The sequence below is a fragment of the Cornus florida genome, unplaced genomic scaffold (genome assembly GCF_030987335.1).
Source record: "Cornus florida cultivar Cherokee Brave unplaced genomic scaffold, ASM3098733v1 CherokeeBrave_3.0.0_Hap2_Chr10, whole genome shotgun sequence".
In the NCBI taxonomy this organism is placed as follows: Eukaryota; Viridiplantae; Streptophyta; class Magnoliopsida; order Cornales; family Cornaceae; genus Cornus; species Cornus florida.
In genome coordinates, this window is record NW_026775580.1 from 92,931,132 (window position 1) to 93,003,220 (window position 72,089).

The 72,089-nt window shown below is 36.0% G+C and overlaps 4 protein-coding genes across 19 annotated transcripts in view; 2 read left to right on the forward strand and 2 right to left on the reverse strand.

The window, feature by feature from the left end:
* Positions 1-945: 945 nt before the first annotated feature.
* On the reverse strand, positions 946-2,624 carry LOC132278133 (E3 ubiquitin-protein ligase ATL42-like). Its single transcript, XM_059779949.1, has 2 exons — positions 2,501-2,624; positions 946-1,793 (listed from the first exon to the last, which is right to left on the reverse strand). Exons 1-2 carry the CDS (start codon positions 2,622-2,624, stop codon positions 946-948), a joined length of 972 nt encoding a protein of 323 aa, XP_059635932.1.
* Positions 2,625-4,992: 2,368 nt separating this feature from the next.
* LOC132275877 (uncharacterized) lies at positions 4,993-32,975 on the reverse strand. 15 transcript variants are annotated; one of them, XM_059777048.1, is made up of 21 exons: positions 32,839-32,975; positions 30,758-30,835; positions 29,946-30,391; positions 29,715-29,793; positions 29,174-29,590; positions 27,063-27,160; positions 26,884-26,921; positions 26,697-26,779; positions 23,855-24,112; positions 23,339-23,586; positions 13,427-13,504; positions 13,229-13,319; positions 13,003-13,140; positions 12,730-12,855; positions 12,498-12,577; positions 11,951-12,366; positions 9,817-9,914; positions 9,638-9,675; positions 8,476-8,558; positions 5,608-5,865; positions 4,993-5,339 (listed from the first exon to the last, which is right to left on the reverse strand). In XM_059777048.1, the coding sequence occupies exons 2-9, from the start codon at positions 30,764-30,766 to the stop codon at positions 23,867-23,869; spliced, it is 1,416 nt and encodes a 471-aa protein (XP_059633031.1). In that variant the 5' UTR covers positions 30,767-30,835; positions 32,839-32,975; the 3' UTR covers positions 4,993-5,339; positions 5,608-5,865; positions 8,476-8,558; positions 9,638-9,675; positions 9,817-9,914; positions 11,951-12,366; positions 12,498-12,577; positions 12,730-12,855; positions 13,003-13,140; positions 13,229-13,319; positions 13,427-13,504; positions 23,339-23,586; positions 23,855-23,866. The 15 variants fall into 15 exon arrangements, with proteins under 15 accessions (XP_059633031.1, XP_059633035.1, XP_059633043.1 ...); XM_059777052.1 differs by adding an exon at positions 31,059-31,123 and having other exon boundaries at positions 9,638-9,914; positions 32,839-32,953; XM_059777060.1 differs by having other exon boundaries at positions 9,638-9,914; positions 26,697-26,776.
* Positions 21,326-21,655, forward strand: LOC132278136 (replication protein A 70 kDa DNA-binding subunit C-like). Its single transcript, XM_059779952.1, has one exon. It carries the CDS (start codon positions 21,326-21,328, stop codon positions 21,653-21,655), a length of 330 nt encoding a protein of 109 aa, XP_059635935.1.
* A 26,800-nt stretch (positions 32,976-59,775) lies between the features above and the next one.
* Positions 59,776-72,089, forward strand: part of LOC132275878 (uncharacterized) — a 25,817-nt gene continuing 13,503 nt past the window's right edge. Inside the window, exon 1 of one of the 2 annotated variants that reach the window (XM_059777063.1) lies at positions 59,776-60,830. In XM_059777063.1, the coding sequence (XP_059633046.1) occupies positions 60,153-60,830 (678 nt within the window). In that variant the 5' untranslated portion in view covers positions 59,776-60,152. The remainder of the gene's footprint in view (positions 60,831-72,089) is intronic. The other variant, XM_059777062.1, reaches the window with a different exon arrangement.

A 72,089-nucleotide genomic window follows, 5' to 3' on the forward strand; every position in this document is an offset into this window, starting at 1 on the left:
GGGTGGTCATGGTTTGTCACTTCTATAGCTCTTATGAAAAAAAAAAAAAATTTATTCAATGTCCAAATTTAGAATTAATGAATTATAAGTTTTCAAGGTGATATGTAATTAATGTATTGTTTTCTTTTAAAATTATTAATTTGTCTTAGTTTAAGGGCTAGTTTGGTATGAAGAAATGAAATAAGATAGGAATGAAATGAACTAGGGAATGAAATGAGAACCCATTCATTCGTTTGGTCATGACTTAAGAAGGAAAATTAAACGTAAATATATATTTTCGATGTATATTTGGAAATTAAAGAAGAAATATCAAGAAAAAATTGACTTTTGTTGGATCTCCTAAGTAAAGCCATTTTTAATGTTATTTTGGGCGAATTACAAAAAAAAACCCTTGACTATTACCCATTTGTAAGAAACCCCATTGTGGATGTTTTTGGCAAGAAACTCCCCTCAACTATGAGAAGGGGGTGATTTAACTTACCTCCGTTTAACAATCTGAATTTTTTCTGAACAAATTACCCTTACATTTGGGTTAGTAGCTTCAGTTGGGTCTTCACCAAAAAAATAAAAAAATCTCCCACACTTTCTAATAACTGTAAGAAAAAAAGAGAGCAATATATATTTACCACCCATTAATCAACCAAATGGAGCGCAGTTCAATGACCTAGCTTAAAAAACAATATATCCCTTAGAGAGAGAGAGTGCTTCGGAGTTTTTTGCAAGCAGCATACTGGAGATTCCTGTGTGTTCATTTTCGTCGCTGTCATGAAACAGGAAACCAAAAAAAAAAAATAGTATCAAATAGTAACACACAGGGTTTGTTGACTTGAATCACAATAACAAATTTATGAAATTTAAGAACTTCAATATAACATTATGGATTTTATGTGTAAAACTTGCATAGTGTTTCTACTAAATCTATTTATTACAAAAGTTAAAGTGAAATCATGGAAATGTGATCAATATATGATGAGTTTGAAACAAGCTTGAGATGCACAGAACAAAATTACACATCGAGTGTCTTGTGTTGCGAGACTGTTGTGTCCTTTCCTCTCTATTGGCAAACCATTGAACTGTTCTTCTTGCAATTGGCAACCAAAGCCTCCTCAATCTTTCCTCCTTGACATTATTTTCAGGAAGAGAAGTGTCTCTATTACTATTTCTCATGCCCAACTCTGTGAATCTTGGATGAACTGTTATATCTGACATCGATCTGTGTGTGTTGGGATTCAAAAATCTTGATGTTTGACTTTGATTTATTTTGGACTCCAAAGTGTTAGGAAGATCTGAATCAGTTTGGTTGATTTTATTGACCCTGCTCTCAAACACTCTCTCCCTCTCCATCTCCTCCTTGATCTTCAAAATTTCTGTGTCTTCAACCCCACTTGGTGTCGCGGATTGATCATTATTTACATCCAAGGAAGAGAATCTATTGCTTGACATAGCATTAAGGATCTCCGAATTCAGGAGCATGAGGTCAGAAGAACTCACACTGCTCCATCTATTCTTGAGGACCACATCAGACATAATGATCCTGTGATTGAACTTATGTAGAGCTTTTTCATTTTCGTCGCTGTCACAATCTACTTGGATGGGAAATTCTTTTTCTTTCTTACCCTTTTCAGATTTCCTAAAGCTGCTTCCAATGCTAAATCTCGAAGAACCATGATGGTCTTCCTCTCTCTGGACAAAAAGCTCCATGGTTGAGTACACGAAGTATGTAAGGTCATCAGCACTGACCTTAACCCTGCAAAGAGGACAGCTTGAGTGCTTCTCCAGCCATTGTCTTCGAACTTGGATATGTAAGGGTAACTTGGTCAGAAAAAATTGCCTCACAAAATTGTTAAATGGAGGTAAGTTAAATCACCCCCTCCTCATAGTTGAGGGGATTTCTAGCCAAAAACATTTACAAGGGAAATTTCTTACAAATGGGTAATAGTCAAAGGGTTTTTTTTGCAATTCGCCCTATTTTTTTTGCTCCGTACTTTTTTTAAGTGATCCTCTTGTTGGAAATTGAATGATTTTGATGAAATGACTATTCCAAGAAAGGAGGGGAATGAATATTCCATCTTTAAAATTACTTTGTGAATGAAATTAAAAGCATTGCATTCCACTTTATAGGGAAAAGTGCACAAAAAACCCCTGTACTATGGAAAAATCTACAACTAACCCCTTGAACTACCAAAAATGCAAGAAACCCCCTTAACTATGCAAAAAAGTTACAGATCACCCCATCCGGTGACCAGCCGTCCAGTAATGAGCACGTGAGAATCACGCGACAAACAAACTGAGTTTTGGGGCCAATAATGCCCTTCCATATATAAAAATACCAAATTGTCCTCTAACCACCACCACCACCGTCTACAACCACCAACATAACCACCACGAAACCCCCCTGAACTCATGCCAAAACACACCGTTAAACCAAATCAAACCCACCACCATCACTACCACCTCCATCGGCATCTCAACGGCACACCATTAAAACCAATACACAAACCGACTACCACCCCAATCCCGCCACCCATCTCTGCAAACCCAAAACCACCACCGCACATCACCCTATTCCAGTAACCAAATGACACATCAAACCCATAACCACCACCACGTTCAACCAAAAGCATCACCGCTCCTCCACCCAAAACCTCCACAATCACCACTCATCCCCATCACAAAGCCAACACCAATTGGAATATATATATATATATATAGTTTGGCTTTGGTTGTATCATCAGCTTCGGCTCTGATTCTCTCTCTCTCTCTCTCTGTGCAGAAAAATGAGGCCCAAAGACAGGTCGCTGTGGATAATTGAGGGTAATGTTGTCTTTTGGCTTTTCCAGCACCCTATTGTTAGTTCAAAGGGGTTAAATGCAACAATTTGTTAGTTCAAGGAGGTTTTATGTAGTTCAACGGAATTAGTTGCAAAACCCCAATAGTACAGAAGGATTTTTTGCACTTTTCCCTGCTTTATATTATATAAGGGGAAAAGTCTGAAAAACATCCCTATAGTTTTAAATTTGTGCGAATTACACCCCCATAATTTAATTTGGGTCAGAATTCCGATAAAAAATAGATATTAGTTGGTCATGTGCATGGTACATAACCATTTTAAACCCTTTATTCCCAAAATTACCCTTCTAATATTTCTTTAGTACCCTTCATCATATATATATATGATTGTACTGATTTTTCCTGAAGTATGATTCAATTGATTTTCCTTTTGATTAATTTATTAATTTGTTATTAATATATTATATATAAAAAAATGTATTTTTTTAGGGTAAAAATTTGTAAATCGAGTATAATAAATTTCATTATAAATAGTTAAGTTTCATATTAATGATTCCTTACTTTAATACAATAGGTTTTTTTTTTTTTTTTCATAATTGATACTCACACACGCATGCCACTAGGGGTGTTCAAAAAATCCAGTAAACCGAAAACCGGACCGGGCCGTACTGAATTGGGCAGTTTGGGCTAGTTGTATAGCCGTTTGGGCTAGTTGTATAGCGGTTTGGTCCAGTCCTGGGCCCAAAATTATGGAACCGTAATTTTTCGGTCCGGTCTTGGTTTAGGGTCGTGCTGGACCAGATTAGCTCGAACCGAACCGTTATTATGTTATTCTTTGTGTATATACATAAAATCATATCGTAAACCTAAATCAAGTAAAGTTCTCACGTGCCCCATTTCTTTCTTTTATTCTTTAAATTTCTTAATTTCTTTAAAAATAAGTCAAATTTCTCTTTTCAAATATATCTCAATTTTCTTTCCTTTATTTCTTCTTAAAATTCTTCTTTTTTTTTTCTTTTTTCTTTTTTTTTTTTTGCGTGTTATATCAATGTTGGTTGATTTTTTAGGAAAAAAAAAAAAACTTTGCCCCCTTTAAATTAAAATAAAATAAAAAGAAAATCTACCGAAACCGACAAACCGAACCGAGCCGAACCGATTTTTCGCAGTTTGGTTTGGTTTGGTTCAAAATAGTGGAACCGTTATAAATAGTTTAGTCTCAAAATACAATCAATCTGGTCCAAACCGGACCGTGTGCACCCCTAGATGCCTCTTTGGAGGCTAGAATTCTTGACATTCCTCTGAAAAGTAAGGGCCAATACTACTAGGCCCGTTGGTAATACAATAAGATTCTTAATAGGCATACGCAAACCCAAATGATTTAAACCTATAATAAACTCACACTAATTCCATTTTTAAGCTTATACCCTTACTATTGTAAACATTGACACTCCTTAATTTGTCAAAATAAATATTAATAATAGATTTTTATTTTAATACAATTTAGGGTACTAATCAAATATATAATTATATAATCTTATTAAAAAAAAATTAAAATATTATTAACTACAATATTGTATTTTCCTTACTTTTTTTTTTTTTTTTTTTTTGAATTATATTACACTCCACTAACATTGCACGTGCGCTTTACTGGTGTGATAATAAATTCATTCTATAAGGGTATGATAATATTGGGACATCCTAATTCTAAAATTAATACTTAACAAATTCTACCGAAAATTGAGTGATTCAAGCTAAAGTAACAATACAATTAATAAAAAGATATGAAAAGGCATAAAATGTCATAATTTATTATTTTTTAGAATCAAGGCATAAAATGTCAGAATTTGTTCCTCCTATTTATTATCGTGGTCATAAATCATAAATAATTAATTGAAGAAAAAAACATAAATTTCAATTATTCATCCTCAGTTAGGCATAAAATGTCATAATTTATTACTTTTCAGTACATAAAATGTCATAATTTGTTCCTCCTATTTATTATCTGCGTCATAAATCATAAATAATTAATTGAAGAAAAATAAATAAATTTTAATTATTCATCCTTAGGCATAAAATGTCATAATTTATTATTTTATTTCTCAAATAGTCCAATGAAAATTACTAATTCATGATTATATACAAGTAACCTTTATGCTAGACTCCAAATACAATCAATTTTAGTCTACGGTTAAGTACATGAAATTAACAAACTGGAACATGCATTTAAAATTGTTTAAATATTTTATTGAGTTAGTATGAACATCAAACAAATTTAACAATTGAAAACATAGAGTTACAAGACTAACTTACTAAGGCTTCCTCTCAGCCAAAGTTGAGAGATTAGAACTCAAATAAATAATAAAATAACAACTATAAAACACGGCATCATGAGTAGAAGAAGGATCTTCTGTATTTTATTTGTCACTTGCATAAGCCTCCCAGCTTTGCTTCTTAAGAAAATGCACGGCCTTTAGTGCCCTTATAACAGCTTCCATTTACAATTCAAACAGTGGCCAAGTCAACCCCCAGTGCAATCATGAGTCCATTGACTACAGTAAGACAGTATAATTTTCATTATCCATAAAGATCCAATCCAAACAGGTAATAATTCAATCACCAAAAATTCCACATGCACACTAATCAAATCAAAATCAAAACATATTGTAGAGGTAATTATTTGTAAAAGCTGAAGATAGGGCAAGAGGATATGCCAAAGTTGAGTTGTCGATCATACAATATTGATCAACAAATGAAACTCAAGGAATAAATTTGAAATGAATAGACAAAAATTCAAAATGCAGGAAAAGCAATCAGTACCTTATTTGCCAATCATATGCAAGTTAACCTCTTCTTGATTGCTAATGCCAAGGAGGCAAACTGATTTCTTGATAGAAGATATGCCGCAGATACTATCATTGCTGGGGGTCTAGGGGTTCTCGAAAAGTTAACACTTATAGCAACACGATGTGTCTTTTTATCCATGAGCGGGAATGTAACGTATGACCGTGACGAAGGCGTAAAAACAAGGGGCCCATATTCGATGAATGTTCTAAAAGTTTTATATATGACCGAACTCTGTTCAAAAATACACAAAAAGCATACTTGTTAAGGCTCAAGGTATACACTAAAGCGCCAAAGGTCTCCTGGAGCCCAAGCGCAAGGCACAATACAAGGCAAGAGACTGATAAAAGGCGCATGTATGATAAAGAAGCATATTAAAGATTAATTTAATAAAAATTATTGAACTATGCAACACATACTAGTCAATATCAAAATAAAGAAATCTTTCCAACATTTCAATGATGTGCAAAAATCATATCAAAATAATAATTCTATAAAAATGGGATTTTTGACCTATCAAGCTAAGAGGATCTGGTAAACTGATGTTGCATAAATCATTTCTTAGGCGTATAAATTTAGTAAATTAGATGTGACAATAAAAAGCTATGATCAAGTAGACATTAAACATATACAATCATGTTTATTTAGAATCAAAATGAATGCAATTAATGTAATAAGTCAACCATAAATCTATGAATTTGTCAAATATATCATAAAGTCAAACAATATGATCCATTAAATATGATCGTGATATTATACAAAACATTTTAATTTAATGGTCATTAAATAAAGGACGTAAAATGAGAGAGTCTGGGGGCTTGGGCTTGGGCTTGGCCTTTAGTAGGTCGAAGCACTCTTAACTGAGCCTTGACAAGCCTGGGGCTTTTTTGGATACAAGGCACACTTTTAATGTTGATCAACATTCCCACTTTGTTACTTCTTTATCCAAGAAAAAAAAAAATAATGAAACAAAAATTACAAGTACACATACAAGGGTACCAATATTTCTCTAAAAGTGAGTCCAACTCATTGATAGTTTGGCATTCCACTGTCGTAAGGATTTAATTGGTAATATTGTTGAAATAATAAAAAAATGGAAGAAAGACATCCTCAACATCCCCGACTTGCTACTTCTTTATCCCAAAAAAGAAAAAGAAAAAAAATACATTTAATGAAACAAGAATTACAAGTAGACAAGGTTACAAAAATTTCTCTAAAAGTGAGTCTTACTAATTTAATGTTTGACATTCAATTGTTGTCAACAGGCTATCACACATAGAACCTTTGGATTAAATGAGGTTGGAAGGAAAACAAAACACGTGACTTTTGGTGCTCATATATAGCCAAAGAAATTTGCTAATTGTAGAAGTTATACATATATCTTTTTCCAGAATTTCAAGCAAATTGTATAAAACAATAAAATGAAAAAAGTGGACAAGTCCACCGGATAAGATCTCTAAGTGAGAGACCAGGCCCAATTAGAAACCACCACTTATAAATGGGAATACGATACAAAAAAAGCCAAAATAAACCCAAGCCCAGTAACAATTCTCAAGCCGATCTCAAGTCAAGAGGCTTCCTTGGAGGATGGCAGGAGGAGGGGGAGATACCCCAGATGAGCAAAACACGACAAGATTGGGGTGAATCTTTCAAAAACCCACCCATGAGCCTCTCTATGATGGAGGAACAGATTTGGTCCAAAACATGGTTCAGCGAGGAGATCTTGCCTCTGAAAACCCAAGCATTTCGTTTGATTTCCAGTGGTGGGATGACGCATTAAAAGACCTATCAATATTGAACTCATGATGTTGGCTGACTCAGTAGACTTAGTAATATGCTACATACAAATAATTTTCTGGTGTTCTTTTATCAACAAAATCATATAGAACCATCGCCCTGAAAGGTAGAGGAACATGTATATGGTTTATAGATGAAAGGGGTCAGAATTAGTTTGGTTTGGTAAGTGATCGATTGCTAGATTGTAGATACAAAAACTTTTCCGCACTAATGAAGTAATGCAACCCTAAGGTTACCTAGATTCAGATTATTAAGAACAATTTTTTGGGGTATAAATAAAAAATTGTGGAGAATATCGTGGAACGGCTCTTAATAGACACAAGACCAAATCTGAGATTATGTAAAATGCACCTCTAGCCTTGAAAGCTTCATGCTTTGATAGACTAAAAAAAAGGGATATAATAGAGGATGCAGAAAAGTACGTAAAAGTATGAAAGTAAAGAGTAGATTTCAATAATATTGTAATGAGAGCCTGGAATAGTCAGGACTATGCAAGTGGCCAGGACTATGCAAATGGCCACATAAGACACTTCCAAAACCCAACTGAAGTTACTGAACATACAGGAAGAAAGAGAGTAATGCAATATAAGATGAATAGAATGAAGATGAAGAGTAGAGAGAGGCAGCAAAAACATTTGGAATTTTTCCAATCAACCCAACCATAGTTTTGGGAATGGGTAAGAAAAAGATAAGCCGCGAGATCATCACCCTCGTTTTCCAAACCTCCAGTGCTAAGATCCTATGTAGGTAGAATCAATGCATCATATAACCAACCACACATAGGTGATCCTCAAATGCCACATAAAAAAGCTGATAATATAGTAGCATCAACCTCGGATATGAGAAACACCAAAAATGAGTGTTTGCTAGGTCGGGAGGAATGATAAGTGGATGGGAGAGAGATGAGTTGCTCAAGTATTCATGAATATAATTCTTAACAGCACACAAAAAGATTAAAATTTATACTTCAAAATATGTGAAGCAAGAATTTACCATCCCTAATGAGAAAAACATCAGCAAGGACAAACTACTGTCTATGTCTCTTACCTTTTCCTTGGAAAAACTGTTAGACAGTGAGGGAGGTGGCATGCAGAGATCCTTCGAATAAGACCTCAATGTTAAACTCTCTTCTGTGTAAAACAAAACATAACAAAATCAGACTACTTTAAGGCCCCGTTTGGTTAGATATAACTAAGCAAGAAAAGAAAAGAAATGAAAAATGAAAGAAAAGTGAAGTGAATGAAAAGAAAAGTTATTTTCTATCAAGCATTTGGTTAGCATGAAAATTTATTCAAGAAAATTGTATGAAAATATTAGTTTGTTAGTTTGGATAGCATGAAAATGAAAAGAAAGTGATTGTGCATACCAAAATTACCCTTATGATTTCAAATACTAAAAAAATAAATAAATTTGTGTTTGATGATATCTATTTTTATCAAAGTTTTAAAAAAAATGATGAATTATTAAAGTTAATAATATAATTATTTATATTCATTTATATTGTATAAAATAAAACAATACTTCAAGACTTCTTAGGTAGAACCATAGAAGTAAAACTAACTATTCATTTAAAAGGAATAAGGAGGCTTAAAAATAAAATAAAAAATAAAAAATTTGGGCTCATGGACTCATGGGCTTTCAACTAGAGAACACAAAAAAGCAAAACATATATTATTCTATGTATATATAATAGAGGGGTATATATATATATATATATATATATATATCAAATACAATGTATATATTTGGAACCCAAAAAAAAAAATCGTCCAAATAGTATTGCAAAAGAACATGTTTAGAGAGAACTTGCCTTTTAGAAGTCCACTAAAATAGAAATTGTTAGAAAACTTGACTCTTTGAAACTCAGTAGAAAAGAAACTCAGTTAGAAAAGAAAGAAGTTAGTTGTTTTACATGATTCAGTTGTTGGAAAAAATAGGAACTTTAAATAAAAAGAAGCAGTTTTCAAGAGAAAATATTATTTCCTCGTGTTTTATGTGAGAAAAGTTTTGGGGGAAACTAGTCTAATGTGGGAAACTATATTTTCTATTACGATTCTTTTTCCATCTATCCAAACTCTAAAAAAATTTAAAAATTTTCTCTTTCCTTTCTTTTCTAGTTGATTCCATCTAATCAAACAAAGCCTAATGGATTTTTTCTGGAAAATTCCTTTGAAGCATGAGTCACTTGAAGTGGAAATCAACCAATCACCTAATTCTTCCGTTGCCTCTTTGATACTTTCACTTTCACTATGGCATTTTAATGTCACGAAAAAATAAACATGCATTAGAATACTAGAGCTTATTCAAAATCAAATCACCTAAAGAAAGAGAGATAAGAAGATACAAAATTTTCACCGATCAACTGAACAAAGTAATTAGCTGCCAAACCAGTCAATGTCACTTAAATCAACATCTTTGTCGTTTATAACAAACCCGGCTCTCTCAAGCAGCGCCTTAATGTCGTTGACCACCTTTTCTTTTGGAATCTATAAGAAAACATTAAGGGAGTAACTTTGTGAAGTGTTGGGTCAAAACTTAAAACATGAGGAAACTGGTAGTAATACGAGTTGAAAGATGACCTCTTTCATTCAAAAGGAAAAACAACTAGCATTCACAACACCCCCGTGGTTTGCCTCTTTGACACCCAATTCTTTCATAGTGACACCTCCTCAGATTCGCTCCATTAGACAAAGACACTCCGTGAACGCTCCGGCACATGGTAAAATGACCTGAATGCCCTTTTACTTGTGAAGTGACACTTTGAATAGTTAAATTACCAATCAACCCATTCTAACTAATTTTAAATGTCCAAAATAACCTCTTCATCTCAACCACCTACCCACAATGCTGCCACCACCACCACCCACAGCCACCACCTCTTCTTTCTTCTCTTCCTTCTCTCTCTAAAACACATACATTGCAATCCTCTGCAACCACTACTCCATGGTCGAACCATCAAGGTCCAGACCACCCTCAATCACCCCAATTGAAGTCTTCGCCATTCAAGATGGCCCCATATAACCCCTTCACTGACAAAACAAATAACTAATGAACCAATGAAGGCAAGTCATGCAATTTCATTCCATCAAACACCTTCTGTAAAACCTCCCTATGCCTTCCCTTATCAAGAAACAAAAAGTTCTCTCCATAATGTTTATATTTATAAAAATTTCCTCCATTTATTGGGGGAAAAAAAAAAAAAACAACAAAAAACAAAAAACAAAAAAAACAAAAAAAAAAAAAACAAAAGTTCTCTAAAAAATGACACCATCTTCACCATCAAAACCTTAAACCAATCACAACCAAAACACGAAAGAAACGAAAATTCTCCAAAAATTGACGCCATCTTCACCATCAAAACCATAAACCAATCACAACCAAGCAACAATCACAAAACACGGCAGACGTGGCTCGCCAAAGCCTACATCCACAATGAAGTTCCGGTGAAAGCATTCACTATGCAAAAATCTGGTAGGTACAAGTTTCAACCCCCAAACCCTTTCTCTCGCTCTATTTTCTACGATTTTCAGTGTCTATCTATATCCCACTCCAAACCCTAAACGCCCATTATATATCGGGCTACAAGAGGGTACTAAACAAGGCGTAGTTGCGACCCTAGAACCAAACTCAGGCCACAACATCACTGATTCTAAGTAATTGAGTTGTCAATAGTGGTAAAGGCTAGGGATTCAGAGGTGTGTGGTAGTTGGGTGATTAGAGTGGTGGAGTATGGCGAAGGGAGTGATGGATGTGGGTGGTTGGAGTGGTGGAGGTGGACTATTGAAAAAGAGAGTGAGAGAGAGAGGAAGGGTGGAGGAGAGAGTGTCCCAATTGAAATGTGTAGAGAGGGATGGTGACAGCTGATTGTGGTGGTGGAGGAGAGAGAGACGTAATTGAGGTGTATAGGGGTGTTTTTGTCTGCCTCGGTTTCGAGGTCGAGCAAGGCTTCAATGGCGAACGAGTTGGACTCAACTGAGTTGGGGTTCAGGTTGGTATGTGATTGATGCGAAGCTTGTTTTAATGGTGGTAGTGGGGTGAAGGTTGCGGTGGTGAGTGGGGAGAGAGAAAAAGAAGGGGCAGGTGGTGGTGGGCGGCGATGGTGGGTGGTGTTGGAAATGGTCGGTGGTGGGGTAAGCTAAAAATGTGAGAAAAGCATTAAAAATGGGTCTTTTGGTTTTAGGGGCAAAGTAGTCTTTTGGTTTCTCTATTTTTTATAATAAAAGAGCATTAAAAAATTAGGGCAATTTAGACATTTCACACATTTTTAATGTGGAAAAGCTAACGGGAGGTGTGACTTTCAAAAACATTGCCAAGTTCTATCTGGGTGACTGAGGCAAACCACATGGGGGTCAGTGTAATTTTTAATAGGTATAAATATCATAACCAAATAAATTTCTACACAATTTCTGGAAGAAAAGAAAAAAAGTTTAAATCTATGAATGTTGCAAACAATATGAGAATTACAATAAATCGCAAGAAACAAGCACAAAAACCATAAAAAACACAGATCATAACAACTTACTTCACTTTGTACTAATTGCCTGTATTTTTCAAGAGCAACACCAGCCTTCTCAAACACTTTGAGCAACAATATTCCCCGCGTCATCGCTGCCTTAATATCGTTAAGCGACCGAACCAACTTACCAATCTTATTAATTCCGAGCAACTTGCTTTCATCTTGAGTTAGTCCTACAATCTCGTCAACCAACTTATCATTCTTGTGACTTCCGATCAATTTGAATTCATCTTCAGTTAGTCCTACAATCTCTTCAATGATGCTTTTGAGTATTGACATGCTCAAAGGGTTAACTTTTCTCGAGCAACCAACAGTAGAGTAGCCATCTCAATAAGTTCTCCCTCCATAGCATAATGAATAAATACTTTATCAACTTCCTTTGTGTTCCATGCCAGCAACCTATTAATTTCTAATGGTACTTTCTGCCACATTTAACCATAATAAGCAACAAACAGAAAGGAAAAAAAAAAAAATAGATCAGACCACTCAACCCATTCAAATGTATAGAAAGTAAACATTATTTGTAATACACATAAATTTTGTCTAAACAAACCATTTGAGGCAGACAAAAGAACAACGATCAACTTGAAGATAGATTGTTTTGGGGTCCAATCAATCAAGGATCGATGATAACTGCATCAGCCACATTAAAAATACAATCAAGAAAAAGGGAAAAGAATTAGGTAGTTAAGAATGATGTATTAAACCTTGATCTAAGTTCATATTATAGGCCCCATGAAAGATATAAGAAAGAATAATTTTATATTATAAAATCTGTCTTCTACCTTACTGTTTCAAGTGATACGTTGAGAGGAAACAAGTCGCCCCTAAATTCACCCTCTATGGTTCTGCATCAGTCCGAGCTCCATGGCAAAGTAATGTCGCAATCATTTCATATGATAAACTATTAGCTGCTAAATGCAATGGATATAATCCATCGTTAAAGGGAATATTGAGATCAGCGATGAAACCAGTCTCCCCTCCGAGAAAAGCGATGGCACAATCTATTATGCCAAACTGACAAATTTGATACAAAATTATTGGTGGGCAATATTTACCTTGTTAATCAGATGATTCCTTCTTTCCAACTTCTTCTGTTTTTGGTACTTTTCTTTGAAATAGCTCATTCATAAAAGAGAGAAATAGAGGTTTGTCATCATAACAAACAATCTCTTCTTTAGATGAGCATATCCAACCTGTCATTATTTGAACAACACTAACATCAACACGTGAAGACGACCACAAAAAGATAATAGCGCATATCATTAAAATAAATGCACGAACAGTAATATAAGTAAGAAAAAGGGAGCCCCGATCCTCTGCTGTAATCTCCCTTGCTGTAGTGGTGCCATAGGGTTTTTCAACACAATTACACCTGTTTTCAACATATTACATATGCCCCAATTACAACAGAGGAGATTATAAGTGAGGATCCGAGTGCATGAAAAGGGAATGTGAATGTATTCAAGTTTAAGTAGACACCTCAGACATCCTTGCCCCAATTACAGTATCTGCTCTGAATTCTGACCTCCTTAAAAGGCACTCCAATATAAGAATAACCTTCAGAAGGAAAAAAAAAAAAAAAAAACATAATCGAAATAAACAACTAAATCACAATGGGGAGGCAATCACATAATTATATACTGTACTTCAATTCAGTTTATAGTGCAAAATAACTACTAGAGAATGGAATCCCAACATTCGTCGGATGCACAAAAGGGTTTATGCACTTGTGTATAAAAAACATAAAAGCTCGCATACGAAACAAGAGGCCATTACTGGCCTAGTTGATAGAGCACCTAGCTCCTCGAGCAGGTGTGCCCGAGTTCAAATCCCCACTCCACCTAGTTTGCGAAGGGAAAAAAAAAAACAAAACAAAACAAAACAAAACATATGAAACAAGACAAACTTAATCCCTACCACTCGCGCCTGTTAAGGTACATAAGCCGATGCTATGTATTTGCTACAATCAGATCTACACCAAATCAAACCAGGTAGAGAATATCTGAATCCAAAAGCACAAATATTTCCAATAGAGATGAAATGCAAATTGATCCAATATAGTCAAGGGCATAAAACTTCTGCACAATAATCATACAATTTCGGAAAAAATATTGAAACAAATACAGGCCAACGAAGAGATGTCAGAGACCAAAGGAACGCCGATATGGGTGTGGCGGACTAGTTTCGATCTGGTGGCAGTGGTGCTCATAAAATTTAAGCACAACAATCATACAATTTTGGAAAAAAAAAATAAAGAATACTGCCCCACGAAGAGATAACAGAGACCAAATGGGACACCGATATGGGTGTGGGGGACTAGGTTCGATCTGGTGGTGGTGGTGCAGTGGGAGAGAAGAAACCCACCTGGTGCACAAGGTCGATCACTCTTGTGGGAGAGGCACGTGAGATAGAAGCTGGGGAAGTAAGTTTTGAAATAACATAAATAGCCACCTTTTATGAGCTGACATACTCTGAGGTTATTTTTTCCAACAAAAAAATTTGGGGGAGAAATCCTCCCCATCAAGGAGGGGAGCTCAGCTCTACAGTATATATCCGATTCATTGTTAGGGTTGATAAGTCGGGTTTAAATATAGTTCAGGACCGCCTCAGGTTAGGCTTCAAATTGATCCACACAGTAACTAGAGCTCCAATCAAAATGAAATGGGGTTGTTACTTTTCAAACCAAGCTCGGACCAAATTGCAAGTTAAACAGCCCGCCCAAAAACTTTGGAACTAGGATCGAGTTTGTCCGAATTGGGCCCAACAATTTGCATCCCTAGCTATATTTACTATGGAAAGCTAAGTGACCTCACTGAAATTTCGATATTTGATGGGTAATTAGTTGGTTATTACCAAGTGAAACTAATAGAGAGAGTGCTCTTACTACTACCTTTCTTCATGATTATCATTACAACCTTTCTTCTTCTTGATTAATTACAACGTACATAGGGATGGTAAAGGGGGCAGGAGTACCTTCCCCCTCCCGTTTAAGTCTCCCCACCAAAAACTGTTTAGCAAAACCCCCCTCACCGTCCCACTTAAGTTTCACTGCCCCGCCCCATTTAAGTTTCAATTTACTGATACACTAACATATAATCAAAATGAATGATCAAGTATGCGTTCTGTGAGCTTAAATGATAAATGAACTACTGTAAAAATAAAGGAAATATATAAATGATATGTGTTCTGTTAAAGTAATTTTATGAGATCAGAATCATTAGATCTGTGTAAAAGATAAAGAAATTTCATAAGATCGGATGTATATTCTGTTCGAATTGAACCCATAAATCATAATCCAACACAAATATCTGTAAAATAAAGATTTACCCATTTTTCAAGTAATAAATTGGTGTAAATCTATACGCACTTTAGACATATAATATATAGACAGCCGCTGTCCACCCACGGAGTAAGTTCACTGAGTTTTACTTTATGTATACCACACGCAGCAAGTTCACTAAGTTGTACTTTGGGTATACCACACACAGCAATGGATCTTTAACTTTGAAGAAAAAAAGAAAAAGAGAGAGAACTGACCGTAGGCCGTAAAACCAGTGGGCGGGTGGTCGGCGAGGTTGACGAAGCCGGCTTCGGTGGCAGGCCGTGAGGGATGCGAGAGTGAGGGTTTTTGGTTATCTCTAGAACGGCTGTACGCTGAAGCGATGAGATATTGATTTCTATTAGTCTAGTACCATATCGTGGGTGTATATATACGTATGGGTAAATTACAGACTTCCCTCGAGTTCTGGGTAAAGAAAGACCATTTGGCATTTAGTTATTCCTCATATTTGTGATTCTATTGTTTTGTTTTCGATGCCAAATTTTATAAAATAATAATTTTTTTTCTTTTCTTCTATAAAATAAAAATTATATTAATTTTTCTTAAAGTTTATCATAATTACCGAACCTTCCTTAAATTTTAAAAATTACTCTAACCCCCTAAAACAAATCTTGTGACATAGGTCTCCCTTTTTAACAATTACCACTAGTCCATGACGAAAATTCAATTTGCTTCCAAACATTTTGAATTCTACCTCACTCCTAATCTATACATACATCCATATATGTATGTAAATCACCTTCTAAAATTCAAGTATACCTTCTCCAACACCATATTGCAACAACACAATGTTATAATTAACCATAAATAACGGGTGTTGTCTATAAGGAGGTGACTTATGAAGTTAAAATTATGGAAAAGAAAAAAAAATATGTTTGTTGCAAGGGTGGTGTGTGTTACAAGGTTTAGTTTTTAGGGGATGCTCGAGTAATTTCAAAAATGGTAGGGGAGATCCATGTAATTATGATAAATCTCGAGGAGGTCAATGTAATTCGCCCTATATTATAATATAAGGGCATTACTGACTTTCACACTTTTGGGCCACCCGTGAACCAGTTTAAGGGAGATTAAAGTAATAAACGCTGAAATATTCTTTATATTTGTAATTTGTTCAAACATCATGGGAGGTCAGTGTAATTTACCATATATATATATAGACACACATGCAATATTGTTCAACAACGCAAAGGCTCTCACTCACCTTAATTATGATACCCCTAATTTTCACACATAAGTTTATCATACACGCAAAAATCGGGTGATATCATAGGCAATAGATAATAAGCAAGCAAATAGTACAAAGTGATAAATAAAATAAAAAAATTAAAAGCAAAAAGAAATAATAATAAATGATAATAATCTTCAACCATCCATAAAATCGATAAATGTTTAAATCTCCAAAAATACAACTCAGAAATCCCATAAAACAAGGACCCCTAAATCCATATTTAATTGTGTCCAAATTGTTTTACCACTTTAAGTGGGTATTCGCTTTTTGGAAAACGTTGCATTGGTTATGTGTTGGTTAAACTATATCGTACAATAAATAACGTGTTAGTTATATATTTTATCCCAATTGTTATAACCAATTTGGATAATGTTGTGTTGATTAGGTGTTGGGTGAATAATTCTAAATAGTTATATAACGTGTAACGTGTTATTTAAATATTTGTTATAACCACTTTTTGGACAATATGGTAGTAGTTGGTCAATTTTACCACTTTAGTGGAAAATACATGCTATATATTGTTACACGTAATTACTATAAATGGTTAAATTACGTAATAAGTTCTAAAGTATTTTGTGCTAACACGTTAATTGTGCAATTAATTTCATAATCTAATTTATGGTTTAATTATATATGTTGATGTCCTTGTGATCTATAAACATGATCTATGGTTGTATTATTCGTTATATCTCTAATTTATGCCTTGTGGATGAAATAAATGAATGTATGTGATGTAATCATTGAGATAACTAATAAGGTAGACTCATTGTTAGATATGGCTTTATATATGACAGAATCATTAAATTAGCTACAGGGACAGAGGCATAATTTTTTTTTTTTCAGGGGGGCACATTATACACTAAATACATATAAATTAGTATTTATGGAGTATATATACATAAAGAGACATAGGTGGATATATATAGAGATTGATATTTCTGGGATGAGATAAATTAATCAATTACATATATATAATATAATAAAACAATTTAAGAAAAAACATTTAAGGAAACATATATAGTATATAAAGGAAGGAGAAAATTCAGGGGGGCGTTTTTACACATTTCTAACATATGTGACGTTTCTGATTTTTCTCATTTTCCATTTTTCTGGAATTTCTGATTTTTTTCTAGGGTATTTTCGTCTTTTCTCGTTTCGCGTGCCGAACACCGTGGGGTGTGCCAGTTATGTCTAAGAGTTGGTTGGGGGCATTCCATTGAGCTCAGGACTCTTAGAAATGAATGGGTTACCATTTCGGCATTTTTCTGTTTCTTATGCCGGGAGTCCTAGGTGGGACCCGCTACCGGAATTGTCGCGTCCGGGGGTTTTGTTTGGGTCTAATTGTATTTCATTTATTTTGTTTAATTTGTTTTATGTGGTTGTGATTTATTATGTGCATATATATATTTGTGATAGAAATTAAAAAAGGGAAAAGATATTTTAAAGGGTGGGACCCACTAATTTTTATTAAAAGAGGGCAAGAGGCCAATTTTGGCCTCACTTTTCCTCATTCCTCTCTCTCTCTCTCTCTCTCAACGAATCTCTTTCCCTCATTCTCTTTTCATTTATTTTCCCTACAAGCTTTAAATCTCGATTTTTCTCAAACCATTAGGAAATTTTTGGTTCCGTTTGCGGCAAATTGAAGAGCTCGTTAAGATTTACGATTTGATCGAAGCAAAAGTGTTTTTGGTGCACCTTGGAATTCCAAAAATTAGGGCTTGGATTTGGGGATTTTGGGGTTCTCTACATCAACTTTAAGGTATGTCTAATTGTCGATTTCCTTGGATTTAATAGCTAGTTTGATGTTTTTCACATCATTTGGCATGTCAATTTGATTATTAATTGAATAATGCAATTTCTAGTGTTTTAGTTTATGCTTGAGTTTAACCCAATTGATGGTTTTGATCGAATTAAATGTTTATTTTGGGTATGAATTTATAATAACATGCTAAAAAATGACTGTGGTGGATTATATATGTTATTCCTAGTATGGTTGTTTAGTGTATATTGAAGCACGCTAAAGTTGTTTAAATAACTTGTTGTGGCCATGAAATTGTTTATTGCATAATGAAGGAATGTTGAAAATTGAGTGATTGAAACTAAGATGTTCCATATGCATCACATGAGGGTATTGATAGGCATAAAAGAGGTGAGGGTGTAGATGAGATGTGTAGATGTGTGGGAGTGGAAAAGAAAGGTGTGGATACACGGTGGTATGGATGGGATGTGTGGATAAGTGGGGGTATGGTGTGACATGCGGTTGCATTGATATTTTTATGTATTGCATTGTATGTGATGGTGATATGAATTACTTGAAAATTTAAGTGCCGTATGTGAAATCCCTCCCATGACCCCACTCATTTTACCTATTCATTGTGTGTAAGGCATTGGATTACTTACTTTGTTTGAGGAGGTGCCACTTAGGCAATCTCAATTGAGCCGTTGTGCTCACTCCTCTACAATTTTTCAGGTCACGGGATTGAGCTGGTGGGTGTTGAGCTTCCACGAACACGGATGGGGTTGGACTTATATCACATTGTATTAAGATATATATTTTGTGAATCTTAAACAATTCTATGTAATCGTTTTATTGTTATAATTTGACAATGTATCCGTATTTTTAGACAACAATTTGATGTATTTTGTGTATGGCTATGGAAGTATGTAATAATCATGATGGTTTATTGGGATGGGTGAGATGACTATGGGTTATTTGATTAATTTCATTGATAATGATGACTCATGATGTGTATCATTATTGTTGCGAGGTTGGGATAGGTTGGGCACTGGGTTTGGCTCACAAAGAGCCTAGAGTTTTTAAACCTTCAGGCTGCACATAGCTGCATTCCAGGGCTCATTAGCCGACTGGCAAGGCATGTCAGCCGACTGACAGGCATCTCGAGACCATTCCATTGAGTTGTGTAGTTGAGAAGTCTTATTTCGGCCAACCGAACCTCACCATCGGTCGACCGAAACTCCATCATCAGTCGGCCGACACTTCATCACCAGCCGGCCGACACTTCATTTTAGAGAAGTCCCTGGAGTAAACAATTTTGGAGATCATTTCAGCCGGCCGAACCTTACTTTTAGTCGGCTGAAGGATCACTTTACCAAAGTCTCGAGAGTGAGCAGCTTTGGGAGTCGTTTCGGCCGACTGACTATCTCAGTCGGGCCGACCATGCATTCTCAGCCGGCTGACCTTTCCATTGACCCGGCTGATCCTTCCATTGACTTGGTTAACCTCTCCATCAGCTGGCTGACCTTATCCATTGACCTGTACTTTGACTTCTCCTTCTAAGCTGTGTTTTAGAATGACTCTGGACCCTTGAATGATCTGAGTATCCCCTGTCAGCATAGGAAATGACGGAATTGCCCTTAGTTGACCCCGGTTTGGGTCGTTACAAAATTGGTATCAGAGCTTTAGGTTCGAAAACCCAAGGACGACGGGTAGGGTTGACCCAGGTTGAGTTAGAGTTGAGATTGACAGTATTGCATGCTTATGTAGTTATAGTTTATTTAGTTAAAAAGCACGACTTGCTATTACGTGTTTACATGCGAATCGATTATGAGACTTATAAAATGGTGATTAAATTTAAACATGCTAAATGATAATGTGCTTATTTTTCTTAAGTCATTGTTTAATGAATGTGAAAACATGCCTATTTGCTAGATGCTTATGTGAAATTTTTTGTATGATTAATGAAATGGTTAAATCTGTTTAAAGCATGCTTAATTGCTATATACATATATGTTTAAATGCTAGTATGTGTATTTCATGACTATAATTATTAAGTGCTTAATTGTCTACTATTTATTGAGTCCTTGCTTAGTAAATGTACGTATGACTAATGCGTTTCATTGTTGATGGGTTTGAATGTTCGTGGCGGTGTTGTGTGTTGGGTTACGAAGGGTTCTAACCCGCGTATATGGAGAGCTTAGTCATTCCTATGTTTCTGAACGTTTTAGTTCTTATCGAACGGATAATGTGAGCACCATAGCTCATGGATTGAGTTACTTCATGTATTCTTGTTTTGATCGTTTAGTTGTCTTTGTAGAACCGTGTTTGAGGATGACGTAGTGAGATGGATCCAGATGAAGTTGGACAGCGAGCAAGTGAAGGGCCATCCTAACCAGACAGGGTTTCAATAGGACAGGGTCGAGATAGAGAGACGGATGATAATCCACAAGTACCGGTGGATGATATCTTATTAGCAGGGGCTGTAGCCTCAACCTTTCAGAATTTAGCGAATACCACATCTCCTCAAGTGGTACCACAATCGGCTATTCAGCCATAGGACACGGAGACGAAGCAAAATCTTAGGTACCTGATTCAGTTTGACAAACTCATGAGAGTAGCATTTGAGGGAGGTCCAGATCCGTTGGTAGCGGACGATTGGTTAAATGAAGTTGAAAAGCATTTCAGGGCAATAGCCGTGCCCGATGATCAGTTGAAGATCACCCCAGCCACGTATAAGTTTGTTGGCAACACGGCAGTATGGTGGAAGACCATGACTAGCGCACATGATATTGACAGTATGAGTTGGGATGCATTCAAGAGTCTTTTCTTTGATAAGTATTTCCCGCAGACTAAAAGACGGGAATTGAGGACGCAGTTTGACGGGCTTGAACAAGGTGACATGGTAGTGACAGAGTATGAGAATAAGTTCACTTCTCTTTCACATTTCGCTACAGATGTGTTAGGGATCGAAAATGAGAAGACATGGCAGTTTATGTACGGTCTAAATCGTTTAATTAGGCCGGGGGTGACACTTTTGGGATTAAAGAATTATTCGGAAGTGGTTACGAGCTGATGGCAGAAACAGAAGCCAAAGATTGGCAAGAAATGAGTGGTATTATGGGTTCTCAGGAACGAGGTACAAATGTGGGTACTTCTTCCAAGAGCCAGGATAGGAAAAGGCACAGAGGTGCTTCATTATTTTCTCAGGAGCAGCAAACGACAGGTGTTACTCCTATTGTTGGTGTTTCTTCAAGGTCCTCTAGGACGAGTGTGATGTGTTATCAATGTAGACAGCCAAGACACAGCAAGGCAGAGTGTCCTCTTGATAGACCTAGTTTCGGAGTTTGTTTTCTGTGTGGTCAGCCGGGCCACATGAAGAGGGATTGTCCACAGAGGAGATGAGATATTACTATGATTGATTATGATGTAACGAGGGCGACCTGTGACTGTGATGTAACGAGGGCGACCTGTGACTGTGATGTAACGGGGGGTTACCTGTGACTATGTAAAGGGGATACCTGTGAATTTTGTAATGAGGGCTCCCTGTGAGTCGTGTCGTGTTGTAACGGGGGCTACTTGTGAGTCGTGTTGTGTTATAACGGAGGACACATGTGAGTCATGTCGTGTTGTAACAGGGGAAACCTGTGAGTCGTGTTGCACGGTTGTCTGTGAGTCGTGTTGCATTATTGTCTGAGTCGTGTCTCATAGTTATCTGGGAGTCATGTCGCATTATTATATGTGCGTCTTGTCATGTTGTCGTCAGTGCGTCGTGTCGTGTTGTAACGGGGGTTAGCTGTGAGTCGTGTTATGTCGTAACGGGGAATACCTATGAGTCTGGTGCAGTAACGAGAATTACCTGTGACCATGTAACGGGGGATACCTGTTAGTTCTGTAACAGGGGATACCTATGAGATTGGGTGTGACAAGAGATGCCTGCACACTGTTGTTGTGGTAATAGGGGCTACCCGTGAGTTTGGGTAGATGCCTGTGCACTTTTTGTAGGCATCTCCTTAATTTGTAAGCTTATACCAAACCCAAATGATTTAAATCTTAATAGGCATACGCAAACCCAAGTGATTTAAATCTATAATAAAATCACACTTATTCAATTTTTAAGCTTATTCCCTTACTATTGTAAACATTGACACTCCTTAATTTGTCAAAATAAATATTAATAATAGATTTTTATTTTAATTCAATTTAGGGTACCAATCAAATATATAATTATATAATCTTATTATCTTATATAATAATATTATTAAGAAAATTTTATATTTTTAATTACAATATTGTATTTTTCTTTCATTTTATTTTATTTTATTTTGGTTGAATTATATTACACTCGACGAACATTGCACCTGCATTTTACAAGTACGATAATAAATTCATTATATAGGACACATGATTATTATCCGTTCTTTTATTTATTATTATTATTATTTTTTTCTCATCTAACTAATGTTTTCATTTCATTCATTTTCCATTGGACCGAACAAAGCCCTAGCAATCTTTGATATTACAGAAACCTCGTAGAAAAGTGAAGTGCGATTATCATCTCCCTTACAAGATTGTTTCCAAAAGGAATTGATTAGGACACCCATAATCTAAAATTAATACTTAACAAATTCTACCAAAAATTGAGTGATTCAAGCTCAAGTAACAATACAATTAATAATAAGATATGAAAATAAGTATCAAGGCATAAAATGTCATAATTTATTATTTTTTAGTATCGAGGCATAAAATGTCAAAATTTGTTCCTCCTATTTATTATCTTGGTCATAAATCATAAATAATTAATTGACGAAAAATACATAAATTTCAATCATTCATCCTTACTTAGGCATAAAATGTCATAATTTATTATTTTTTTCTCAAATAGTCCAATGAAAATTACTAATTCATGATTATATATAAGTAACCTTTATGCTAGACCCCAAATACAATCAATTGTAGTCTATGGTTAAGTATATGAAATTAACAAACTGGAACATGCATTTAAAATTGTTTAAATATTTTATTGAGTTAGTATGAACATCAAACAAATTTAAAAATTGAAAACATAGAGTTACAAGACTAACTTACGAAGGCTTTCCTCTCAGGCTCTCAGCCAAAGTTGAGAGATTAGAACTCAAATAAATAATAAAATAACAACTATAAAACACGGCATCATGAGTAGAAGAAGGATCTTCTGTATTTTATTTGTCACTTGCATAAGCCTCCCAGCTTTGCTTCTTAAGAAAATGCACGGCCTTTAGTGCCCTTATAACAGCTTCCATTTACAATTCAAACAGTGGCCAAGTCAACCCCCAGTGCAATCATGAGTCCATTGACTACAGTAAGACAGTATAATTTTCATTATCCATAAAGATCCAATCCAAACAGGTAATAATTCAATCACCAAAAATTCCACATGCACACTAATCAAATCAAAATCAAAACATATTGTAGAGGTAATTATTTGTAAAAGCTGAAGATAGGGCAAGAGGATATGCCAAAGTTGAGTTGTCGATCATACAATATTGATCAACAAATGAAACTCAAGGAATAAATTTGAAATGAATAGACAAAAATTCAAAATGCAGGAAAAGCAATCAGTACCTTATTTGCCAATCATATGCAAGTTAACCTCTTCTTGATTGCTAATGCCAAGGAGGCAAACTGATTTCTTGATAGAAGATATGCCGCAGATACTATCATTGCTGGGGGTCTAGGGGTTCTCGAAAAGTTAACACTTATAGCAACACGATGTGTCTTTTTATCCATGAGCGGGAATGTAACGTATGACCGTGACGAAGGCGTAAAAACAAGGGGCCCATATTCGATGAATGTTCTAAAAGTTTTATATATGACCGAACTCTGTTCAAAAATACACAAAAAGCATACTTGTTAAGGCTCAAGGTATACACTAAAGCGCCAAAGGTCTCCTGGAGCCCAAGCGCAAGGCACAATACAAGGCAAGAGACTGATAAAAGGCGCATGTATGATAAAGAAGCATATTAAAGATTAATTTAATAAAAATTATTGAACTATGCAACACATACTAGTCAATATCAAAATAAAGAAATCTTTCCAACATTTCAATGATGTGCAAAAATCATATCAAAATAATAATTCTATAAAAATGGGATTTTTGACCTATCAAGCTAAGAGGATCTGGTAAACTGATGTTGCATAAATCATTTCTTAGGCGTATAAATTTAGTAAATTAGATGTGACAATAAAAAGCTATGATCAAGTAGACATTAAACATATACAATCATGTTTATTTAGAATCAAAATGAATGCAATTAATGTAATAAGTCAACCATAAATCTATGAATTTGTCAAATATATCATAAAGTCAAACAATATGATCCATTAAATATGATCGTGATATTATACAAAACATTTTAATTTAATGGTCATTAAATAAAGGACGTAAAATGAGAGAGTCTGGGGGCTTGGGCTTGGGCTTGGCCTTTAGTAGGTCGAAGCACTCTTAACTGAGCCTTGACAAGCCTGGGGCTTTTTTGGATACAAGGCACACTTTTAATGTTGATCAACATTCCCACTTTGTTACTTCTTTATCCAAGAAAAAAAAAAATAATGAAACAAAAATTACAAGTACACATACAAGGGTACCAATATTTCTCTAAAAGTGAGTCCAACTCATTGATAGTTTGGCATTCCACTGTCGTAAGGATTTAATTGGTAATATTGTTGAAATAATAAAAAAATGGAAGAAAGACATCCTCAACATCCCCGACTTGCTACTTCTTTATCCCAAAAAAGAAAAAGAAAAAAAATACATTTAATGAAACAAGAATTACAAGTAGACAAGGTTACAAAAATTTCTCTAAAAGTGAGTCTTACTAATTTAATGTTTGACATTCAATTGTTGTCAACAGGCTATCACACATAGAACCTTTGGATTAAATGAGGTTGGAAGGAAAACAAAACACGTGACTTTTGGTGCTCATATATAGCCAAAGAAATTTGCTAATTGTAGAAGTTATACATATATCTTTTTCCAGAATTTCAAGCAAATTGTATAAAACAATAAAATGAAAAAAGTGGACAAGTCCACCGGATAAGATCTCTAAGTGAGAGACCAGGCCCAATTAGAAACCACCACTTATAAATGGGAATACGATACAAAAAAAGCCAAAATAAACCCAAGCCCAGTAACAATTCTCAAGCCGATCTCAAGTCAAGAGGCTTCCTTGGAGGATGCCAGGAGGAGGGGGAGATACCCCAGATGAGCAAAACACGACAAGATTGGGGTGAATCTTTCAAAAACCCACCCATGAGCCTCTCTATGATGGAGGAACAGATTTGGTCCAAAACATGGTTCAGCGAGGAGATCTTGCCTCTGAAAACCCAAGCATTTCGTTTGATTTCCAGTGGTGGGATGACGCATTAAAAGACCTATCAATATTGAACTCATGATGTTGGCTGACTCAGTAGACTTAGTAATATGCTACATACAAATAATTTTCTGGTGTTCTTTTATCAACAAAATCATATAGAACCACCGCCCTGAAAGGTAGAGGAACATGTATATGGTTTATAGATGAAAGGGGTCAGAATTAGTTTGGTTTGGTAAGTGATCGATTGCTAGATTGTAGATACAAAAACTTTTCCGCACTAATGAAGTAATGCAACCCTAAGGTTACCTAGATTCAGATTATTAAGAACAATTTTTTGGGGTATAAATAAAAAATTGTGGAGAATATCGTGGAACGGCTCTTAATAGACACAAGACCAAATCTGAGACTATGTAAAATGCACCTCTAGCCTTGAAAGCTTCATGCTTTGATAGACTAAAAAAAAGGGATATAATAGAGGATGCAGAAAAGTACGTAAAAGTATGAAAGTAAAGAGTAGATTTCAATAATATTGTAATGAGAGCCTGGAATAGTCAGGACTATGCAAATGGCCACATAAGACACTTCCAAAACCCAATTGAACATACGGGAAGAAAGAGAATAATTCAATATAAGATGAATAGAGGGAAGAAGAAGAGTAGAGAGAGGCAGCAAAAACATTTGGAATTTTTTCAATCAACCCAACCATAGTTTTTGGGAATGGGCAAGAAAAAGATAAGCCACGAGATCATCACCCGCGTTTTCCAAACCTCCAGTGCTAAGAACCTATGTAGGTAGAATCAATGCATCATATAACCAACCACACATAGGTGATCCTCAAATGCCACATAAAAAAGCTGATAATATAGTAGCATCAACCTCGGATATGAGAAACACTAAAAATGAGTGTTTGCTAGGTCGGGAGGAATGATAAGCGGATGGGAGAGATATGAGTTGCTCAAGTATTCATGAATATAATTCTTAACAGCACACCAAAAGATTAAAATTTATACTTCAAAATATGTGAAGCAAGAATTTACCATTCCTAATGAGAAAAACATCAGCAAGGACAAACTACTATCTATGTCTCTTACCTTTTCCTTGGAAAAACTGTTAGACAGTGAGGGAGGTGGCATCCAGAGATCCTTTGAATAAGACCTCAATGTTAAACTCTCTTCTGTGTAAAACAAAACATAACAAAATCAGACTAGTTTAATGGGTTTTTTCTGGAAAATTCCTTTGAAGCATGAGTCAGTTGAAGTGGAAATCACAACCAATCACCTAATTCTTCCGTTGCCTCTTTGATACTTTCACTTTCACTATGGCATTTTAATGTCACGAAAAAATAAACATGCATTAGAATACTAAAGCTTATTCACAATCAAATCACCTAAAGAAAGAGAGATAAGAAGATACAAAATTTTCACTGATCAACTGAACAAAGTAATTAGGTGCCAAACCAGTCAATGTCACTTAAATCAACATCTTTGTCGTTTATAACAAACCCGGCTCTCTCAAGCAGCGCCTTAATGTCGTTGACCACCTTTTCTTTTGGCATCTATAAGAAAACATTAAGGGAGTAACTTTGTGGAAGTGTTGGGTCAAAGCTTAAAACATGAGGAAACTGGTAGTAATACGAGTTGAAAGATGACCATTTTCATTCAAAAGGAAAAACAACTAGCATTCACAACACCCCTGTGGTTTGCCTCTTTGACACCCAATTCTTTCATAGTGACACCTCCTCAGATTCGCTCCATTAGACAAAGACACTCCATGAACGCTCTCGCACATGGTAAAATGACCTGAATGCCCTTTTACTAGTGAAGTGACACTTTGAATAGTTAAATTACCAATTAACCCATTCTAACTAATTTTAAATGTCCAAAATAACCTCTTCATCTCAACCACCTACCCACAATGCTGCCACCACCACCACCCCCACCCCCACCCACAGCCACCACCTCTTCTTTCTTCTCTTCCTTCTCTCTCTAAAACACATGCATTGCAATCCTCTGCAATCACTACTCCATGGTCGAACCATCAAGGTCCAGACCACCCTCAATCACCCCCAATTGAAGTCTTCACCATTCAAGATGGCCCCATATAACCCCTTCACTGACAAAACAAATAACTAATGAACCAATGAAGGCAAGTCATGCAATTTCATCAATTTCATTCCACCAAACACCTTCTCTAAAACCTCTCTATGCCTTCCCTTATCTAGAAACGAAAAGTTCTCTCCATAATGTTTATATTAATAAAAATTTCCTCCATTTATGAGGAAAAAAAAAAGTTCTCTAAAAAATGACACCATCTTCACCATCAAAACCTTAAACCAATCACAACCAAAACACGAAAGAAACAAAAATTCTCCAAAAATTGACGCCATCTTCACCATCAAAACCATAAACCAATCACAACCAAGCAACAATCACAAAGCACGGGCAGACGTGGCTTGCCAAAGCCTACATCCACAATGAAATTCTGGCGAAAGCATTCGCTATGCAAAAATCTGGTAGGTACTAGTTTCAACCCCCAAACCCTAGCTCTCGCTCTCGCTCTATTTTCTACAATTTTCAATGTCTATCTATATCCCACTCCAAACCCTAAACGCCCATTATATATCGGGCTACAAGAGGGTACTAAACGGGGCGTAGTTGTGACCCCAGAACCAAACTCAGGCCACAACATCACTGATTCTAAGTAATTGAGTTGTCAATAGTGGTATAGGCTAGGGTTTCAGAGGTGTGTAGTGGTTGGGTGGTTAGAGTGGTGGAGTATGGCAAAGGGAGTGATGGAGGTGGGTGGTTGGAGTGGTGGAGGTGGACTATTGAAAGAGAGAGTGAGAGAGAGAGGAAGGGTGGAGGAGAGAGTGTCCCAATTGAAATGTGTAGAGAGGGATGTGACAGCTGATTGTGGTGGTGGAGGAGAGAGAGACATAACTGAGGTGTATAGGGGTATTTTTGTCTGCCTCGGTTTCGAGGTCGAGCAAGGCTTCAATGGCGGACGAGTTGGACTCAACTGAGTTGGTGTTCGGGTTGGTATGTGATTGATGCGAAGCTTGTTTTAATGGTGGTAGTGGGGTGAAGGTTGCGGTGGTGAGTGGGGAGAGAGAAAAGGAAGGGGCAGGTGGTGGTGGGTGGCGATGGTGGGTGGTGTTGGAAATGGTCGGTGGTGGGGTAAGCTGAAAATGTGAGAAAAGCATTAAAAATGGGTCTTTTGGTTTTAGGGGCAAAGTAGTCTTTTGGTTTCTCTATTTTTTATAATAAAAAAGCATTAAAAAATTAGGGCAAATTAGGCATTTCACACATTTTTTATGTGGAAAAGCTAACGGGAGGTGTGACTTTCAAAAACATTGCCAAGTTCTATCTGGGTGACAAAGGCAAACCACATGGGGGTCAGTGTAATTTTTAATAGGTATAAATATCATAACCAAATAAATCTCTACACAATTTCTGGAAGAAAAGAAAAAAAGTTTAAATCTATGCATGTTGCAAACAATATGAGAATTACAATAAATCGCAAGAAACAAGCACAAAAACCATAAAAAACACGGATCATAACAACTTACTTCACTCTGTACTAACTGCCTGTATTTTTCAAGAGCAACACCAGCCTTCTCAAACACTTTGAGCAACAATATTCCCCGCGTCATCGCTGCCTTAATATCGTTAAGCGACCGAACCAACTTACCAATCTTATTAATTCCGAGCAACTTGCTTTCATCTTGAGTTAGTCCTACAATCTCTTCAACCAACTTATCATTCTTGTGACTTCCGATCAATTTGATTTCATCTTCAGTTAGTCGTACAATCTCTTCAATGATGCTTTTGCGTATTGACATGCTCAAAGGGATTAACTTTTCTCGAGCAACCATCAGTAGAGTAGCCATCTCAATAAGTTCTCCCTCCATAGCATAATGAATAAATATTTTATCAACCTCCTTTGTGTTCCATGCCAGCAACCTATTAATTTCTAATGGTACTTTCTGCCATATTTAACCATAATAAGCAACAAAAAAAAAAAAAGAAAAAGATCAGACCTCTCAACCCATTCAAATGTATAGAAAGTAAACACTATTTGTAATACACATAAATTTTGTCTAAACAAACCATTTGAGGCAGACAAAGAACAACGATCAATTTGAAGATAGATTGTTTTGGGGTCCAATCAATCAAGGATCGATGATAACTGCATCAGCCACATTAAAAATCCAATCAAAAAAAAGGGAAAAGAATTAAGTAGTTAAGAATGATGTATTAAACCTTGATCTAAGTTCATATTATAGGCCCCATGAAAGAAATAAGAAAGAATAATTTTATATTATAATATCTGTCTTCTACCTTACTGTTTCAAGTGATACGTTGAGAGGAAACAAGTCGCCCCTAAATTTACCCTCTATGGTTCTGACATCAGTCTGAGCTCCATGGCTAAGCAATGTCGCAATCATTTCATATGATAAACCATTAGCTGCTAAATGCAATGGATATAATCCATCGTTAAAGGGAATATTGAGATCAGCGATGAAACCGGTCTCCCCTCCGAGAAAAGCGATGGCACAATCTATTACGCCAGACTCACAAATTCCATGCAAAATTTTTGGTGGGCAATATTTAGCTTGATAATCAGATGATTCCTTCTTTCTAACTTCTTCTGTTTTTGGTACTTTTCTTTGAAATAGCTCCTTCATAAAAGAGAGAAATAGAGGTTTGTCATCATAACAAAGAATCTCTGCCAATGTTGCTATGACATCATGACCAATTTCTTCCTTTAGATGAGCATATCCAACCTGTCATTATTTGAACAACACTAACATCAACACGTGAAGATGACCACAATAAGATAATAGCGCATATCATTAAAATAAATGCACGAACAGTAATATAAGTACGAAAAAGGGAGCCCCGATCTTCTGCTGTAATCTCCCTTGCTGTAGTGGTGCCATAGGGTTTTTCAACACAATTACACCTGTTTTCAACATATTTACATCTACTTATTTTTATTGCGTTGAGAAACAGATGTAATAAGTTGAAAAATCACAGTTGAAAAGCAGATGTAATATGTTGAAAAACCATCAGCACAGCAAAGGATATTATAGGTGAGGATCCAAGTGCATGAAAAGGGAATGTGAATGTATTCAAGTTTAAGTAGACACCTCAGACATCCTTGCCCCAATTACAGTATCTGCTCTGAATTCTGACCTCCTTAAAAGGCGCTCCAATATAAGAATAACCTTCAGAAGGAAAAAAAACATAATTGATTGAAAGTTTTTCAAATAAACAACTAAATCACAATGGGGAGGCAATCAAATAATTATATACCGTACTTCAATTTAGTTTATAGTGCAAAATAACTACTTGAGAATGGAATCCCAACATTCATCGGATACACAAAATGGTTTATGCACTTGTGTATAAAAAACATAAAAGCTCGCATACGAAACAAGAGGGCATTACTGGCCTAGTTGATAGAGCACCCAGCTCCTCGAGCAGGTACGCCCGAGTTCAAATCCCCACTCCACCTAGTTTGCGAAGGAAAAAAAAAAAAAACAAAACAAAACAAAACATATGAAACAAGACAAACTTAATCCCTACTACTCGCGCCTGTTAAGGCTACATAAGCCGACGCTATGTATTTGCTAGAATCAGATCTATACCAAATCAAACTAGGTAGAGAATATCTGAATCCAAAAGCACAAATATTTCCAACAGAGATGAAATGCAAATTGTTCCAATATAGTCAAGGGCATAAAACTTCTGCACAATAATCATACAATTTCGGAAAAAAATTTGAAACAAATACAGGCCAACGAAGAGATATCAGAGACCAAAGGAACGTCGATATGGGTGTGGCGGACTAGTTTCGATCTAGTGGCAGTGGTGCTCATAAAATTTCAGCACAACAATCATATAATTTTGGGAAAAAAATAAAGAATACTGCCCAACGAAGAGATATCAGAGACCAAAGGGGACACCAATATGGGTGTGGGGGACTAGGTTCGATCTAGTGGTTGTGGTGTAGTGGGAGCAAAGAAACCCACCTGGTGCACAAGGTCGATCGCTCTTGGGGGAGAGGCACGTGAAATAGAAGCTGGGGATGTAAGTTTTGAAATAACATAAATAGCCACCTTTTATGAGCTGACATGCTCTAATGAGGTTATTTTTTCCAACAAAAAAATTTGGGGGAGAAATCGTCCCCTTCAAGGCGGGGAGGTCAGCTTTACAGTATATATCTGATTCATTGTTGGGGTTGATAAGTCGGGTTTAAATATAGTTCAGGACCGCCTCAGGTTAGGTTTCGAATTGATCCACACAGTAACTCGAGCTCCAATCAAAATGAAATGGGGTTGTTACTTTTCAAACCAAGCTCGAACCAAATTGCAAGTTAAACAGCCCGCCCAAAAACTTTGGAACTAGGCTCGAGTTTGTCCGAATTGGGCCCACCCAATTTGCACCCCTAGCTATATTTACTATGGAAAGCTAAGTGACCTCACTGAAATTTCGATATTTGATGGGTAATTAGTTGGTTATTACCAAGTGAAACTAATAGAGAGAGTGCTCTTACTACTACCTTTCTTCTTCTTGATTAATTACAACGTACATAGGGATGGCAAAGGGGGCATGAGTACCTTCCCCCTCCGGTTTAAGTCTCCCCACCAAAAACTGTTTAGCAAAACCCCCCTCACCGTCCCATTTAAGTTTCACTGCCCCGCCCCATTTAAGTTTCAATTTACTGATACACTAACATATAATCAAAATGAATGATCATCAATTTACTGAGACACTAACATATAATCAAAATGAATGATCAAGTATGCGTTCTGTGAGCTTAAATGATAAATGAACTACTGTAAAAATAAAAAATTATATGTGTTCTGTTAAAGTAATTTTATGAGATCAGAATCATTAGATCTGTGTAAAAGATAAAGAAATTTCATAAGATCGGATGTATATTCTGTTCGAATTGAACCCTTAAATCATAATCAAACACAAATATCACCATCTGTAATGTAAAATAAAGATTTACCCATTTTTCAAGTAATAAAATGGTGTAAATCTATACGCACATTAGACATATAATATATAGACAGCCACTGTCCACCCACAGAGTAAGTTCACTAAGTTTTACTTTATGTATACCACACGCAGCAAGTTCACTAAGTTGTACTTTGGGTAAACCACGAACAGCAATGGATCTTTAACTTTGAAGAAAAAAAGAAAAAGAGAGAGAACTGACCGTAGGCCGTAAAACCAGTGGGTGGTCGGTGAGGTTGACGAAGCCGGCTTCGGTGGCAGGCCGTGAGGGATGAGAGAGTGAGGGTTTTTGGTAATCTCTAGAACGGCTGTACTATGAAGCGATGAGATATTTTTTTTTTTTTTTTTTTTGGTAAAGTACACAAACACCCCGAGGTTTTGGCACAAAGACAAGTATATATAAGTTAGTTTGTTTTTGGACAATCACATCCCCTGGTCAAAAACTTGATTCAAACCGCTCCTTAAATTTTGTAAAAAGTCAAGATTGCCCTTTAATATTTTATTAATTTAAATTATAAAATATCAAAAATTTTAAATGACTCTTTTACCCTTATACATTTATTACACCAATACATACATATATATATATATATATATATATATTTATATATCTATATGTATATTGTAAACCTATCAAACCCAAACCCGGCCATGACACCACTTCCACACCTTCCAACCACCGGTCGACGAGTGGTTCACCATCTCCTTCATTCACATGTTGGTTACTCCTTTCACCGACACCTTCATCCTCCAAGAACCCCTCAAATAACTCCTCAGCCGCCGCCGCAAGTTTCTGGCGTGAAGCGGACAGATCAAGGATTGACAGAGACATATTCCCTACGCCAGCGTCTTTGATTCTTGACGGCGGCAGAGAGTTGATGTTTGAGTGTAGAGCGAAGCTTTGAGTATAGAGTGATTGCTGAAGGAGGGGCGTTTGGCTTGACTCTACAATTGGTTCCGTCATCTTTAGATCTGGATGATGTGGACAGTTGAGGATGAAATCGGTGGTTTCGCCGCCGATAAGGGTTGCTATGAGCTCTATATGTGAGAGAAAGCTTGTAGATGTGGCCGTTGTTGGTAGGAGGTGAAGCTGGAGCAAATGTGGCTTCGGTCGGTTTCTAAGGCCGAGAAATTGAGGTGGTTAGCACCGGCGGCAGTTGGTGAACACCACAACCTCGTCTGTAACTTACAAGGGTTTCATGAAGGAGGTGGTGAACCCTAGCGACAGATGGTGAGCTTCGAAAAAACATCGCTGAAGAAGGAGCGCGTGAAGGTGTGATGATGATGAGCGTGAAAGGTGAACCCCGACGGCTGAGGTGTGATGATGTGACGGCGGTGGCGGAGTTTGAGGTGTGATGTTGGCGACGGCGGAGGGGTGATGTTGATGGCAGTGGCTATATATGCAGTGTGTGTATATACACATACAGATGCTTCTGGGTTTCACCGACAATTTCTTTCGCCGATGCTTCTGGGTTTCGCCGCCACTGTCGCAGTCATCGCTGCCGCCACCCCCACTGTCGCAGCCATCACCACAATCTCTCTCCTATCTTCTTCCTCTCTCTCCTTTTCACCTCATCTCTTCAACTAAGGCCGCCCCTCTCTTCCCCCTCTCTCTACACCCACCACTACAACCGCAGCCACAACCACCATCCATCTGATCTCCCTTCTCTCTCCTCTGGTGAACTGTATAAGGCGGGTTCGGCTTTGGGTTTGGGTTTGGGTTCAATTAAAGGGTATTTAAGTCAATTAAAATGTTAATTTTATTTGAAAGGGTAATAAGGTCAATTCACCATCTTCAGGGTCTCTTTGTCCATTTTTCAAACTTGAAGGGGTGTCATTGTCCAAAAACAGACTAACTTTCCTCTGCTTGTCCTTTCCTCAAACCTCAGGGGGTGTCAATGTACTTTACCCTTTTTTTTTTTTTTTTTGGGTTAATTACAATGACACCCCCCGAGATTTACCTTAATTACAGCCATATATAACTTAGTGTTTTTTTGAACAATGACACCCCTTCTTAGTTTTATATCAAATTTTAGCAGCGAAATGTCTACATTGCCCTTCAATATTTAATTAATATATGATGAGAAAATATTAGAATCGTAAAATGACTAAAATGCCCATCTTAGAAAACCCAACCACCACAACTCTCTCTATCGTTTCTCTCTCTAACCTTTCAACTCCTTTGTCATCACTCTCTTAACCCTTGCAGATCTCACCTCTCTTATGTAACCCTAGCCTTATTTTCAACCGACATAATCTCTTTATACCCTTACCCTTAGATCATGACAAACCCTCTCGAAATCCGACTGACTTACGACGACGACCAGCACCACCGACCATCGTCGACGATCAAATTGGCAGCGATGATCTTGACGTCTTGGCCAAGGTGATCATGGCTTTGGTGTTGAAGAGATCATGGTCGTTGATCTGATGAAAACGATCATCCCGATTGCCCGCATAGGTGGTCTCCTCGAGCTCTCGATGAACCTCTCATGTCATCTCGTTGGATGCATTTTCTCAAGATCAAGGCATGTTTTTGCGAAATCATTCCACAGCTAGCTCATAGAACTCCAATGAGAAGGAAGTCGCAGTAGGGGAATTCTCAAGTACGACAATTAGGAATTCTTCGTAGAATTAACAAACCTGCCTAGCAAGTTAAACCCAAGTTTGGTTTGATACGTTTTTCACCAAAACTAGGTGTGTGACCCCAAATGCCTCATGGGTTTCTTCGATTGGTCTCGTCTCTAAATGGGTATCCCTTAATTCTTGCGATTTTACTCTACAATTTGTATTTATTTACGCATACAAATTAAGTTATTGAGTGAATGATTGAAAGCGATAAGCCCGTTTCGGTAATTTTGGATTCAATTGTTACTTGTTATGCGAATCTTGTGTTTATAATGGAGGTAATGGTTGGGGTTCTAGAGAGGTGAAAGCTGAAGTGGGTTTATTGAGATAAACATGTGATCATAGATGTATAATTTATGTGTGGAGAGCATTTAGCATAAGGATCTAAAGCAAGAAAATGCAAAAAAAGAGAATGGGAGAATCTTCCTTGATCGTCGCCATCATAGGATTCTCACCACCATGTCTGTTCTGTGTCGCCAGGATCTCGTCGCCTTGTCTACGTTGGAATTGCATCACCACACGTCGCTGCTAGTTGCCAAACAAGATCTGGTCGACGTCAAAATCGCTTCACCATCATGCCAACACCACTGCTACTCAATGTTGCCAGAGCATCGTCACCGTTGCTGGAGCCCGAGAGAGAGAGAGTTGCAGAAGTATATGGGTTTCTCGTTGAAATGATAGAGTTTAGACTTTATTAACTAATCGTTTGATATGGATGAATTGTTTAGAGTGAGTGAATGTAAGTCACCGAGCTCGGCAAGGACAGTTCCGGTGAATTTAGTATCTGAAATGATGAGTCTTGAATCAATGAAGATAAATTCAAATTCAATGGAAGTTGTAAAGGGACTGATTGGATATTGATTTTGGATTGTGGGTGGAGAGAGATAGGGAAGATGAGGGTATTTTTGTCCTAAAATGGCCTTTTGATACATTTTCTTATTTTAATTAAAAAATTAGGGTAATTCAAAAGCTAAAGGGTAATAACGTCATTTTAACTTGTGTCAGACCTGGCAGGAGTGTCTTTGTTAAGTTTATGAAATCTGAAGGGGTCTCATTGTTCAAAAAGAGGTTAACTTGTATATGGCTGTAATTAAGGCAAATCTCAGGGGGTGTCATTGTAATTAACCCCCTTTTTTTTTATGGAGAAACAATGAGATATTGGTTCCTGTTAATCTATTACCATATCGTGTGTGTGCATATATATATATATACACTATTTTATTTTATTTTTAAATACAAAAATAAAATTTTAATGAATTATAAATATGTTATAATTTCATTAGTTGAGTTTAAGCTTTTGGAATACGCACTTAATAAAGTTATAAATAGCCATTTGAATATCATTGAAATAAGTATATTAAACATGCAAAGGAAAACCAGAAAAATGGAGTTTATATGTTTTAACTTGAAACTCAAGACTTGCAATTTATTCTTCAATCTTTGTTCTAATCAACTTTCTTTCTATCACGATCGCTTCTTTCCTTTTAACATCTTTAGTTTATCAGGTAATTATAATTCTAAATTTCTTGTTTTCAAATTCAATATTTTTGTTTGTTTTTTGTTTGTTTCATTGTAGATTTTTTCTATTTTGTGGGAATTTTGAGGTCAAACTTTTAATTCCTATCTCTTTATTCTAGTTCTAAAGTATAATGAACTTGTTATACCAGCTCTTTTCCACATATGATTGCATACATATATTTTCTCATCATTTAAATATATTTTTGTTAAATGTCATTTCTTGCTATAAATTATAATTGAGAAAGTGTGTACTTCTATCTCAAAATGTCTTCTTTTGATTTGGAAATCATCTGCATCCAATCCAATCAAATGAATATATGCTTAATCTTGAGCTAAGAGCAACCAAGAATATAAATGGTATATTTTGAGGTGTTTGTTTGTTTGTTTCTTTCTTTCCAACTCTTTTTTTTTCTTCTAGTTTTTTATTTATTACTTAACATATTTTCTCTAGATTTATGAAGTTAATATTTACTTGTGATTCATAGAGTTAATATACAGATACATATACATATTGTGAATTATCCAAATTAATTTTTTTATTATTTTTTAAAAAATTTATCTAAAATTCATTTATAATATAAAATGTTTATTTTATCACGTGCATCGCACGTGGATTACACTAGTATATATATACATATGGGCAAATTACACAGACTTCCTTTGGGTTCTGGAAAGACCATTTGGCATTTATTCCTTTTACCACTCCCTCATATTGTGCTCAAAGACACTTATATTGTTTTATTTTCGATACCAGATTTTATAAAAAAATAATTTTTTCCTTTTCTTCTATAAAATAAAAATTATATTAATTTTTCTTAAAGTTTGTCATAATTACCGAACCTTCCTTAAATTTTAAAAATTACTCTAACCCCCTAAAAACAAATCTTGTGACATGGGCCTCCCTTTTTAACAATCACCACTAGTCCATGACGAAAATTCAATTTGCTTTCAAACATTTTGAATTCTATCTCACTCCTAATCTATACATACATCCATATACCTATGTAAATCACCTCTTAAAATTCAAGTATACCTGCTCCAACACCATATTGCCACCTAACAACACAATGTTATAATTAATCATAAATAATGGGTGTTGTCTGTAATGAGGTGACTTATGAAGTTGAAATTATAGAAAAGAAAGAAAAAAAAATATTTGTTGCAAGGGTGGTGTGTGTTACAAGGTTTAGTTTTTAGGGGATGCTCAAGTAATTTCAAAAATGGTAGGGGAGATTCGTGTAATTATGGTAAATTTCGAGGAGGTCAATGTAATTCGTCCTATATTATAATATAAGGGCATTACTGACTTTCACACTTTTTGGCCACCCGTGAACGAGTTTAAGGGAGACTAAAGTAATAAACGCTGAAATATTCTTCATAATTGTAATTTGTTCAAACATCAGGGGAGGTCAGTGTAATTTATCATATATATATATATATATAGACACACACACAATATTGTTCAACAACGCAAAGATTCTTACTCACCTTAATTATGATACCCCCAATTTTCACACATAAGTTGATCAGGCTTACACAAAAAAATCGAGTGATATCAGAGGCAATAGATAATAAGCAAGCACGGAGTACAAAATGATAAAAAAAAAAAAAAAAAAAAAATTAAAAGCAAAAAGAAATTATAATACATGATAATAATCTTCAACCATCCATAAAATCGATAAATGTTTAAATCTCCAAACATACAACTTCGGAATCCTGTAAAACAAGGAACCCTGAATCCATATTTAATTGTGTCCAAATTGTTTTACCACTTTAAGTGGATATTCGCCTTTTGGAAAACGTTGCATTGGTTATGTATTGGTTAAACTACATCATGCATTAAATAACGTGTTAGTTATATATATTATCCCAATTGTTATAACCAATTTGGATAATGTTGTGTTGGTTAGGTGTTGGGTGAATAATTCTAGATAGTTATATAACGTGTAATGTGTTATTTAGATATTTGTTATAACTTTTTTTTGTACAATACGGTAGTGGTTGGTCAATTTTTACCACTTTAGTGAAAAATACGCGCTATATATTGTTACACGTAATTAGTATTAATAAATGGTTAAATTAAGTAATAAGTTCCAAATTATTTTGTGCTAATACATTAATTGTGTAATTAATTTCATAATCTAATTTATGGTTTAATTATATGTGTTGATACCCTTGTGATCTATAAACATTATTTATGGTTGTATTATTCATTATATATCTAAATTATACATTGTAGATGAGATTAATGGATGTATGTGATGTGATCATTGAGATAACTAATAAGCTAGACTCATTGTTAGATATGGCTTATATATGACAGAATCATTGAGATAGCTACAGGGACAGAGGGCACATTATACACTAAATACATATAAATTAGTATTTATGGAGTATATATACATAAAGAGACATAGATGGATGTATATAGAGATTGATATTTTTGGGATGAGATAAATTAATAAATTACATATATATATAATATAATGAAACAATTTAAAAAAAAACATTTAAGGAAACATATATAGTATATAAATGAAGGAGAAAATTCAGGGGGGCATTTTTACAACATATATATATATATATATATATATATATATATATATATATATATATATATATAATAAGGGAAAGAAAAAATCCAGGAGAGGGGGGGGGGGGGGCAGGTGCCTCCCGTTCATATACTGGTTTCGTCCCTTAATAGTTAATAAATTAGGCACCATGATATTTTATGCCATTGTTAGACATGCCTTTGATGATTCGATTTATAGGTGGACTGGCTAATAAGTCAAGACACGCTACTTGTGTCATTGTTAGATATGGCTTTACTTATTGATGATGTTATAAATATTTTTGTATATGCCCTGATACGAGTTGATTCGTGGCCTCGGAATCAGTGGTTAGGACTGAGGTGTATATTGCCGAAAAGATGAGTAGCTGAATATAGGAGATGTGTGTGCCCTGATAGAGGGGGACTCTTAACCACCCAGTGTGCGATTTTTCATGAGATATCCACTATCTGGTTGAGACTGTCCCGTATTGCAGTGAACATCTTATTGTGTATATATATGTATCGACTATGTAGCTATAACATGAGTTTGATTAGGGATATATCGTTTATCGGTTCTCTATTAAGGATGCAGCGAAAATAACTTGTTCATGTGTCTAACCCATACTTATTTTTCAGGTGTTTATCAGTTTCAGTCTTAGAGGTGATTCGTGCTGATCAGAGAGCATTCATCTTCATTCTTCCGGAGTCATTGACGTAGGATATTATCATTGTGTAGGTTATTTAGTAGTCTTGAGACATTTATATTTCAGTTATGGCATTTCATCAGGGGTCCATGAGACGGGTTCCCAAGTTGTATTTTGGAAACTTATTAACTACTGGTATCAGAGATTTATTATTCATCAGTTAGTTTTATTTCGACGTTATTATTTATTTTATTATTTTATCTTGTATTACGTGCTTGTTAATTACCAATTGTTTTTTTATATCCCCGAATTTTCGGGTGTGAGCCTGTCCAACCTACATGTGGAAATTTGAGGGCATCACACGTAATACCCCTATAGTCCCCAGTACTAAAATGGCATGGAAATAGGTACAAATGGCATCAATGAACATACATGATATAAAGACTAATAAAACTTATTCATATTAACATTTTATTATTTACAACCTACTACAACTTAAACAGTCATCTATTCACATATATGAATTCATACCCCAAGATTAAACAATACTTTCATAAGATTAAATATAAACCATATACTAATATCATGAAATAAGATATATAGATGGAGGTATAAATGTCAAGTATTCCAAAAACACATTTCATCTCATAACCACAAAGATACATCGATGAGTATACCATTTATAAAGTTACTTCTATTCGTGATTTAGAACATTAAAGTATATATTAATTATAACAAAATATGATGAAAACTCTCACAACTCAAACTATACAATCACAACATATAATATACTAAAAAAAAAAAAACACTAGTTTAAAGTTATACTACACCCTCCACCTCACTCTAAGACAGCAACCTAGAAAATCCAAAAATAAAGATGTTTCAAATCCAAAATAAAATGGAAGGTTATGTCAGCAATGGAGTCCACGAGCTTTTCCCCTATAACGACAACACCAAAATTCAAAAGGAAGTGATGAACACTGAATATTGCATATTTAAGCCCCTAAACGTGCGTATGTTAAGACCTTAAGTAGTACTTCTATCTAGTTTTAGACTGATTTGAGTTTACTTTGCTTTTGTAGGTACTTTCCCAAATAAATGGACAAAACCTAGATTTTATGATGAAAAGACTGATATCGAAGCTTATAGAGTTGTCACCGATCATCTGAATCAAGTTTGGGGTCAAAATGGTGATTTTGAAGAAGTTCAAGTGCCAAAACTTGAGCACAAAGTCAACTGAAGCAAGAAAAGCAACAAAGTCCAAAAGGTTCGAGCAGAGGTTCAAGGTGCTCGAGCCTTTGCAAAAGGGATCGAGCACGAACTCCATCGGAATATGAAAAAATGCTTCAGAAGATCCATGTTGCCAGACCTCCAGCAGAGACCAAAAGGCTCGAGCATAATTCAAAACGCTCGAGTAGAAGTCCCAAGGCTCGAGCACCAACTCAAGGTGATTGAGCATCGTGAAGAAATTATCCCAAAATATTCTATATGTTGGTGAAAAAGACGTTTCGAAAATTACTTGAAGAATATTGGCTAAGTATGGAATTCCTGCTCGAGCACAAGTCAGAAGGCTCGAGCAAATGCCAAAAAGCTCGAGCCTTTGCTGTTAAGTCAGACTTTAAAGTTGTAGGATTAATTATAATTAAGTCCTAATTCGTCTCAGATCCAATCCTTGTTAGAAGTCAGTTGCTTATATAAAAGGATGCATGAGGCCACAAAAAATCTATTTTGTTCTCTAGTTTTAGTTTTCATTATATAGCGGCTTTTAGTTGTTCTGAAGCATTGAAGGTGAAAATCCTCAAAAGAGAAGTGCAGTCCATGATGATGAAGACCACAATAATACAGATGATATCTTATGTCGTCATGAGTAGCTAAATCTCCTCTTAGGGCATTGATGTAATCTGAATTCGAATACTATGGTTTGATTGTTCTATAATTTGGGAATTTAACTTTTTATGTATTTTGATTGCATAATTGTGGGTAATTGACTTAGATCAATTGGTTTTTAATGAAGTACACGATTTTTGAATGATTAGTACCTTGTCTTAGATTTAATTGTTCATTAATTATATTCAACCTATTCGTAGTATACGAGATTGGCGACTAAGGGCTTCTCGGACAATAAGAATAGAGATCATGCAACAGTGTTCAAATGTTTTTCATTAATGAATATTTTCATAGTCTATGCATAGGGAATGCGAGTTATACTACATCATTAGTTAGAAGTAGGTACGTAGATAATTCGTGCCAATCGAAGATAGATTATTATTAATTAAAATTCATAAAACATCTTTTATTAAATCTGAATTAAGCGAATGTAATTGAGTTTAATTCTATATTATACATAAGTGTTGAAATACCAAGGTTAAACAATTGACCATAATATAAGGTTTGTGGTGAAGTCAATCCCTAAGATCTTCTCTCTCTAATCTTATTCCTTTATTTAGTTTAATTTTATTTATGCCAGTGACACACACCAAATCAAACAATCTTTTTCTCTAAATTAAAATAGTATAAATTGAAGGCTTGATAATCCACCAGAATCCGTGAGGTTTGACACCCTCTAAGTAGCCCTATCTTGCAAAGGTTCTATTACGAGTGGTAATTTTATAATTGGAAATTTCACACATATCAGGATGCAAGCCAACACAAAGAGAGAAACCATAAAAATAAAAAATAAAAAAACAAAAAAAAACAAAAATAGAGGAAAAGGAGGAAAGAGATAGCGAAAGAAACGAAATGGGGAAGAAGAATAAAGAAGATGGATAACAAATATCATAAAAGAATCCCAAAATCGCAAAGTGACGCCTCTAAAATCCAAAATGGAAACATTTTCATAACATAATTGCACTCTTGCCCCAAATAAAAATATATGCAAAAAATAATTACACAAATACCCCCGAGCAATAAAGTCAAAAGTGTAAACAAGTACAATATACATCAATGACGATATGAGGGTAAAATATGCAAGTATGGAATGAATGAAATGTCTGGAATTATCCTTGATCACTTGACTCGATTTTGGGCCGACATGTCCTGAAGACAAAAGAAATAAAATAAAAATAGGATAAATGCAAAAAAAAAGAAAAAGATGACAAGGTCATCACAACTGTTGACGATCCCCTCTCTATGTGTTTAGAAAATGGACTTTGTAATGCGAGAGGTCGCTTCGCAAGGTCAAAATATGAATATGGTTTCGGAAGTTTTCTAGTCAAATTTACATTTGTAAAAACCACTACTACAACTGATAAAGTATAGTGAGTAGGGATCGTCCATAGAGATTATACGTGTTGGAATTTAATTTCGACTTTAATGTACCAATTGATTGCAAAGAGAGAGATTGATTGATTAAACTAAGATACAAGGAAATTAAAACGCAATTAAAATAAACTAAGTTGAGTTAGGGATTTAAGAGATGAGAAGTGAGGTCTTGGGGTCTATTGGAATTGCCACCAAACTTATTCACCAAACCACACACTTTCAACTAATTTGGGGAAAACATTCTTGTGAACAAAATGCGATTACCATTACAATATTAAGCACGGACCATCAAATTCATGTATGAATTGTCTACCTAACCAATAAATAAACTAAGTGTAACACAACCCATCAATTTTAAGCATGAAACATCAAACTAGTCACAATTGTAACACACATCATTCTAGAGAATCATGGAATTTGCAATAATAAGCCATAGAATATCAACTCAAGTATAGATTGTCTACGTACATACAAGCATGAATTAAATTGTAGAACAACCCATCAAGCATAAGAATAATCCATCAAATTAATTGACAAACCCATCTAGTAAAAACCATGTCTAGCCGTCACTAGATTCTCAATCAACCACACATAGACATGCAATTAATATAGAAAAATTAGTGTAGAGATCAATTTCAAAATAATCACATATAAGACAACATGTAATCATATAGAAAATCAATATAAATAATTAATCCATAGAAATCAAAGAAGAACCCAAGATTCATTAAATTCACAAGGCTAAAACATTAATAACAAGATATTATTCCCCAAAAAGTATGAAAAAGATAGAAGTTTATATTACAAACTTGGGGCTTATCCAAGCCCCAAGGAGAAGTCTAGCCAATCATGGAGGAGGTGGGTGTGATTTTGGAACCCTCAAGGGCAATCCCCAAGCATGGCTCCATCTTCTTCCTCTTCTTCTTTGTTGAATTCTAGAGAGAGAGTGTGTGTAAATATTGAGATGTGTTCTTGGACCCTCCATTCTTCTCTTTTCTTCTAACCCTAATCTTTAACTTTTTCTAGAAAGAGAAGATAAAATTATAATGAAAAATAAAATTGAAGACTAAAGATATTGATATATTACAAAATGGTTCAATTTCCCCTTTATAAAAGGTCCTTGGAGTAGTGAACAAGTCATAAAATAAACCCTTAAAATATATAATCCCGCAACTATGTGGTAGGTAGAATTCGGGCGCGCGGGAATAAAACAGCTCGCTGCCAGCATATTTTCGATCGATCGAACTTCGATCGATCCAAAATATCTTCGATCGATTGAATAAATCTTCGATCGATCCAAATTTTTAGCATTTTTGACCTTTTTCTGGATTTTTCTGAAATATTTTTGGAACTTTTGCTTGACTCCAAAAAGGCTGTAATAAACCATTTTTAGCCCGTTTGAACCTTATTGACCTGAAATAGACAAAAACACAAATAAGTACTAAAACGGAAAAATAAAGATAGATGAATGGACTAAAATACCCTCACTTAGGTACTAAAATGCGTCACATTTGAGTGTTCATCACATCCCTAAACTTAGATATTGCTAGTCCCTAGGAATGAACTACAATGAAAAGAAAGAAACAAACAACTATACATCTATAAACTAGAAATCAATAAAAGGAAAACGCCATTTTCGTAAGGAACGCGATTGCATTTAGCGTATACAACAAGCCTTTTAAACCTCTAGTTTACCCCTAGTGGACGAGTAAAGTCTTGCGAAGGTTTCCAGAAATGATACTCACAAACATTGAGCTCTTTCTCATTAAAGAGGGATACCAATATACAAAATAAGCATTGAGAGAAAACTAACTCAAGTATTCAATTTTTCAACCCTTTCCAAGCAATCTCCCAAAAATTTAGCATTAAGCAAACAAATATGGTTTTCCACACATCAAGACAATGATTATGTAAATCAAAATAACACTAGAATCCTTTTTGAGTGAACCGGTATCAAATATGTTGCTATCTAAGCCAACTAAAGAAATAATCACATCATTTCCTTCAAACTAACACACAAATCTAGTCCCGATCATCAAAACAAAGAGTGGACCTTTTATTAAAGTTTTATTGATCTAGGTGCGCTTATTCTTTTCACTCAATTTTTTATTTTATTTTTTTTATTTATCCTAGAGGATCAAAGATGGAAGTATGGCGTAATATAGTGATTTATTAAGCTTTTTAGCGATCCATGAGGTCTAGCGTTAGGTCAATGACTCCCAAACAGGATGGCTTTAGGGCATTAGGTGTTCAAACATCCCTAAGGATTTACAAGCTCAAATCGACTAGGTTACAAATTAAAACAACCTCCATCTAATCATTTCCCACTTCTCACCTTTTGGGAGAAGTCCTCACTTTTAATTTATTTTTTGCAAACTTACTTTTTTTTTTTAATCAAGTTATTAACCTAGAGTTTGAACCCTCCACCTTTCGGCGCGATAAATTCAATGCTTGATGAGGCTAGAATCCTGGCTACTCAATGAAAAGGGTTTGTTATCCACTTTTGTCAAGATGAAAGCTTTTAATGCACTACTAGCCCAATTGGGATATAACCAAATCAATAATCAACAAATGATGTACTCCATAAATGAATACTAGTGTGCGCATGTGCTAGTGTAGAATCCTAGAGAGAATCTCAAAGCAATCATAAAGTCAAGATGATGTGGATCACAAATGCAAGCATGATATCAATCTTTCAAAAAATTTACTCTTAAATGGCATCCACAAGGCATATAAGGAGTATTGAACTCTCAAGTCAAGCAATTTTTAAATTCTAAATATGATGGTCCTCAAAAGATCAAAATCATAATTCAAATGGATCTCAAATCTCAATCATGCAATTAAGTCTCAAACTTAAGTAGAATACAACAAAATCACCTTACCCCGAACTTAAACTGCACATTGTCCTCAACGTGCAATGAGAACAATGGAAAATATGGAAAGAACATACCATGGTGGCAAAGACATGAAGCCTAGTAGTAATCCATTGGGAAATAGTGCACCTCCAAACTTGGAATCAATAACCTACTTGAATAACCACGCTAGCAAACTCGCATCAAATATCAAATGGGATAAAGATAACCAAATCAATCATTCTAAGGCAATATAGCATAATATGAATGAGAGATATAAGATCAAGCCCAATAGAAAATATGAAAGTAGCATGACTACACATAAGGGCACAATGGTGAAATAAATTTTTATATTTTTCATTTTATGAAAGCAAGTATAGACAAAATATAAGAAAAATAAAGAATAAAATGTACGAACAAAATACAAAAAGAAAAATAAAGAAGGTAAAATGCAATGAAATAATATGTACAATGCAAGAAATGAAAAACAAAAAGAAAAATAAAAAAAATGCAAGAACAAAATAATGAAAAATGAAAATAAAAACTTTTTTTTATTTTTTATTTTATTAGACATAACAAGTATGCACACACACACACAAAAATAAAACAAATAAACATGCAAGGAAATAAGGGATACAATTTTTTTCTTTTTTTTGAACAGTGCTCGATTGATCGAAAATTACTTCAATTGATCGAGCTGGCCATGATCGATCGAAAACATGAACAGTATTGCCTTGAAATAAAAAAAATTTCGACGCAATTTCGATCGTTCGAAATTATTTTTGATCGATTGAGACCATATTCGATCGATCGGAATAAGTGTTGATCGATCGAAAAATTCTTCGATCGATCGAACTACCTGGGCACAAATTGCTGAATTTCGAAAAAATTTCAAATGCAGAAATTTTCTAAGGGCCCAAAATGCATGAATATGGTCTAAAAACCTGATTTTTGACAATGAAGTACAATGAAACGTATCTAGGCGCCGCAAGAAAAAAAAAATAAAAAAAAGGGGGAAGGAATAGAGTTGTGAAACTTTACGAATATTAGTGTTTAACGTCTTTAGCAAGACGTTGGTTCAACTTACTAGTCAAATGTATCCAAAACCGGATATGAAACATCTTTATTGACCCTCTTTTCCATTTTCTCATTAATGCCTCACTTACAACAATGAAATCATCTTCCAAAAGAATGACTTGAAAAGAAATTATAGAAGATGCAATTTGTTTCTTTTCATCCACGGTCTTGAAAATAAAATCAACGATGGGCGGCCTTACACTTAGCAATGCACAGTATTTCAAAGACTCAATTGGATTAATAGAAGTTACATTCTCTTCATTCTTTTTCCCTTCCTTAAAAATCACCATCTACTCACCTTTTAAGTTAGCTAAGGAGTCCATTAGAGAGTTCACTTCATTTTTGAAGCTTTCAATGTCAAAACCACAATTTTTATACATTTCAAAATGGCATGTCTCGAGAGGATTTTTGGAGATAATAGAAGGAAGGCCTTCTTCAACAAGTTCCTCCTCCATCTCTTCTACCTCTATAGTGGTCAACATTTCCTCACTCTCTAAAGTAACAATGGCCGGGATAAAATCATGATCAAAACAAGGGAAGTCCTCATTAATCATGTTGTGCTCTATTGGAGTAGCCACTAACTCACTTGCCACTTCATCCTCTATACAAGATAGAGTGCTAGGCATTAGATCATTTGTCTTATCCTCCTCGATCTCCTTATCCTCATTTATATAAATTGAAGTTCTTGCCATTTTTTCAGTTGCCTCCTCCTCATTCTCTTAACGAGAAAGAGTACTTGTAATTTGCTCAATTTGAGCTTTAAGCTTGGCTAAGATTGGAAAATGAGAATTAATATCTTGAGTGTGTGAATTAAGCCCATTAAGTAGAGCTAACACTTTTTCTTGAAACTCGGGTGAACAAGGTGATGGAGGTGGTTCTTCATAAAATGGTGGGGGAGGGTAGTAGTCATAAGAAGGATTAAAAGAGTGATTAAGTCCATGATAAAATGATGCATGTTGAACATTGAACTCAATCTCATAAGGATTAAAATATGACGGAGGAGTGTAAGGTGAAGGGATATAATTTCCCCCCAAACTTGGATCAAACAAGTCCTCTATTCACAATTAAAAATCTAAATGTAATAAAATATTGGCCTCCACGCGGGTCGATGCTTGGACAAAAAATTTAAGCAATATAACGAGCCTCAACAAGGGCTATCACAAGCATACAAAGAAGTGCACAATTAAAATACAAGAGTTCCAAGAATTACTCACAATGGTCCTTAAGCAATTTCAAATTTTAATATTAGCTTTAAGCTCAAATGATTGTTTCAAGTTCCAAAGTTTGTCTTTCTTGTATTCAAGTACTGTGATACCCCCGGATTTCCGAATGCGGGTTGGCCAGGCCCACGCCCAATTACCCGAGGATATCAAAACAATTAGCAATAATCGAACACAGAATATAATTAAGATAAACATGAGTAAATAAAATTCGCTGGAAAGAAACTAAATGCAAATCCTTTACTGAAAACTTCAGAATAAATCTTATAAATAAGAACTAGTCTGTTACATCCAACTCCTCCAATTATAATACAACTCGGGAATCCATCTGGTGGACCCCTAATCAAAAGCCAATACTGGAAAGCGAACAACTAAAAAGAAGTCCACTGCTAAACCATGAAGAACCCCCTACATCGTCGATAGAATGAGTAGTCATCTCTGCTCGGCACAAACAAGCTCTAAGACCTGGAACCGTCCGTTACCTGAAAAATAATAGTGGGTCAGGCCCACGAACAAATTCTATCCTAACTATAATCCAAACAGAGACTCGATACGCAGATACATCCTAGACGTCTCAAACATATCTATATAGTCCGTAATAGATATATATATATCCATATTACAGGACTCTCACCAACTATGCTGAAGGTCTCAACCTGAATAAAAGGTAACATGCAATACGCACCTGAGTGGGCATGACTACCTAAGCCTAACAGGGTATACCTCAACCAACATAGCTAGTTACGTATCCTATTGCATATACGCACCCTAACCGTCGACTACGAGACTCAAGCTCTTGTCACGGTAACATAATGATATATTTAAAATCGATTCACATTCATCCATAAAAAATTCAGTAAGTCGTTCAGCTTATTCAACTGCACAGACTTCAGTATTTAGGGTGGATTCTGTTTTAATCATCCGAACCCTTATTCCAGTATAGGTAGGACTTTAGCAACTGGTGCTGTCCAAACCTAGTATGACACCATCCCATACCGGTTCATACAATCCTCCATATCCATGTAATTGACTGAACATATAATAATTCAGCAATTAAATCCACGACCATGTAACAATTACAGACTATTAATAATAGTTCAGCAATTAATATCCAAAAACAAATCCATCCATGTAATTAAACGAGACAAAGTTTAGTAACTCATTAAGTTAAAATCCAGTATCCATCCCGTCAATTGACAGAAAATATAAATATAATTCCTCAATTAATTCCAGGCCAAGCATTGAATTAGATTTATAAAGCCTAAGTACTGGTTCAACAATTTAAATCCAAATCCTAACCCAAATAATTGCAGTGTAATGCTTAATATTACAGCAATTGTAATTCAAATCTTACATCCATGTATTGCAGAAAAGAATTTAATATTTTAACCAATAATGTCCAAACTATACACAGACCAAACTTGTTAATTAAATGGTCCTAGCATGCCACCAAAAATTAAGATTTATAATTATAATAATATTTCGTTAAATTGCTAAAGTTTACTTAAGCAATTAAGCTCATTCCATCCGTTAACTGCCTGTACTGTTATATACTTTTCTACGGTTAAACTCATGAGTACTAAGACCTTAATTTATTAAAGATAGCATGGTATAATGTTTGGAATCCATGTTCCAACTCTTTTTAATTTTTAGACACAGTTTGCACAGTTAAATCCTTTCGATCCGCTAAATCCGTAAACTGCCTGCGACTTGCCTTAGATTTTCCTACGGTTTAAAACATTAGCATATAGTTAAATTAATGCACCCTAAGGCTTAAACACTTCATGAATTAATTTTTAAAAACCTTTCCCTAACTCAACACAGTTCAGAAAGTCTAATTTGAACTCAAACAGTGCCAAAAATATCAAACAGTGCCTTAAAACTAACCACCGAACGTCGGAGAAAAGTGGAGCTGGCTCTAGACAAGTTGAGCAGGCTCCAAAACACTTTGGAGCTGGCTCCTATACTCTTGGAGCCGGCTCAATGAAGGGGGAGCCGGCTCCCAACTTCCTGGAGCCGGCTCTCACCTTATTTGAAAGCTCCGTTCCCCTTTTTGCTCCGGCATCAACCCTCTGCTTCATCTCTGGCATATTTCTACCATTCAGTTGATTTATAAAACTGATTCTAAGGGTTCTAGGAGTATCCAGTAACATCTTAAACATTAGTTACACTAGTGGGCATCATTGAAAAATCTTAGAACACTTACCAAATAGAATATGCTTAAAGACTAACACTGAAACTCAATAAGCACAAACTGAAACAGATTAAATTGCAACACATAATTAAATAGGATAAAACTGACCCCATGAGTTTTATATAACCCCAGTAGCACTCCCATATTTTATATTCAATGGTTGCAAACAAATACAGAGATTAAATGTGCTACCGATTTAGCATGCGTACAGATTTAATAGTGAAACCAAACTTAAAGATAAAATGATTTCAGTTTAATTTCAACCCCTATAGATAATTAATTTATCAGATACTAAGCATGCATAATCCGTTTAATATCCTAGAGAACAACTATGAATGCACAGAACACAAGCCAAAGGGAGAGAGACAGAATAGAACTTGCCTCTGTAACTTTAGTTTGCCGTCCTCTGTCCAGACTTTCCGGTGACCTCTTGACTATCATCCACTCCATTGTTGCCATAGGTTCAACCCATGAGCAGCATCCCTTCTTCCTCTCCTTGGTTCAGCCTTAATTCTTGGCCAAAACCCTCGTCTCCTCCTCTGTTTTCCTGTGATACCCCCAGATTTCCGGATGCGGGTTGGCCAGGCCCACGCCCGATTACCCGAGGATATTAAACAAATTAGCAATTAACGAACACAGAATAATTATATCAAAAGAGATAAATAAAATTTGCTGAAATGAAAACTAAAAGAGTAATCCAATATTTGAAAACCTCAGAAAAATAACTCCATTGATAAATAAAATATTTCAGATACAACTGATTCACCACGAACACATGTCGTTCTCCAATACAACTCGGGAATCCATCTAGTGGACCCCTAAAATAACCCACTGAACTCAAAAGACGGGAAACAAAACCCAAGTCTACACACAAAATATACTCCTATGTCATTGATGGAGTGAACAACTGTATCTGCTCAGCACGATTAAGCTCTGCAGCCTGGAACTAACGAACACCTGTAAAGAATAATAGAAGAGTGGGTCTGGCCCACGAGCAAGTTCTAATCTAACTGCAATCCATACAGTGACCCGATACGCAGATACACCGTAGATACCTCACAAAATCTATTTAGTCCATACATATATATATCCACACTATGGGACATTCACTGAACTACAATAGGGGTCTCAACCTGAATAGAAGGTAACATGCGAAAACGCACCCAAATGTGGGCATGAGTACCTAGACCTAACAGGGTACATCTCAACCTACTATAGCTAGCTACGCATCCACTGCATATACGCGTCCTAACCAACGAGTCTGAGACTCAAGCTCATCTCGTGGTACCATAACCATATATTTAAAGTCCATTCAAATCGATCCATAGGAACTCCAATAAATCGTTCAGCTTATTCAGCTGCACAGACTTATATAAGAGATCCAGTAAATCGTTCAGTTTATTCAACTGCACAAACTTAAATATAAGGAGAATTATATTTTTATAATTCGTACCCTTCTTCCCAAAATAGGTAGGACTGAGTATTTTGAATCAGTCTGTCCCTAGTATGTCACTGTCCCATACCGGTACATACAATCCACAAAATCCATATAATTGATAGAACAGGCAAAGCTGTTCACCAATTAAAATCCATAAGGTAGGAATTAGCATTTTGAGCTAAACCATACCTAATATGCCACCGTCCCATACCGGTGCATACAATCCTCCATATCCATGTAAATTACAACATTCAAATGATAAGCAAGTATTTTACAATGCAAAACCAAACCCAGATAATTGACAGAATTTTAATGTGAGAATTCAGCAATTAAAATCCAATACATAATTCTAAATAATTGGCCAAATTTAATATAAGAATTCAGTAATTATAATCCAATATATGATTCCAAATAATTGACCGAATTAAGTATAAGAATTCAACAATTATGTTCCAATACATAATTCCAAGTAAATTACAAGGCATAAATAATAAGCACGTAATTTATAGTCCAAAACTAACTATCCATATCATTGCAGAATAGCATTTAGTATTCCAATAACTTAAATCCAAAACCATGTAAATTACAGGCTATAAATAATAGTACAATAATTTAAAATCCAAAACCAATATCCAAATAATTACAGAAGATTTTTAAATGTTTCAGCAATTTAAATCCAAACAATTAACCATATAGTTGCAGGAGATGATTTAATAAATCAACAACTAACATCCAGAGCTTGCATAGATCACATCTAACATATCAATGACCCTATAATATATTTAAAACTATTTTATAAATATATTAAATCCCACTGGAATGCCTAAAAATAAGCTTAAGTATTTAAAACTTCTTCTATCCACTAACCGTATACAATGTACATAAGTGTTATACAGTTTGATCCGTTAATTTAGAATTAACCTTAAATCAATTTAGGGTCTTAATAACACCCAGAAATTAACTATTTAATCCCTCCGTGAAGTCTCATTAAATTTCTAAAATTTAATCAAGCCATTTAGTTCCTTTCTCTGTTAGTAGCATACACCGTTGTATATTTTTACACTGCTTCATCCTTTGTCTTAGAGACTTAAACCATACAACAATAAGTTTAATAACACTTAGAATTAACTACTTAGATCCTCTGTTAAGTCCCTACAGTTCATTAGAATCACTCAGAAGCTCAAACAGTGCTCAAAACACCAAACAGAGCCCTAGAAAACACTTTCTGGACGTAAAACAAATTGGAGCCGGCTCTTGGAATGGAAGAGCCAGCTCTTCCCCTATTGGAGCCGGATCCAATTCCCTAGGAGCCGGCTCTTGCTGAAGGGGAGCCGTCTCTTGACTTTCTAGAGCCGGCTCTCTCCTTCTTGAGAGCCTCCAGTTCATCTCTACTCCGTTTTTACCTATCTGCTCGTTCTCTGGTCAGTCCCTACCCTTCTGTTTATTTCTTAAACTGATCTTAAGGGTTTATTATCACTCTATTAACATCTCCAAGGTTTGATTACAGTAATTTAAATCAATTACAAAGCTTAAGGTTGCTATCGAACTTACCAAGCTTTTAGTATCAAAACTGAAACTATATGCAGAAATAGAAACAGAATAGATTGCACACGTATTTAAAACAGAATAATAACATTCCTATGAGTTTTGTATAACCCCAGTAGAGTTCCTATATTGTGTCTACAAGAGTTGCAATCAAATACAGAAACTAAGGCTACGATAAAAACCATATGCTTAAAGTACAGAAAACTGAAACAACACTTACATACACTGTAACAGATATTGATTTCAACACATACAGACCAACAATATAACACATACTAAACATATCAATTCCAGTTTTTGCTTGATTAAACCCTAGAGATTATCTAGGTGCACAGAACACGGCCCAAAGGGAAAGAGGAAGATAGAACTTGCCTGAATAGGTTTGCAAACAAACCCTTGTTGCCGTTGGTCTCAGTTTTTTCAACATCCACTGAAACTTGTCTAACCTCCTAGAAGCTCTGCTCATTCCTTCTCCTTGGTTAAACCTTGGAACCCAGTCGAAATTCTCACAAACTACTCTGTTCTCACCAAAACTCCCTCTGTAACTCTCTCTATTTGGTAGACTTTTCCGTGTAAAAGCTACGACAATATGTAACCCTAGGTTTAACATATACTGAGGTATTTATAATTGCTAGATTAAAACCCTAATCTACAGAGCCCTAACTTCGTCGGCCCACAAAGTAACCCAGTTTAGTTACATATCAGATGCTTATGAGACGGCTCCAAAAACCCTAACTAAAACGTATCTAAAACCCCAGTTAATGGGAATTACATAATTACCCTGTTCAAAAATTAAATACTTAATAAATAATTAAGTTAATAAAACCCATTAATTAAATCAAATAAGCAAGTAACGAATCACTTAAAACACATAAAATAAATAAAACAATTAATTAAAATAAACAAACAAATAAAGAATTACACCCTTAATTAAAATAAACAAACAATAAAAAAAAATAACACAATGAATTAAAATAAACAAACAATTGGACACATAAGCATATAGATACAAAATCAATTTAAAATGCACAAAAATAAAATTTAAATTCTATTTTTATCCCTTTTGAAATTAGGGGTATTACATTTCCTCACCATCTCTCTCTGTTCCCTCTCTGTTCTCTCTCCATTATATTGTACGTGTATAAGGTTTCCACCCTTTGAAGACCATAGCAGTATATATATATATATATATAAGCCCCAAGAAACCCTAAACCCAAATCCTAATCCACGATGGAAAACTAAATTCTAGTCGGCGTGAGATGTACCAAACTCAAACCCTAATTAACATTACAATTTAATTCATTTATAATTTTAACCTAATTAGCTCCTTTAATTCCATAAATAAAATCACACAACATTTAAACCGAACCTAACACAATCACAGAAAAATAAAACACAATCAAACTAAATAGAATAATTAATCCAATAAGGCAACTTCAAATACAAAATTTAAATTTAAATCAAATGGAAACAAAAAAAAAATAAAACAATTAAGCACCTAGCCACATAAATACCAAAAAATAATTAAAATAAATAATGAAAACAATAAAATAAATATTAAAATTTCAATTATAACCCTTACAAAATCAGGGGTATTACAAGTACCTAATTGACAAATAATATCAAGAATGAGAAACGAATATGCAATGGAAAATAAAATAAAAATAGAAGCAGTCTAATGAACACTATTGTCTAGTTTAATTCCAACAAAACCGTTAATCCCTGGCAAATGCGCCAAAATTTGACGAGCCTTTCTTCTGTGTGTTTAGAAAACGGACTTTGTAATGTGAGAGGTCGCTTCGCAAGGTCAAAATATGAATGTGGTTTCAGAAGTCTTTCCAGTCAAATTTACATTTATAAAACCACCACTATAACTACTGAAGTATAGTGAGTAGGGATCGTCCACATAGATTATACGTGTTGGAATTTAACTTCGACTCTAATGTACCAATTGATTGCAAAGAGAGAGATCGGTTGATTAAACTAAGATGCAAGGAAATTAAAATGCAATTAAAATAAACTAAGTTGAGTTAGGGATTTAAGAGATGAGAAGTGAGGTCTTGGGGTCTATTGAAATTGCCACCAAACTTGTTCACCAAATCACACACTTTCAAATAATTTGGGAAAAACATTATTGTAAACAAAATACGTCTACTATTGCAATATTAAGCATGGACCATCAAATTCATGTATGAATTGTCTACCTAACCGATAAATAAACTAAGTGTAGCACAAAAGTACAACAAATCCTAATATGGCTCTAAGTTTTTAAGAGACGCAACGCGGAAGTCCTATAACGAAAACACTCCTAAGGACACTAGAACCTAGAGTGCTCTGATACCAACAGTGATACCCCCGAATTTCCGTATGCGGGTTGGCCAGGCCCACGCCCGATAACCCGAGGATATCAAATCAATTAACAATAATCGAACACAGAATACAAATAAGAAAAACAAGAATAAATAAATTGCTGAAGAGAAACTAGAATAATAATCCAAAACCTTAGAATAAAATTACAGACTATCAATAACAGTACAGCAATTTAATAACTAAAACCAAAAGCCAGGTAATTGCAGAATAGTTCATACAACACTACAACAATTACAGTTCAAAACCATAATCCAATTACTTGTAAGATAATATCTAAGATCCCACAATTAACATCCAAACCATGTAAATTACAACCTATAAATAACAGTATAGCAATTTACAATCCAGAACCATCCCAAATAATTACAGAAGACTATTTATAGTTTCAGCAATTTAAATCCAAGAGTTAAACCATGTATTTGCAGGAAACGGTTTAAAGGTTCAACAACTAGCATCCATAGCATGCGTAGATCACATCTAATATATCAATGACTCTATAATGCATTAAAAATAAGTTTTTAAATCACATTATAGTCCCATAAATTGCTAGATTAATTTGAGCAACTTAATTTTCTCCATCAGGTAACCGCGTGCTAAGTTGTATACTGATATTCTGTTTAATCTGTTAGCACAGAGCCCCAATAAGCTACAAGTCTAATTGTTATTCAAAAGACTCCATCACACATTTAAACTTTAATTTAGAACTATATTATAGCCCCTTAAATTGTCAAATTAAAATTAGACAATAAATTTCCTTCCAGCCATTACCCGTACGCACAATTGTTAAATTAGCACACTGTTAATTTCATTCACTTAGAGGTCAAGCTTACTCAATTTAAGGACTTAATAACTCTCAAATCCAACCTTCTAATCCCTCTGTAAAACCCTAAAGTCAATAGAAATGTTCCCATGCTCCAATAGTATCCAAACAGTTCGTAGAATTTTTTTCAGAAAATTACTATTTGAAAGAGCCTGCTCTAAATTCCAAGAGCAGGCTCTTTTTTGAGCCTGGAGCCGGCTCTAAGAATGTAGAGCTGGCTCAATGAGTGTGGGAGCCGGCTCCCACATCCATGGAGCCGGCTCTCACCTCCTTTGAGAGCTTCCAGTCCCCGTTTGCTCCGTCCTCGTCCTTCTGCTTCTTCTCCGGCCTATTTCCACCCTTCAGTTGATTTCTAAAACTTATCCTAGGGTCTTATTAATACCAAAACAGACTCCCAGTGGTTTTAGAATAACAATTTGAAATCAAATACAGAGATTTAATTAAGCAATTTACTAGCATGCTTAAAGAGCAAAACTGGAACAGATAATAACGAATTTATTTCAGACCACTTTCTCAGACAACAGATAATGAAATTTGACATATAATAATCATGCAAGATCCATTTAAGACTCAACAAATTCCCTAGAGTCTAAAATTATAACCGGACTAACAAGCTTTTCCAATAAAACTGAAAACAGATGTGTACGAATTCTGTAATAGATTCGATTACAACCCAAACAGATTATCAATATAACATACAATTAACATGTAAGTTTTAGTTTATAATTTATTTAACCCTAGAGACTACCTAGGTGCACAGAATACAAGCCAAAGGGAAGGAGAAAGTAGAAGAACTTGCCTGTAGCTTTGGTCTCAAAACTGTGTTGTCGTCTTCCTAATTTTCGGCAACCACTGACCACCTTCAAGCCTCCTATGGTTTTGGTTTAATCCACCACAACTCTCCCTTGGCCCTCTCTGTTCTCCTTCTAAGTTTTGTTCTGTTTTTACTCTCGTTCAATTCTCTCCAAACTCTCTGTATTTTCACTGTGTCGTGAATAGGGTTATCAAACCCTAGGGACGTATAAGTTACATATTTATAACTAACTCCAAATCCTAAGTCAATAAAAACCCTAGACGTAAATCCTAATTAATTATGTCGGCAAGTCCATAAAAATACTAAAACCCTAAAAGATAATTCATACACTTAATTTAATTAAACAGTTATGTCCATGCAAGAAAATAATTAATAATACACTTAAAGTAAGCATAACAACCAATAATACAATTAATTTAATTAAAATATACTTAACTAAATAAGGCAATTCAAATACAAAACTAACAGTTTAAAACAAATAAACCAATTAAACATTTAAGCAACTAGCCACATAAAAAAAAAAAAAAACAATAAAGATAATTGAAATTCCAATTTTATTCTTTTTAAAACTAGGGGGTATTACAAATTCCCCCTTTATAAAATGTCCTTGGAGTAGTGAACAAGTCAGAAAATAAACCCTTAAAATATCTAATCCCGCAACTATGTGGTGGGTAGAGTTCGGGAGCATATGAATAAAACAGTTCGCTCCCAGCACATTTTTGATCGATTAAAGAAATCTTCGATCGATCGATCCAAAATATCTTCGATTGATAGAATAAATCTTCAATCGATCCAAATTTTCAGCATTTTTAACTTTTTTTCTGGATTTTTCTGAAATATTTCTGGAACTTTTGCTTAATTCCAAAAAGGCTGTAATAGACCATTTTTAGCCCGTTTGAACCTTATTAACCTGAAATAGACAAAAACACAAATAAGTACTAAAACGGAAAAATAAAGATAGATGAATGGACTAAAATACCCTCGCTTAGGTGCTAATATGTGTCACATTTGAGCGCTCATCATCTGTTGTCCACCGCCACCTTCCACCACTGCGACCACCCGCCGCCTTCCAAACCACCACCTATACCACTACTGTATATTTTTCACCTCCACTATCATCTTCATCGCCATCCAACACCACCACCATTTCTTTTATAAAAATTATAAAAGAATGTTATTTTGTTAACTTAATTAATTGTCATTAAGAGGGGTATTTTGGAGAATTCAATTCAAATTCATTATATTCTAAATTTTAAATTTGTCCAACCAAACACTAGAATGATTATTCATATACATATCATATTTGCAACCAAATAATAGAATTAGAATGACTATTCTATTATATTCCCATGCTCATTACATACTTGCATTTCATTCCATTCCTGCAAAACAAATGCAACATAATAGCAATCATATTTGTGGAAGGAAATGAAAGGAACCATTTTATTGAATTTACAACTATACCCTTTTTATAGATTTAATTTTTTATAAAATAATGACAAATTTGATATTAACAAAGTTGCATTAGAAATATTTGTCTTTCATCCCATTTTGAAATGATAACAAAAGTTACTATTCATGCCTTATTGCATTCCACTGAATCCTTTATTTTCCTTCCAACATTTCATACTAGAAACAATCTATCATCTTTATTACCATTATTATTATTTTTTTCCTTTCATTTCCATTGTGCCAAATTGGCCCTAAAATCACAACATAAGAGATTACGGATTATATATTAAAATTAGAGGTGCAACTTGGGTTACGTAACCCGAACCCACCCAAGCCCAACTTGATTTTTTATGGGCTTAGACAATCATTTTTATGATTAAGTTTGGGTTTTGGATGAAAAATTCTAACCCAAACTTAATTAGGGTTGAGTTTGGGTTGAGGTGCTATAAACCCGGGTCGAACCTGAACCCGGATTCTATATATATTTTTTTCCATATATATTTTTATTTGAAATGCATTATATATACTATTCAAATTACGATCACCTTTTTTCTTTCTAACTTCATTTGGTAAATCGTAATTTATTTTATGTTAACATTTAGTAGAATTAATTTTCTAAGAGTTTGTTGGTAATTTATTTATAAATTTGCAATAAGTTTTTAAAACTTTTTTTAAGAGTAATTTAATCATAAAGTAATTCAAGCCCACATTAAATTTGCACCGTGGAGATTGGTCATATGGATAACTTGAATTAGTCTGACTTTCTAACCCGAAATTTAAGTTCGAATTGTAAACCCGAGTTCAAAAAAAAAAAAGAAAAAAAAAAAAGAGATGAACTTGGGTTTAATAGCTAGGGTTGAATATAGAGTTAAGTTTAAGATCGGATTGAATGTAAGGTTAGGATTGGACTCGATTGAACATTTTATATATTGAGTTGCTCCAGTTCGCTTGAGTTGCAGCCTAATTTAAATCTACCGGGTCTAACAATTTTCGAGAAAAAAATGGGGAAGGGGCGGCGCAGATTAGGCTAAGTTATTATACTTACAACTCGCTCGAGTTCCACAGTTATAGGGAAAAAAAAGGAGAAAGGAAGGGCGGCGTTTGTAAGTCACAAGGCGCGTTGGAGTTTTGTATGCCTCCCACCCCAACCAAAAAAGGAAAAGAAAAACCTACACCCTTCCCATCTCTCTCACCCAAAAACTTGCAACAAAAGCTCTATACCCATTTTCTCTCACACCCGAAAGCCCTAGATGCAACAATGGCATTAAGCTACTCCCTCTCACACCGAAAAACCCTAGATGCAACAATGGCATTAAGCTACTCCCTCTCACACCGAAAAACCCTAGATGCAACAATGGCATTAAGAGCTCTCAACACAATCTACTCGAAGCTCCTCTCTCGAATGGCTGTTTGTTCCCTCCGCACATTCGCTCCCATCAACTCCAATTCCGAATCAGATATTCCAACTAATAATTCGGATTCGGACTTACGTTCAAAACAACTTCCTCATGCCGAAGGTAAGAAAAACAGAGCATTCAATCGATTTATGAAAGACGGGTCAACGTTCCCCCGCAAGGTGTTGAACGACGACGAGAAATATGCGAGGATGGACATGCCGGTGACCCGGAAGCAAGGGCTGAAACTGCTGGTTGCAGACAACTCTCTGAATGCCTTGGAAGAGGTGGATGATGATCCTCTGTCCGTGGAGGAGTACCGAATGAGTTACTTCGGCAACATCGATCTTCCTCAGAGCCTCTACAAGATGGGAAATATCGTAACGGAGCTCAAGGACATTGCGTTTAGCTTGAAAGTAAGTATTACTTTAGTAGAATCGGATATTTAAGTTGTGCTTGTAACTAATAGGTTTTTTTATTTTTTATTTTTATAAAAGAATTTGCTTTATCAATTTGGGACTACAATTGATGGGATTTCAAATACCGGGTAGATTGGAGAAGAAAAATTTAATCCTTTGAACTAATTTTTCTTTAATTAATTCCAAAGCACCAAATCCATGCAAACCCACACCGTCTATAAGGAAACAAATGTCTAAGATCTTCTTACTCTCTAGTTTATATTTATCTCTAGACTCTTGAGTGCTTTCCGTATGTCTAATGTCTTCCTACCCTGTAGTTTTTCTTTTATTTCTATATTCCATTCCATATCACATCTTCCAACTGCACTCAAGTTTAAACACTAAACTATTATATCACGCTCAATGAATTTGCGCCTACTCTTATTTATATTATAAAATTGGTTCTAGAATTATTAAAAAACATATTTTAAAGATATTTACGAGCAATCAGACAAATTTCTAGTTTAGAACATTTTGAGAAGTTAAAGTTCATTTTTTTTATATACTCATTTTACAATTTTATATCTATATATAATAATATTTTCACTTCGAATCCCATCTTACATCCAAACTAAAAACTGAATTTCTTTCTTTCTTTCGAATCCAATTGTTCCAAACATACAAATGGAATTTCATTTTAATTCCTATCTAATCCCAATTCCAACTCCTTTTTCATATTCAAATCCCAAAAGGAACTTTTTTTGGATAAGTAAGGTTTTATAAAAGGCCCTCAAAAGGGGAGCGATCCCAAAGAAGACAACGGCGGACCCACAATCGGCTCTATAGCTTTAAGCTATCCACAAAATTCAAAAGACTATCCATTGAATTACAATCCCGCCCATATACGCAAAAAAATAAAGAAGTAAGAATATTGTATTTAATAGCCCAAATGGGAGACTCCTCTCCTTTAAAGAATCTCCTATTTTTTTCGCACCACAGACCTTACCAAATACAAAGGGGAGTGGCCCTCCAAGCATCTCTGACTCGACTTTCCACTCTCCATCCTTTCTAAGTCTTTAACAAGTCGACCGTGGATTTTGGGAACACCCATGGAAGACCAAACGCAACCCAAAACATAGCCCAAACATCCCTAGCTACTGAGCAATGAATAAGGAGATGGTTGACAAATTCCCCCATCTTCTTGCACATGTAACACATGTCAACCACAATATGACTTCTTTCTCTAAGGTTATCAATAGTAAGGCTACTTCCCAAAGTGACAGTCCACGAGAATAATGCCACCTTCAGAGGAGCTTTTGTCCTCCAAATGGCTTTCCAAGGAAACATAGGGCCAGGGCGCTCCAACATGCATTTGTAGAAAGAATTGACCTCGAACACTCCTCTCGGGGTACCCACCCACAACATCTCGTCCATTCCCACCCTAACCACCACCTGTTTATAGATGAATGCTAGGAAGTCTGTAACCTCCAAAAGTTCCCAATCGTGAAACTGTCTGCGGAACTACACATCCCAAGTCACCTTCCCATTATCGAGTCGATAATAGTTAGCGACCACCGCATCTCTAGCCATAGCAATCCGGTAAATGCGAGAGAATCTACTGGCTAAATCCGAATCCCCACACCATTTGTTTTCCCAAAACTTGACATTACTTCCGCTTCTAACTTTGAACCGAATACGTTTGGAGAATTCATCCCAACCTCTACGGATAAGTTTCCAAGAGCCCATACCTGCTAGGGTTCTAGGCTCCTAACCTTCCTAGAAATCCACCCTTCATCGCCCTCCCCGTAATGACAAGCTATAACACGCCTCCAAAGCTTGAACCTTTCTCTCCCGAACCTCCACAACCACTTGCCCAACAATGCCTTATTAAACACATCTAGCCTTCGAATCCCCAAACCCCCTTTATTAATTGGAGAACACACCCTCTCCCAGTTAACCAAGTGGTACTTGAACTCACCTCCTACACCCCCCACAGAAACTTCCTTTGAATATTATCAAGTCTTCGAACAACTGTCTTAGGCATCGGAAATAGCGACATATAGTAGGTCGGAAGATTTGAAGTGTGCTTTTCATAAGTGTAACCCTCCCCCCTTTGGACAAGTATTGCTTTTTCCAACTTGCAAGCCTCTTCCCAAACCGCTCAACAATCGGATCCCACACAGAAACTCTCCTTGATGAGGCTCCCAAAGGGAGTCCCAAGTAGGAGATCGGAAAAGAGCCAACCCCACACCCCAGAGTATGCCAAGGCATGAATATCATCCACCTATCCAACTGGTACAATCTCGCTTTTCACAGTGTTAATCTTCAACCCTGAAACAACTTGGAAGCAGGCCAGTACGCACCGTAAATACCTCAACTGAAGGTGGATAGCATCACAAAAGACAATGGTGTCATTCACAAAAAGCAGGTGGGAGATGACCAACTGATTTGGAGCTTTACCCACCGAGAATCCATGAATGAACCCAAGATCACCCGCCCTCCCCATCAGATGGCTAAAGGCCTCCATGACGATAATAAATAAGAATGGGGAAAGAGGGTCCCCCTGCCTCAATCCAAGGGAACTAGCAAAAAAACCAGCTGGGGATCCATTCACTAAAACAGAGAATCGAGCAGTCGAAATACAGAAAAAAATCCACGACCTCCACTTTTGCCCAAAGCCCATTCTCTCCCTCAGGTACATCAAAAAATTCCAGCAAATATGATCATAAGCCTTTTTGATATCCAGCTTGCAAACAACCCCCGGAATACCACTTCTCTCCCTAGCCTCAATGCATTCACTAGCAATCAAAATTGAATCCAGAATTTGACGCCCTCCACCAAATGCATTCTGGGAGTTTGAAATCACCCCTTTGAGAACTCTCCACAACTGAAGACTTTTGCAATAATTTTATACACCACCCCAACAACACTAACTCCTTCGCCTCACATGCTCCACCCTCTTTGGGAATAAGAGTGATGAAGGAAGTGTTGAGGCTCTTCTCAAAAGAACCATGCAGAAAAAAAGAATCCAATGCCCCCATCACCTCAGCCTTCACCACCTCCTAATTCTGATGAAAGAAAGCTAAAGTAAACCCCTCCGGCCCTGGAGCTTTATCCCCATCACAGCTTCTTAGAGCCGCCAACTCCTCATCTTCCCCAAACGGCATTTCAAGCCCGTTTCTATCGCCTTCCGAGATTGTTGCAAACTCAAGCTCATTTGAAAAGTTGTTCATTTGAACTAGACTTGGTTTATAGCGTGCCCCTGTAAAGAGGTGATGATATGCTGTGTTTACATTTTTCTGAAGGAAAGAGGCATTGAAGGTTACAATGACAGAGAGGGCTCTTTCTGCAGTGAGGTCCTATGTTCATATAGAGTAAATTAAATAGAGGAGTCCTCTCCTTCTGAAAGCTTCTAAGGACTAATCCATGTGAGGGAGCCTTTAGTTTCTGGGAGACATTGATTCGCAAAAGATGGAATTTTGCCAGCGGTGGGATTCATGGGCGTAATAGGAAACTATGATTTGTAGTCTCTGCCTATTTTTACATGTCAATTACCTTACTTCTGTTTTTGCTTCATGTTCTTTTTAAATATTGGAGATTATAGCAGAATAGGTGGTTTATTTTTGCAGTATTTCAATTAAGCTCAACATTTCTGGAAGGGGAATTGTAGCATCAGGCTAGATTGTTTGTCAGGAACCTTTTATTATGATCCCCATAGTAATTATTCAATTAATTTGTCAGTTCCATTGAACAAGATTATGTACCATGTAGACCACTTTCTTGTGTATTTCTGGTATTCTCCATCCCTTAGAATGAATACTGTTGTTATAGGTGGAATATGAAGCATCCGGAGTGAGCTTTTGGTAGAAATAGCTAGGGGCACTTCCATACAGGATCTTCATGCAAGGTTAACAAATTACTTCAGAAACCCCCCCCCCCTCCTTTTCTTCTCTCTCTCTCTCTCTCTCTCGTGTTTTCAAAAACAAACTCATGAGATGGTGGATAACAATTAGGAAGTGCGAAAAATCGAGAGCCCACTTAGTGACACTGACAGTGCTCCCTTGGCTGTTTTTCTTTGGTAGAACACTTCCATTGATTTTAAAAGTGACATTTATATTGGGACGGAGGGAGTATTATTTATAAGTAACATATCATAAAATAGCGCTTGAAAAGGGAGCATAACCCAAATAGAAAGCTCACAGCCAAAACAATATGCTATATCCTCAAAATATCCCTAAAATTATCATATCTTCTACAAATTTACAATTTCAACCGTTTACCATAACAACTAACAAAAATAAGAATATAGAAAGAATAGAGAATTTGAGTGCCCAAGTAGGAGTCTCCTTCCCATCAAGAGATCTCCTATTACTCTCTCTACCAAATACCTGACCACCAGCAAAGAGGAGCAATTTTCCAAGCATCTCGAACTTGCTTCTATTGTACTTTCTCTTCAAGCTGTAAGCATGCTGTTTGTAGAATGAGGCATGACCAAAGAGACACTAAAGCAGGCAAGAATAAAGCCCTATCTGTCCCTAGTCACTGGGCAATGCAAGAGTAGATTGTTCACCGACTTCTCATCCATCTTACACATACAACACCAATTGACGATCAGCTACGCTGACTCTGCCTTCTCCTGAGGTTTATCAATGGTCAGAATCCTCTCTAAGGTTGTCCGCCCTAAGACCATGGTTGTTAAAATCGCGTTTCTAACTCGTATAATCGCACGATTTTACGATCCAACATGCCCAAATCGATCCGAATCGCCTAAAAATCGTTGCTTGTGTAGAATCGCTGGGAGTGTGGGTAGAATCGTGGGATCGTACGATTCTATACGATCCCAGTGATTCTAAATTACTCCATGTTTGTGGTCTTGTTTTGGGTTTAAGAGTTGTCAGAATAAGAAGAAGCCCTAGATCGATTAGCATAGTGCCACAATTCCTTCTCTTTCGCGGTCGACAAAGCAGCTCCGACGAAGAGATAAGATGCCTGAGGAAAAAAAAAAAGGAAAAAAAGAGTCGCTAGGGTTTCGGTGAAGAAGAAGAAGAAGCGGAGAAGGAGGAGGAGAGAGAGAGAACAAGAGATTAAGAGGGCTTACCTGAGAAACACGAGAGGGGCTGCCGGCTGCCACTGATATTTGGGAAATTGCAACAGGGGAACAGGGAAATTTGCTCTCTCTCATCTGTTGCTATGGTTTTATCCAACCAGATTGGTCTTGTGCCTTGTTCTTTTCTTTTTTCTTTGTTCTATTGTATAGTTGGGGCTGACGGGCTTTGCAAACTTCAGGTTTTTGAAGCCCAATGTAATATTTGCATTTATATAAATTTTGTCTTACCTCCCAAAAAAAAAAAAACAAAGGGAAATAGAAAATTTAAAATTTAAAAATTAAAAGATCTGTTTGAATATTTTTTTATGAACATACTCCTTAGACATTTGTTTAAGGATAGTTTTTGTTTAGAAAGTTACTTTGAGTTGTATTTTTATTAGTTTGGTATAATCTTACTATTCACGATCCGATTCTACGATTCCAATTCTGCGGAGCCCAAAACGATTGTACGTAGAATCCCGATTCTAACAACCTTGCCTAAGACAGCTACCTCTAAAGGGGTTTTTGTGTGCCCAAATAGCCTTACAAGAAAAAATGCAGCCCTTCCACATTCACTAATCACTTATAAAAGGGAGGACCTCAAATTCATCCTTCTCCTCCTCACCGATCTACAAATTATACAACAGCCCCAATAGCTCAACAAAGTCCTCAACCTTCCAATCTTGAGATGGTCTTATGAATTGTATATATCAAATCAGCCTCCTGTTTTAAGGCGATAACAATCGGTTATGGTAGGAAGTCTGTGTGCTGCAATCCGAAACAGTCTCTGAAAAACCACGAGTAATAATCTCTCTCCACACCAGTTAACCTTGCGGGGTAGCTCAGCTAGTCAGGCTTTGGGTTTTGCTCCCCAATGGTCACTAGTTCGAGACTCCGCAAGGCCATTGGAGGCTTGCGGCTTGTCCGATCGTTAACTTTAGGGCCTCATGGGATTAGTCGAGGTGCGCGCAAGCTGGCCCGGACACCCACGATTACCTTATTTATTGGTCTTTCTGTTTTACTTATCAAAAAAAAAAAAATAATCTCTCTCCACACCAGTCATCTACCCAAAACCATATACTCCTCCCATTATTCACTCGAAACCTAACATGTGTTGAGAATTCATCCAACCCTTCCTGATAACTTCCTCACCCACCCCTGCCAGCGCACGCACCTCCAAGGAGCACCAACCACCCCTCCCTTTCCTGAATTATAACTAATGACCCTCCTCCATAACACTTGATCACGCATCTCCAAAGCAACTTCCCCAACAAGGTTTTGTTGAACAAGTCCAACCTTTGAATCCCGAGACCATGTACTTGAATGGGCCTCCTCCCAATTAAAAAGTTGATACTTGAACTTGTCCTCCTTACTGCCCCGCAAGAAGTTCCTTTGGAATCTCTCCATCTTCTGAACAACGATGCTGGAGTTTAAAAGAGGGAGAGAAACTAGGTTCGAAGACTCAAAAGGGTATTCTTCAAGAGTAGAAGTCGCCCCCCTTTGATACATATTGCTTTTTCCACCTTGTAAGTTTCCTCTTGAACCGATCTAACTAGTGGATCCCACGAAGCCACCCTTGTCAGTGGATCTACCAATGGTAAACCCAAATACGTTGACCAGAATGTCCCACTGCACGCCCTAGAATATCAGCCAGAAAGTCTCATTTCCCCCACCTTCGCACCGACGCACTTTTCCCTATATTGACCTTTAGGCCAGACACAACCACAAAGCACACCAAAGCACTTGAAGATACCTGAATTGAGCCTCATCTGCCTCATAGATACAACTATTTCATCAACAAACAAAACATGGGATTATCTCCACCTGCAAAGACGTATCCCTGCCCACTCTAAAACCTCTAATATTGCCCAGATCCACTGCTCTCCTCGTCAGCTTACTGAATGCCTCCCTCACATTAATAAACAACAAAGGGGACAAGGGGAACCCCCTACCTCAACCCTCTAGAGCTACCAAAGAACCCAAATGGGGCCCCATTCACCAAAATTGAAAACCTCACTATAGAGATGCAAAAATAAATCCACCTCCTCCATCTCTCCTTGAAACCCATCCTCTTTAGCATACAAAGCAGGAAAGTCCTACATCTTTAGACTTCTCTACATCACGCTTACACATCACACGGGCACGTTGCTCCTCAGCATGGAGCCACATGCTGGCAATTAAAGCAGAATCCAATATTTGCCTCCCTCTAACAAAATCATTCCGGGTCTCCCAATTACATCATTCACCGCTTTATTTAACCTCAAGGGTAGGACTTTAGCTATTAGTTTGTAAACACTACCAATTGAACTAATTGGTCTAATGTCCTTGATGTCATTCGCCCCCCTTCTTTGGGATAAGTGTTAGAAAATTGGCGTTTATGCATTTCTCATACCGGTCATCCCACCTGGAAAGAGTGGACCACCCCCATTAACTCTTTCCTCACCACCTTCCAGTGCCTTATCTTTGTCACAACTCTTCAAGGTACAAACCATCGCCTTTTCCGTGAATGGTCTTTGTATCTCCTCTCTATCCTCTGCTGAGATCACATCAAACTCCAAACCATCCAGCAGTGGTTGTTGCTTGATGCTCTCCATATGCAAGTACTGTTCAAATGACATAATCTCCGTACTAACATCATCCTCCTTGCTCCACACAAGAACATTCACTAGGATTTCCCCAATATGGGTACTCCCTCGGATTGGGCTTGTCCCTTGTTTCCCTTCATTGGGCTTCTTTTGCTCCACTTAGTTGGGCTTGTACTGCCCAATATGTAATTATTTCATCATACATTTCAGTTGTTTAACCATGCGGGAAAAAAAAACCTATGAAATATTTCGTGTTTCAATCCCCTTCCTTGAGCCACAAATGTCACAATCCACCCAAAACCTGTGTAGATATTGTTACTTTTCACACTGTCCTCCGATGCTCAAAATGCGCTTACATGGTTAAGGGCGTCCACACATATAAGCATCAACAACTTCTGCTCCCACGACAATGTGGGAAGTTACAATCACTCCCTCTTAGGACCTAGCGTCATTGTTGGCCAACCTGTGCGCTTATGCACGCTCTCCCATTTTCGGCTGGGGATGGGCTCTGATACCATTTTTCATGACCTAATTAAAACCCATGTAGATATTGTCCGCTTTGCACACTCTCCTCTTGGTGCTCATGATTTTGCTCAAAACGCATCTACATGGTTAGGGGGTATCCACACATATAAATGCCAGGAACTTCTCCCCTCCAGCGATGTGGGAGAGTGTGCAAAATAGCCAATATCTACACTGGTTTTGGGCGGGTCCTTACAAAAAATCCTTGGACTTTTGCCGCCACGAAATCTCTTATAATATAGCAATCTTCCTGAGCACTAAGGTTGCATTCCTCTCCCCTGCACCTCACTAACTTGTCTAAACCCCCGCTCCCTCTGTACGATCAAACACAACAATTGCTATCAATATTCTGTCCTTCCTCTAATTAGGGTTCCCAAACACCTCCTTATTCCTTTCTTAACATGCACATTTAAAAAATCTTATATTTACGAATGGTCACTAGCCTAGGTGCTATAAGCTCTCCTTCCCAAACCAGAATGGGGAAAGCTGAGTGTTCAAGTCTCAGTAGAGGCATAATATATATAGTGGGTGTGTGTGTTTGCTTGAACTTTTGAGAAAAAAGAACATCCTCTTTTAAAAGGTGAACTTTGCTAACAAGGAAAAAGCTCTATCTACCTTCTACTTCATACCTTTCTTACCAATGCTTCACTATCTCCTTGAAGCCTTCGCCTGAGGCCACATGTTTTCAAATCTGAATGTGTTTATTTATTTATTTATTTATTTTTTCTGCCACAATCCACCACAGTCCCGCAACAAAGGGATGTGACCTGAGACTGGTCTAGCCAATGCCACCTAAATAGCGTCAGAATCATCTTCTCCCACTCCCTCGAAATAAAATCTTGTGTGCTATAAATTCTTACATTAAATGTCCTTGTCGAGTAGGACTTCATTCCTCCAGAACGTGGTAACAGCACAAAACCCAGAAAGCACAAAGCACGAGAAAGCGCCATGCTACAATAAATTGTATATCTTTAGATGAGATTGTGGACTTTTTGGGTTCTTTGGCTCCGTAGGGTTTTTGTTTGGTTCCTTGTTTATCTCTTGGGATGCGTTCTCCGTTTGAATGCTTTCTAATACATTTTATTTATTAAAAAAGAAAAACACAACTAGAATAAATAGTATAGACAAATCTGCTAAAGAAACTAATCGCTTTTCTTGGTCGTCTTTGTAGTCTAGATTATGTATACTTTTATTTTTAATTAGTATTCCATACTATTAGGGCCATTTCTAACACGAACACGAGACATTGTGTTAAATGGGTCATTTCTAACACGAACACAACATATTTATCCGACACGTTTAATTACACAGGTTAGTTATAAATGGATTTGCAAGTCAAACACGAACATGACACATTTAGTTACCATGTCAATTCGGGTCATAGTTGTTGAAGGTTCAATGTGCACTATGGTGCCAAAGGTCTTTTGGATCCTAAACACAAGGTGCAACATATGTGCATGGCTGATCAAAGGAAGGTGCGTATTTGATCATCATATATATTAGTTACTTCTTCCATCCCAAAATTCTTGTCCATTTTTCTATTTTGGATTGTCCCAAAATACATTTCCCATTCCAAAAATGGTTGTACTATTTTTTATAACATTCCCAAACTATCCTTCTGACATTGATTTAATTAAAGGAGTGCACTAATTACGGAGTACTATTTTGTCTTTTAACAATGATAAATTTGGAAATTCACTATTATCAATGCAATAAGAAAGTATTAAAAACCCACTACCATAAAAAGTTGGATTCCCTACACACCCTAAGAATTTTGGGACACATTATAAGTTTATAAAGTTTAATTAAACTATTCAACACATACTTGTCAATATTAAAATAAGAAATAACCAGTGGCCTAGCGGTATCGGCTTCTTACTTTTCAAAGGGAGGTCAGGGGTTCAAGTCTCAGAACAGACAAGTGTGTGTGAGTTCCAATTAGGGGGAAAAAAAAAAAGAAAGAAATATTTTCAACTTATCAATTCAAGAAAGGGTTAATTTCACTGACACCCTCTCAGGTTTGGCCAAACATCACCTTCAAACATCTTTCGAAAATAACTATCACTTATATTGGAAACTTTTGCTCCGTTTTTCACTCACGCCCCAATCGTTAATTGCACAGTTATGACACAATGTAAAATGACTTAAATATCCTTTGACTTTATCAAAACAACTCTTTAGCCTAAAAAATGATAAAAGACAAAAATATCCCTAAAACTATATATACATACATATATATACATACCCATTTTGTTTAAACACACACACACACATATATATCTATAGATACCCATTTTGTTTAAACCCATAATAGGTTTATACTATATATATATATATACATAATTAGTTTTAGATATGGACATACACATAATTAATTTTAAAACACCCTCTTTCTTTCTTTATTTATTTTATTATTATTATTATTTTTTCAATAATGGGTTCATACTATATACAGTCCTCACATCTTTAGTTTCCTATTATAATGTATAAATTATTTTGGAACTCCTATTAAATCTGTAACTTATTTTTAATTGTATTGAATTGAATTTGTATTTAATTATTTTTAACTGTTATTGTAACACCCCCAAATCAAATTACACAAAATTGACAATATATATGTCATACAGTTAGCTATATATATATTGATTATATATAATTAGTTGTTGTATTAGTGAAAGAAATGTTAATGGAGTTTGAGGATCAAGAGGAAGAGGAGCAAGATGAGGAGATTGAGTTGCCACCGAGTTAGGTAACTCGTCTTGACCCTAGATGGAGCTAACACGCTGCCATATGAAGCGGCACCCAGGAAACTAGGTCCCAAGGTGGCTGAAAATCCACGTCGTCGGACTTGGTGGCCACACCGTGTACGGTTGCGGCGGAGAGTTCATGCCGGCCGGCCTGGAAGGCACCTTGGCAAATACGTTGCAAAAGAGCTCCACCCGCTGTGAACGGTGATGGTTGGTGGTACAGATCCTCCACGCTAAAGCTCTACCCAATTCAAAATTTCCAAGCCCATCCAAGGCGTCAAGACCATCGACTCCACCAGCAATCTTTGGTTCGGCGTCCCTCCCACCAAACCACCAC

Excerpts from the sequence above, each read along its gene's own strand:
- LOC132278133 (XM_059779949.1), bottom strand. The coding sequence starts at position 2,624 with ATGCTTTTGGTTGAACGTGGTGGTGGTTATGGGTTTGATGTGTCATTT. Across the intron at positions 1,794-2,500 it reads CGGGATTGGGGTGGTAGTCG|TTCGAAGACAATGGCTGGAG; the intron begins GTTTGTGTATTG and ends TACATATCCAAG.
- LOC132278136 (XM_059779952.1), top strand. The coding sequence starts at position 21,326 with ATGGCAGAAACAGAAGCCAAAGATTGGCAAGAAATGAGTGGTATTATG.
- LOC132275877 (XM_059777058.1), bottom strand. Across the intron at positions 29,591-29,714 it reads TTCTTTGTCTGCCTCAAATG|AAAGTACCATTAGAAATTAA; the intron begins GTTTGTTTAGAC and ends TAAATATGGCAG. Across the intron at positions 27,161-29,173 it reads GGCAGTTAGTACAGAGTGAA|ATGCCAAAAGAAAAGGTGGT; the intron begins GTAAGTTGTTAT and ends GTTTTCTTATAG.